A 72,089-nucleotide genomic window follows, 5' to 3' on the forward strand; every position below is an offset into this window, starting at 1 on the left:
CCCAGACTTGATGGTAATGGTAGAGTGGGGGATATGCGAGGCCATGAGGTTACAGATTATGTTCAAGTACAATTCTGCTGCTGCTGATGGCCCTCAGCACCTCATGGATGCCCCGTCATGACTTGCTAGATCTGTTCAAAACCTATCCCATTTGGCACAGTGGTAGTGCCACACAACCCAATGGAGGGTATCCTCAATGTGAAGGTGGGACTTCGTCGCCACAACGACTCTGTGGTGGTCACTTCTACCAGTACTGTCATGGAAAGATGCACCTGCGGCAGGCAGGTATGTGAGGATGAGGTCAAATATGTTTTTCCCTCCTGCTGGCTCCCTCACCACCTGCCGCAGACCCAGCCTATCAGATATGTCCTTTAGGACTCGGCCAGCTTGGTCAGTAGTGGTGCTACTAAACCATTCTTGGTGATGGACAATGTAGTCCCCCACCCAGAGTACATTGTGTGCCTTTGCCATCCTCAGTGCTTCCTCCAAGTGTTGTTCAACATGGAGGAGCACTGACTCATCAGCTGAAGGATGGCGGTATGTGGTAATCAGCAGGAGGTTTCCTTGCCCATGTTTGACCGTGATGCCATAAGACTTCACTGGGTCCAGAGTTGATGTTGAGGACTCCCAAGGCACCTCTCTACCAACTGCATATGACTGTGCCACCACCTCTGCTGATGGTGATGGTGGTGACTAGGATATTACCTGTAAGGTATGATTCGGTGAGGATGACTATGTCAGGCTGTTGCTTGACTAATCTGTGAGACAGCTCTCCCAATTTTGGCACCAGCCCCCAGATATTAGTGAGGAGGGCTTTGCAGGGTCGACAGGGCTGAAATTGCTGACGTCGTTTCCTAGGTGGTCCATCCAGTTTCATTCCTTTTTTGTGGCTTGTAGCAGTTTACTACAACTGAGTGGCTTGCTAGACCATTTCAGAGGGCATTCAAGAGTCAACCACATTGCTGTGGGTCTGAAGTCACATGTAGGCCAGACCAGAATGACAGACTTCCTTTCCTAATGGACATTATTGAACCAGATGGGTTTTTACAATAATCGACAATGGTTTCATGGTCATCATTAGACTTTTAATTCCAGATTTTATTGAATTCACATTCCACCATCTGCCATGGTGGGATTCAAACCCACTCTCCAGAGCATCACCCTGCATGTCTGGATTACTAGTCCATGGACAATAACACTACGCCATTGCCTCCCCTTTATGTCATTGCCTCCCCAGTCCACCATTTACATGGCACAAGTCAAGATTGTGATGGAACACTCCCCACTTGCCTGGATGAGTGCAGCTCCCACAACACTCAAGAAGCTTCGCCCAGGACAGAGCAGTTGCTTGATTGGCACCACATCCACAAACATTCACTCCTTCCGCCACTGACACAGCAGTGTGTACCATCTACAGGATGCACTGCAGGAATTCACCAAGGCTCCTTAGACAGCACCTTCCAAACCCACAATCGCTACCATCTAGAAGGACAAGGGCAGCAGATAGATAAGAATACCACCACCTCCAAAGTTCCCCCCCAAGCCACACACCATCCTGACTTGGAAATATATCGCCATTCCTTCACTGTCGCTGAGTCAAAATCCTGGAACTCCCTTCCTAACAGCACTGTGGGTGCACCTACACCACATGGACTGCAGCGGTTCAAGAAGGCAGATCACCACCTTCTCAAGGGCACCCAGGGATGGGCAATAAATGTTGGCCCAGCCAGTGAAGCCCACATCTTGTGAATGAGTAAAAAAAAAAATGATGTCCATCAGGACCTGAAAAATTGAAAGCCAGCATATCCAACCATTTGCTCAGTACCACTTCCCTAGTGATTGTAATTTCAACAAGTTCCTCTCTCCCTTCCACCCTACCTATACAAAGTTTAGTGATCTGGTCTGCCTTCATGCCGATGGCAACAAGTCACAGGCCCGCCAATGCCACCTGGCTATCTCTGTCAGTGATGGTTGGTGCAATATTCACAAGTACATTGGTTCCCAGCTGCATGGCACAACTTATTGAGTCAAGGGATCTGAATGCTATAAGGTTCCTTCCTTCTTCACTGGCTCTATGATCTGTTCTGCTTCCAGCTATGGTTCTCTTAGCCACAATGAATATCCCCCACCCTCCAGACCATCCCTGCAAATTCTAAAATACCAATTGATCTGCCTACACCTTCCACAGCTCCAGTGCTGTCAACAATGGGGTCAACTACACAAACCCCACGCACTACGATGGGTCCTTCAGTCCCGCGTCAACCACTGCCTTCAGGGCAGATCCCTGGGATGCCCCCTTGATGCAGAGATGCTGATGCCTGATCCAAGACCATGTTCTTTATTGCCTAGTCCTGTGCTGCAGTCCCCCGCATGGACCCCTGATTTCCTAATCCCCTGATCTGACCCAGTCTTATTCCCAGCACAGGCCCCTGATCGTGTATCGTCAGCTTTTATACACCTATCCATCTAGCTGCACGTACCACTAGCCTTCTTCCCTGGTGCTTGCTTTGAGGCACTCAATTCAACAGTGACACCTCCTGGAACACCAAGCAGGTTTTATACTTCAGAGTTAATGCTAATATTTTGGATCAGAATAAACCCCAGTGGTAGATGGTAGTCCACCCGTGTGTTTGTATTCCCATACATACATGTTTTCATATAAACATACATACATGCATACATCGGGCAGAATTTTCCATCCCCATTAACGTCAGGTGTCATGGAGGGCGTGAGTGAACAATATAGCGGGAAGGCCAAAAATCAGTTTCACACTGTCGTGAAACCAGTTTGCGATCGTCTGCTCTGCCCGTCAATGGAAGGCTTTGTTTTCCGCCGCCACATGTCAGGAACTTCATTTTAATACATCTGCATATAATTATAAGCTCTGCTCACCAGAATCATACCCCCATGTCAAATTTACCACCCACATTGGCAGGAAATCACGTCGGTGCTGAATACGTTTTGACAAGTGTGACGTGCAGAAGTCGGGATTATCATCAGAGCCTTGCTCACATCGTGGACACCCGAGGAGCAGAAGATGCTGGAGCCCTACATCTTTCAGATCCTGGAGGAACACATGCTGGGTGAATTCTGATGGACATGGCTCTGCTATGGAAGGTCACCCTTGAGGATCTGCTTCGGGACATCAGTGTCTTGGCCATGGTCTGCTATGGATACTCATTGAGGGGGTGGAGTGGAAGGTCTAGGTTTGACTGAGAGAGGAAGGTGTACCAGGCGAGGGGAGGGATGTCGGTTGAGTTTTGGAGGCGGGGAACAATGGTATCAGGAGTGGGGTGAGGTTGGGAGCAGGGGGAGCTATGGTGTTGGGGTGTTGAGGTTGGGAGGGGTGAATAATGGTGTCAGGGGGTGAGGTTAGGAGGGGGGAAGGGAGTGCGGGGGAGGAGGCTGTAACAGGGGAGTATGTGGTAACTGAGGAGGTAGGTGTAAGGGGGGAGGAAGGTGTATGGGAAGCAGTTCAGAGAGGGGAATGAGTTCGGTGGGGGAGCAGGACTTTGGGTGGAGGAAGGAGTTCAGAGACGGTGGGGGAAGGAGTCTAGGGGGAGGGAGAAGTCCGGTGGGAGTAAGAGGAGGGGATAAAGAGTCCAGGGGAAAGAAGGAATCCCAGGGAAGGAAGGAAGTTGGAGAGGAGAAGGAGTCCAGGGCAGCGAAGAAGTCTGGGAAGAAGAAGGTGTAAGGGTGGAGGAGTGGATAAGTGGGGGATGTCCAGGTGAAAGTGCAAGGGAGGGGTCTGTGGAGTTGATGACTGCCTCCTGGGGAGCAAAATGAGGATGGGCGTGGTCGGAGGGAATATGAGAATGAGAGAGGGCAGAGTAACCCAGTGTGGGGGGAGGGTGAGGGTGTGATGGTAGAGGTGGAAGGGACAGTGAGGCTGTGTGGTGGGGACTCAGAGGCAGGGACAGACCCTGGGGGTGGGAAGAAAGAGCTTGGGGGGTCAATGTGGATGAGGGTAGGATTCTCAGAAAGATAGAGAACATACACGTTCACCTGGGCATCCTGGAAAGAAAAGGGTTCTGGCTAGGGAGATGGTGGGGTGATGCCAAGAGCATCAGCAGTGATGGGGGAAAGGACATGGGGGAGGGGAAAGGACAGGGGAGCTGAAGACATACTTCACTACAACCAGCTTGCAAAATCAAAAGTGAGCGGAGCCTCGCGTTGGGCAGGAACAGGTGCTGCATGGGAGTGTGATCAGTGGGTGGGTGGAGATGCAGGTCGGCTCAGATGAACAACTGAAAGAGAAACCCAGCAGGCAGTATTGAAAATGCTCATGGCAGAGAGACGAGTGTGATGGAGGGAGGATCCACATGCGTAGGAAAGCGCTTGCCCAAAGCTCCGAATGGCCCCACCACACATACACTTCTCCCTTTGGAATCACTCCTGGTCCAGTGGTGTGCAAGTGAATTGCTATTGGTGGGAAATGCAGCAGGAGGACTCACAAAGGCTGTAAGTTAATCTGAAAGACACCATTACACGTTATTCAGTGAAAGCAAATATATTTTCTGATTATAGAATGAAAATATGTGTTCACCCATGCAACCACTTGTGATCAGAAATCCTTAACTTTTCTAGGCCTCCCACTTCTTCTAGGTGCTGCCTTGACATCTGCAGGAAGGGTGGAGACAGCCTGTGCAATGGTTGGCCCTGTTGCCTCTGCTGACTTCGGCATGGGTCCTCTGGAGAGCCGAGTCCTTAGGGACCCCGGCTTGCTTTGGCTGTCCTCCTGTGAGCCAGCTGCTCCCTCTGTGGTGACGGAGGACAAGGTTGAGGAAGTTACAGGCAAAGGGGACTTGCAGGGTGAGTACAGCCTCAAGATTCCTAAGTGGATGACCCAAGTGTGTCCAGCTTCCGCTCCTCCTCCTTGAGGAGAAGGAGCACCTGGAGGGAGCTTGAGATGTCCTGTTTCCCTCTCACATTACCACTGCAAGAATTTACCAATGGCTACTGCGATGGAGTGCATCTGCGTGCATCTCCATGTTCTGCTAGACCAATGTCTCCCATTGAGACCTCCATATGCGCACATGTGGGCACCATTTCATCAGAGAGCAGGTGAATGCACTCCACTGACTCACATGTCACTCTATTGAGGTCTTCATGATGTTTCCCCGCCTTCTGCTGACTCTCTACGATGAGTTGGAAGGCAGACTCGAGGGACTCGGACCTCACAAATGTCTCTTTCCCAGCAGTCCTCCGAATGCTGGGGAGCTCAGCTAAAGCTGCCTCCTCCTGCTCCGGACGTGTGTCCATGCGGTGACCACCAGATTCTGAACCCGAGCCTGCTCTAGGTCTAGGTCCCACTGAGGTGTATGTCTCTGCACTGGTGGAGGGTGTGGGTAAGCGCTGTGATGGGTCTTCCAGGCTGCTTATTTCCAGCTCTTCTCCTTCTTGGCTGGAGGAGAGGGCCTGGATAGAGCTGAGAGTCTGACTGGTTGAGGGTTGCTTAGTAGAGCTCACAGTATCACAGTATCTTTACAGTGCAGAAGGAGGCCATCAAGTCTTCACTGGAACTCTGAAAGAGCATTCCACCTTGTCCCACTCCCCTGCTTTATCCCCGTAGCCTTGCACATTCTCTCTTTTCAGGTAGAAATCTAATTTCCTTTTGAATACCTTGATCGAACCTGTCTCCACCACCCCTTCAGGAGGTTTGTTCCAGACTCCAACCAACCTCTGGGTGAAAAACTTTTTCATCACATGACATTTACTCCTTTTGCTAATTATTTTGAATCTGTGCCCTCTAGTTCTTGATGTTCTCTTGAGTGGGAACAGTTTCTCACTATTTACCCTATCCATACCCCTCAGGATTTTGAATACCTCTATCAAATCTCCTCTGAGCCTTCTTTTCTACAAGGAAGAGAGTCCCAACCTCTCCAATCTATCCTCACAGCTACTTGTGAGATTCTTGGGAATCTCCTCTGTACTCTTTCCAAAGCCTTCATATCTTTCCTCAAGTATGGCACCCAGAACTGGACGCAGTACTCCAGATGAGGTCTAACTAGTGTCTTATACAAGTTCAACATGACCTCCTTACTCTTGTACTCAATGCCCCTATTAATAAAGCCTAAGGTACTATATGCTTTATTAATTGCTCTATCAACATACCCTGCCATTCTCAATGGCCTATGTACGTATACAAAAATATCCCTCTGTTCCTGCACCTCCTTTAGAGGCTCTCCCTTTACTTTATACTGTCTCACCATATTTTTCCTGCCAAAATGAATCACCTCACAATTCTATGCATTGAACTTCATCTGCCACTTCTCTGCCCAATCCTTGTCTATGTCCTTTTGCAGTTCAAGACTATCCCCATCACAGCTGACAACATTTCCAATCTTCATATCATCTGCAAATTTTGAAATCATGCCCTGTTGACCACAGTCTAGATCATTAATATAAATCAGGAAGAGCAAGGGTCCTAACACTGACCCCTGGGAAGTTCTACTACAACCCTTCCTCCAAGCTGAACGACAACCATTTATTACTACTCTGTTTCCTGTCACTCAGCCAATTTCTTATCCAAGTGCCTATTTTCCCTTTTATTCCTCACAAGGCTGTCATGTGGCCTTTTGAAAATTCATATACGCCACATCAGCAATTTTTCCCTTATTAACCTTCTCTGTTGCCTCTTCAAAATGAGGAGAAATATAACAATTCATTATGCATTCAAAATGTATTCAACATGTTGAGCATGCATGTGATTCATCAAGCATAGTAAGACTGGCACTCATTATATGGGAGGCTACTGTTCTTTTCTTACCCATCCTTAAGGCACTAAAAGTGAAATGTATTCCAGGAATTTGAAATAACCCCTCTTTACATAAATTCTTGGATCAATTCCTCACACTAACTTGTGTCCAAATAATAAAATACCAATAAAAAGGTCTCCATAAGTGATATATCAGTGCCAAAGTAGCAAGCTGAAGCATGAGAAGCTGTCAACAGCATGCCCACCTTTAATTGATCTTGGCATTATATAACTCACAATATAAGCTGATTTTAACAATCCCAACAAACTTGAAAATGATTGTTTTGTGGTTGGTATTTTCATTGCGAGTAGAGGCAATGCTCGCAGAGCAGTTACAGGAAGGGAGAAAAAATCAACAATGCAGAGGGAAAACCTTAACCTGGAAAGAGGCCACAAGGATACCAAATGTTATGCCTATGGGTAACAGAAGAATCCTGTATGCAGAGATTTGCCCTTTTAGCAAAGCATTTTCAAGTTATGTGCAATGTCGAAAATTGTTGTAACGAAATCAGCAGTGACTAAGTGCTTTGAGACCGTGAAAGTGAATCCTGTCATTAATGTTCTGGGTACTGAGTGTCTCCAAGCATAAGGGAATATTTTTTTCAGTTGCCGTATGAAGTAACAGGTCTACTGCATTAAAGAGGTGACGAGTGCATTATCCTGGAAGGATTGCACTCATTCATTTCTATGAGACATCAAGAGTTTTCAATGACAGCAATGTGTTCATATAGTTTTCTTCACACAGAACACTGAGTGCTTCACAAGGTGGAGAGATGGACATTAATCCGCAAAAAGACAAGATTGGTGGGAGAGATAAAAGATCTGAGCTGTTAGACATTTTTGGGTCCACAAGCCTTAAATTGACATAGATATACTCAATTCACACTTACATGTTTCTGTGCATCCTAGAATCATGGATTCCTATAATGAGTTAAAAGCTCAAAGACCCAAATGTACTATCCCCAAATTTCAAGATCCAGGAAATAAAATTGCGAGTTTGAATCGATTTAAAATCTCACCATAACACAAATATATAAACACATTAAACAAACAATGACTTCCAAAATCCGACCACAAAGGGTTAAGAAGCTTTTAATTCAGTGAAGCTGACAGACTAAAAAGCATTCAAACAACAGAATCACTTCTTCCACAATCGCACGTACTCAGACAAACAGGATTAAAGATCTTTCACTGGCAAATAAGAAGCTTCTTCACACACACACAACAGCTGTCTTTCCCTAAGTTCTCACAGCATTTTAACTTTTGCTGTGGATCCTTTTATCTTTTTCTTCCTTTTAACCTGCTTCTGCTATTTCATTAACCAGGCAATGTCAAATCCTCCCTGAGGGGCATTAGGATTAATTTCTCTATCCTGGATCCACACTCTGATCATTTGCTTTTACACCTCCATTATCTCTCTCAGCCAGTTTTACCTTTTGCTTCTGGGATGTACACCTTTGCCCAACAAGTTCCAATTTCCCTACTCTTACTCAAAGACTGATTCTCTAAGTACTGTTCTTTAATGCACCATTTTCCTTTTGCCTTTTCATTTCTCATTTCTCCCCCGCTTCTTTTCACGATCTAATCACAACCGCTTCTCGGTCACTTGCCTTTTCCATACACTTCAATTTCTTCACTTAACTTAATGCTCCCCTCTTACAGGGGGCATCTTCTTGTCACACACTTTGTGATCACATGGGCACACAGTGTCCCTGGGAACCAATACCTACCCATCCCTTCTCTTCAATTTCCTTTTCCTCTTGCTCCCACTCTCTACCTTGTTCCTGCCCTGATTAACATTCTCCTGCAGCCCTTCTTCATATTGCTGATGTTCTGTGCTAACTGTTGTGTCCTTCGCCTTTCTACCAACAACCACATGCAGTGTGCCCATTTTGGCTTTCTCTCGGCCATGGCAGATTCCTCCCATTCTTCAGCTTCTTTTAGATGGCTAAAAGCAGCCATAATGACTCATAGCCATTCCTCTTTTAAAGGTAATTTCTTACTCAAATACTGCCCTACCTGCTGTTCCACTTTCCCTGTTCAGACCCCACACTGGGCGCCAAAATCTGTAGGTGGGTGAAGCCACACCTTCCACCTTACACTCTTAGCTTTAAAGTCCAACATGAACCCATACTGCGGAGGAAATCTCAGTCTGCCTCAGTATTCTTTTAACAGTTTTTTTGTACCATCGATGACTTACAAACGTCAGTTCCTGCTCCCTTCAAGTTAAATTAATACTCACAAATGCTGTTCCCTTAATTTCTAAATGGCACTCTGCCAATCGCTCAGAGGAGCACGTTCCCATGTGTGCAAATGACCAATCCCACCTGTGGATACCTAGCAAGTCGCTGCCCCTGTCCCTAAACACACATCTCTTATAGAGCAAAAATCACATCTCTGGCAATGATTGATGCAAAACTCCTCCAGCTTTTGATTGTACTTTCTTACATCTTGCAACCATCCCACAACCTGCGTTTGTGAATAGTCCATCAACATAAGAGCACGCCTGCCTTGTCTGGCCTCATACCCGTCATCATCGCCTTCGAGGATCTCCTCACCCTCATCACCATTGACATCCTCCTCACCGGAGGAGACGTCCAGCCCCTTATCTCCACCTCAGCCAGCTCCTCTCCCCATTGCAGCGCCAGGTTGTAAAGGGCACAACAGGCAAAGACAATGCATGACACCTTCTGTGAACTATATTGCAGGGCTCCACCAGACCGGTCCAGGCACTGGAACCTTAGTTGCAGCAGCCCAGTGGTCTGCTCCACCAAGGTGCAAGTTGCAGAATGAGCATCATTATACCATCGCTCTACTGCAGCCTGAGGCCGCCGCATGGGTGTCATCAGCTACGTCCTCTGCTTGTCCCTGAGGAGCCAACCCTGCAGCCTCTGTGGACCCTGGAAGACGTCAGGGATCTGAGACCAACTGAGAATGTAGGAGTCGTGGACACTTCCTGGGAACCGTGCGCAGATCTGCAGGATGCCTTTTTGGTGGTCGTGCACCAGCTGAACATTCAGTGAGTGGAAGCCCTTGCGGTTTACATAGTTGACCGCTTGTCTTGTTGCCATAAAGGTCTAAGCACCACCTGAGTGCAGTCGATGGCACCCTGCGCCTGTGGGAAACCAGAAATCTGGGCAAATCCAATTGCCCTTGCGTCCTGGCTGTCCTGGTCCAGTGTGAAATGCACAAAGTTGTGTGCCCTCACAAAGATGGCAGCCGTGACCTCAGGGATACATTTGTGGGTGGAGGCTTGTGAGATCCCACAGAGGTCACCTGTGGAGCCCTGAAAGGAGCCACTGGCATAAAAACTGAGCACTGCGGTCACTTACATGGCCACTGGCAGCAGATGCCCTCCAGGTCCCCGTGGCGCCAAATTTGCAGCAGGTGGCAGATGTGACCGACCAGTTCCCTGAATATGCGCGGTCATCAGCGACACTGTTTCTTGGCCACCTTCAGGAATGAAAGGCAACTTCTATGGACCCTGGGTCTAGCTAGGCGCCGAACAGCAACTGTTCACTGTGGCTCTTCAGCGGCGTGTGGGGGTGCCCCAACCGCCCCTTGTTCCTGAGGGTGCTCCTCCTCCCTCTGCTCAGCCATGTCCCTCCGTTGTTATCTTCTCCTTTGTCTCTGCTGTCTGTACACCATGAGGCATACAATTAGTTAACCAGGCTCCATGGTCCTGATATACTCCACCTGCAGGTGGAAAGAGAGAGACTTATGTGTTAGCATAGGTGTTCTAAGAATCTCTCTTGGTTAAGTCTGAAGGCCGCTTAATGCGCCCCAGAGAGTGCTGGCCACTACTTTGATGTCCAGAGTTTAGTGCGTTGCATGGCTGCCCGAAACCCCATCCAACTCCGTCCCATTCCACCTGACTGATTGGCGGCCCATTGGGCTGCATGTTGTGCTCTCAGCTCAGGTGCAGACATTCTCCTAACCCGCGCTGCAAGGCTGCACTGTTAGCTTGAACCATGGGGGAGACTGGTCCAAACCGGATGATGACATTGCAAGGGGCTGTGAGCACCTCCATCGGTGACTGCTCCATGGCCAGCTTTAGCAAGGAGATTATACAACGTGTGCAGGCTTCCAACTGTTCTTTAGTCCAGGCAAACATTCAGTAGTTTGCAGTCTGTGCCCAAGGGGTCAAAAGCTCTGGGGCATTTGGTGGCACCTCCACGCCTCTGCGTTGCTTGAGTGGGCAGATAAGTCAGAGACCCAACTCAATGTGCCTGCGGCTGAACTGTCTCAGCTGCAGAGGAATGGTCACTTTATACAAGATTTCCCTAATGCCTGGCCACTTCCCTCCACACCCCCCCTCCCCCACCCCCCCCACCCCACACGTGCTTGTGCACCACCACCACCATCAACTGCAGGGCAGCCCTTGCACCCCCACCCACCAACTCGCCTTGCCAGCAGGGCAGCCCTTGCCCCAGCACTGCACTGTCAGCCAGCCGGGAAAAAGTGACTTACCTGTGCCCTCGCCTGAATGCACGGCACCTCAAACTTGAGGACCAACAGACGACCCTCGCAAGAGCTGCGCAATGTTACTGTGCACTCACTTCCGAGTTCCCCTCAAAGTTCAGCCCTCCAGCTGCACACCTTTTATATACTATTGTGAAACACATCGTCGTGCAATCACACCGATGTGCTCAGATGATCCAGCGCAGGAGGAGATGTTTCCAGCGGGCTGGCCTTATGTTGACCTGCAGATGTATTACAATGAAGTTCCCAACATCCAACAGCAGCAATTGCGGCGAGCCATTGGCAGGCAAAGCGGACGATTACAAATTGGTTTCACGATGGCGTGAAATCGATTTTTGGCCTTCTTACCAAAATGTCCGCTCACGCTGCCAAACACGCCCGACGCCAGTGGACACTGAAAATTCCCCTCATGCTTTCAGCAATTTATTCAAAGTCACACTCAGACCGGGACAGTAGATTTTCATTTTCAGAGTTGCTTTATAAACCATGGAGTGTGCCATAACCGTTGCCTTTCTAATGTTTTTGTAATGTAATAGTGAATTGTCACAATAATCAGTCAACAACTGAAGTACAAAACCAGGGTATATTCTAGTTAATCACACCCAACTTACATAGCGCAAGTGTAAAGGCTCTAATAACCACATTGGCACCAATCTCTTGATAAAGTCTTTTCACTAGAAAGCCGGAGTGATGTAACCTCTTAATAATGTTTTATTTTTTCCTCTCTTGGACGTTAAGAACAGGATGGACCAAGTTGAATCTCAGTATCAGCATTCAACATTGGGAGGTGGAGACTGGAAGGCAGGTGCGTAGAGGAAATCCCATTCGAGGAACTACGGATTCATCAGAATTATCCTTCTCTGAATTTTACCAGTGCATCAACATTCTTTTGAAGCTAAGAGTCCAAAAAAAAGCTGCTAGTAATGTTCTAAATGTGTCCCCACTAATACTTTTCTCTTGCATTTTAGTGCAAGAAAATCACTTCAAGGATGATTTGCACAGATGTGATTACTTGCATCCAGTCCTTGGTAACATAAGAAGAGTGACCAAGTTTCCATAATGCCTTGTGGTCCAGTTGTTGGATCTGCCTGTTTGCTGATCCAGGAAAACATAGAAACATAGAAACTAGGAGCAGGAGTAGGCCATTCGGCCTTTCGAGCCTGCTCCGCCATTCATTATGATCTTGGCTGATCATCCAACTCAATAGCTTGCTCCCGCTTTCTCCCCATGATCTTTAATCTTCCCACCAGCCTAAGCGGGAAACGGCCCTTAAATGACCATTAGCTGGCCGCTTAAGGGCCGCAATTGGGGCAAGGGTAGGCTTCTCGCCGGAGGCCTTGCCTGCCCCAGTGTAAAATCGCTGTGTGATCGGGGTGGGAGGGAACCCGGAGGGAATCCTGCCCTTTTAGTTTCACGGTTCAACCCTACCGCCTAAAAACCCACTGTTGGGCGAATGTAAAATTCTGGCCTGTGTTATGCTTGGCATGAAACTCAGTCAGAAACCTATTGAAATCAAGTGACAGTTTTCATACCCTCCCACAGTGGCTCGCAACAAAGCGACAGCTGCTTTTGAGAGACAGAGGCAGAGAGAGGCAAGGAAGATACTGCTGTGGAGAAGCAGATTGCTTTTAAAAAATTCATTTTCTGTTTAAAAGGAAGGGAACAAAACAATTGGGACTTTTGGAGATTTAAGGAACAAGGAGTTGCTGAGCTGGGCCTTGCTTGTGGACCTGGGAGACACAGGGTGAGTGGAATGACTTTCGAAGAACACTGGGTGTTGCATCTTACCTATGTCGGGTAGGCTGAGCGGGAGTGAGCGGGGGCGGGCGTGGAGCTGATCGCCGCCCCCGATCGGCTACGCCATTTTATGTGGGCGGGCCAATTAAGGCCCGCCCAGCGTAATGCGCAGCTGGTGTACATGTGCAGGCGGGGGGAGGAGGGAGAGTCGAGGCCTGCGCTCTTTAGTTGCACTCTTAGGTTGACAGTAAAACTTTTTAATAAAGGAGGAAAAATTATTCAAACATGTCCCATCATGTGGCAGTGTCACTGGAGCTGGGACATGTTTGTGAATTTAGCAAAATTTAGTTCATTATTTTATAAAAGCTTCAGGAAACGTCATCCCGCCCGTGGTTGGACGGGCAGCATTGTTAATAACTTAATAATTTAATAGGCCGAACGATATATCTAAATGACACACAATGAGGTCGGTACGCACACCCGATGCCATCATGCATCATTTTGTGCGTCGGCGTATCAGGCCCATCCCCACATGCCAACGACAATATTCTGCAATCTCTGGAAGTTGCAAATTAGTATGGCACTGAGAATTTAGCATGATGGAGAGGCAGGGGTAAAATTGGACTTGATCTTGTAATACTACACATCTGCCAGAAGTATATTGCACAGTAAAAGGCTTTTTTATCATGAGATATGGGCATTGCTGGCAAGGCCAGCATTTGCTCCCCATCCCTAATCACCATTGAGAAGGTGGTGATGAGCCACTTTCTTGTACTGTTGCAGTCCATCTTGTATAGGTACAGCCACAGTTCTGCTGGGGAGAGAGTTTCAGGATTTTGATCCTGCAGTTGTAAAAAGTATATCTCAACTGCATTAACTAGTTAATGCAAAAGTGCCTTTTCTTCAGGTTGATGAAATAGTTGCCTGCCAGTATGATTTATGTTCATTTTAGTTTGTTTGTTGCAGCAAAAGCCTTAAGGCAACATTTTCCCCCTGTCGGGGGGGATGTGCAGGAGCGGGCACAGGCGAGCGGGTTCCCGATCGGCGCCCCCAGTCGGGGGGGTGCACCGCCATTTTACGTGGGTGGGCCAATTAAGGCCCGCCCAGCATGATGTCCGCCAGGAAGTGCTGTGCGCTCCCTGTGCAGGCGGGGGTCGGTTCCCTGAGCCGGGAGTGCACTCTTTCACGCATGCGCACGAAAGAGCGCACAGATCTCCCTGAGGCTAAGTGCTGCCTCAGGGAAATCGGCTCAAGTTTGAAATATTGAATAAAGATTTTTTTTAAAATTACTGACATGTGCCCTCATGTGCCACTGTCACATGAGCTGGGACATGGCAATTTATTTTATTTACCCATTTAATACGAATTTTAATACCCTCATGAAACCTCATTCCGCCCGTGGATGAGGTTTCATGTTTCTTCAGAAGCCCGCCTGGGCTCCCGGCCTGCCCACCAACCTTAAGTTTGGACGGACAGGTCCATTGATGGATTCAATTACTTTATTAATGACCTTAAGTGGCCGTTGACAGGTCAGCAGACACGTAGCCGAGTTGGCTGCGCACCCGCTGACCTGAAAATGTAAGTGACACAGGGCGACGTCGGGACGCCCGCGTCATTTTACACGTCGGCGAATGCCCCCCACCCCCCCATCACTGACCGGAAGGTGCAGTCCTTAAAATATGAAACCTTGTCCTTCGGTTATTTCTGTTGGTCATTTGGGAAATTAATCTCTTTTTAAAAGCTATCCTCTACAAGGATCATAAAAATATGCGGGCTTGAGGCTGCAATTGACTGATACTGTTATTGACTATGTCAGTCCTATGTTAACAACAGATGCACAAACAGGAACTGACATATCTTTTCTTTGGCTTTCTGCTGACTGAGACCCTGTGAAGACTATTCTCCATATTTAGTTGCCAAACAGGTCAGGCAATACCTGTGACCGTAAGTGCAGCCAATCTGGCTTTGTTGAATGGTGACCATTACATCATCCCTTCTTTTATCTGCCCCTGAAGACCCATCTAACAGAATAAGTAGTCAGACCTTTACATATGTTTGCTCTATTGGGTCTTCTGTCACACCTACCTACAGAGTTGGAGTCCCTGCATGCACCAATTTTCTGTTAAAGTGTGCTCAGTCACCTCTGCCTGAAGATGAGCATTGAGAAGCACTTGTTTGGTGTGATCTAGTGGGTCCTCTTTATCTGCTCAGTTAGAAGATTCCCATTGATGCCAGTAATGATGTTGGGGAAAACAAAAACTGAAACTACACTGAAGAATGAAAGTTTAAATACTAGAGATCAAAAGCAAAAAGAAAAATTAAAAACAAAGGTATGATTTATGCAGGTGAATTTTGTAGACTCAGCATGAAGAAGACAGCGGCAAAACTTTTACCTCAGTGGGCGGGTGCGCGCCCGATCCGCTGAAGCGTAAAATGACGCATGTTGACATCGGGCAAGCATTCTGACGTCAATGCGCAGTTGAGTGATATTTGGTTGGCGGAGGCAGGCGGGAATTAGCAGCTCTGTACCTCAGGGAGCTTTTCCTGCGCGCAACCTTGTGCATGCGCGAACCTCCACGCTCACCCTCCTCCTCCCCGCAATGCAAGCAGTGCTGAGCACTGCAGTCCGAGTTTCACGCTGGGCGGGCACCGATTGGAGGCAGCAGTCACTGTTGCGGCCGCTCCCGGGCCCGCCCGCCACACCCGCCCAATGAGAGCAAAACTCTGCCCATTGAAGTCAAAATTTTGAATATGAAATTTGTGAGCTCCTTCATATAAAACTAAAACCCAAAGCAAAATTATTGACTATTCAAATCAAATAAGCATTTAAATGAATCCTGATTAACTCAGGCATGTTACAATCACAACATGTAATGGCAAGCGGTTGAATTCGACATATTCAACAATCAACTCCAGGAATCAAGTAATTAAATTATCTTGAATTTGGGCCACTCTGTAACTTCTTAAATCCACTGACCTTCTGATTTTTCCACTGTTACTTTCTTAGTAATCAGAGTATATAAATGGCTTATCATGCAACATAGATCATTGTCAACATCAAATAAATAACAATTCCCAAAGAGCTCTAGCTTGCAGCAACGTACTTTCAACAGAGCTATAACTTGAAACTGCTCCCGTGTTAATTCCATGATTTACAGTAATGGAATCAATATGATTGATGAGTTTCCTAAAGCAATTCCACTATGAAGAAGCAAGTGACGGCCATTTTCAGTTCTTCCAAATGGAAGTCGATCAAATGATTTTCATTGAATTATCCCATAGTATAATGTGCACAAATACATTTGTAAACTTATGTTATTTGTGATACTCATTTGAATAGCCTTTAAAGTTTAAATCCTTTTGGCATAATCTATGCTGGTGGGCATCTGAGTTGGCACCAATATACTTGCATACACAATGAACACTAAAAGATCAAGCTGACATAATGCTGTTCATGTGGTATAGCTTTAACTTTATTCGGAGATCCTTCACTGGCTTTTAATTGATTACAGAAGAAACTTGTCAGTAATGACAGAAGGTAACTACCATGTAATAAATCACTGCACACTGGCTTTGTAGAAGTGCACAGTTCAACCTAGACACCATTACTGGTTGTATTCACTGTTGAGGAAAGTAAATATCAGTACAACGGATTAAACTGTAGATTTGAATTAATCTCCTCAGTGTAGCAGTTACTCCGAGGGTGTGAAAACTCTATACTTCTTGAGAGTTGCACGTACAAGTGAATTATAATGGTCCTTCGCACAGAAAGAGCTTGTGTAATATTTTACCAGCAACATGATATCTATTCTTTCCAAGGGCCTGCTACAAAACATGCCCTGGATCTTTTGGAATTCATTAATTGAAGATTGTTCCTATTTGTTAAAGTCTCTTGTAAAATTCAGATTTACCATTGAAGATTAAAAATTCCATATTAATTCCAGAATCAGTCATGTTTTTTTAAATTCATTCACGGGATGTGGGCTTCGCTGGCTGGGCCAGCATTTATTGCCCATCCCTAGTTGCCCTTGAGAAGGTGGTGGTGAGCTGCCTTCCTGAACCACTGCAATCCATGTGGTGTAGGTACACCCACAATGCTGTTAGGGAGAGAATTCCAAGATTTTGACCCAGCTACAGTGAAGGAACGGCGATATATTTCCAATTCAGGATGGTGAGTTACTTGGAGGGGAACTTCCAGGTGATGGTGTTCCCATCTATCTGCTGCCCCTGTCCGTCTAGGTGGTAGTGGTCGTGGGTTTCAAAGATGCTGTCTACGAAGCCTTGGTGAATTCTTCCAGTGCATCTTGTAGATGGTACACACATGGAGGGAGTGGATGTGGATGTGGTGCCAATCAAGCGGGCTGCTTTGTCCTGGAAGGTGTCCAGCTTCTTGAGTGTTGTTGGAGCTGCACTCATCCAGGCAAGTGGGGAGAATTGCATCAAACTCCTGGCTTGCACCTTGTAGATGGTGGACAGGCTTTGGGGAGTCAGGAGGTGAGTTACTCATCGCACAATTCCTAGCCTCTGACCTGCTTTTGTAGCCACAGTATTTAGATGGTTAGTCCAGTTCAGTTTCTGGCCAATGGTAGCCCCCAGGAGTAGGGGATTCAGTAATGGTAATGCCATTGAACATCAAGGGGCAATGGTTGGGTTCTCTCTTGTTGGAGGTGGTCATTGCCTGACACTTGTGTGCCACAAATGTTACTTGCCACTTGTCAGCCCAAGCCTGAATATTGTCCAGGTCTTGCTGCATTTGGAAATGGGCTGCTTCAGTATCTGAGGAGTCACGAATGCTGCTGAACATTGTGCAATCATCAGCATCCCCATTTATGACCTTATGATGGAAGGAAGGTCATTGGTGAAGCAGCTGAAGATGGTTAGGCCAAGGACACTACCCTGAGGAACTCCTGTAGCGATGTCGTGCAGCTGAAATGACTGACCTCCAACAACCACAACCATCTTCCTGTGCGCTAGGTGTGACTCCAACCAGCAAAGAGTTTTCCCCCTGATTCCCATTGACTCCAGTTTTGCTAGGGCTTCTTGATTCCACGCTCGGTCAAATGCTGCCTTGATGTCTAGGGCACTCACTCTCACCTCACCTCGGGAGTTTAGCTCTTTTGTCCATCTTTGAACCAAGGCCGTAAAGAAGTCAGGAGCTGCGTGTCCTTGGCAGAACTCAAACTGGGCATCAGATAAGCAAGTGCTGCTTGATAGCACTGTTGATGACCCCTTCCATTACTTTACTGATGATCGAGAGTAGAGTGATGGGGTGGTAACTGGCCAGTTTGGATTTGTCCCACTGTTTGTGTACAGGATATACCTGGGCAATTTTCCACATAGCTGGATAGATGCCAGTGTTGTAGTTGTACTGGAACAGCTTGGCTAGGGGCACGACAAGTTATGGAGCACAAGTCTTCAGTACTATTGCCGGAATATTGTCAGGGCCTTTGCAGTGTCCAGTGCCTTCAGCCCTTTCTTGATATCAGGTGGAGTGAATTGAATTGGCTGAAGACTGACATCTGTGATGCTGGGGACCTCTGGAGAAGGCCGAGATGGATCACCCACTCGGGACTTCTGGCTGAAGATTGTTGTGAATGCTTCAGCCTTATCTTTTGTTCTGCTCTGCTGTGCTGAGCTCCTCCATCATTGAGGATGGGGATATTTGTGGAGCCACCTCCTCCAGTGAGTTTTGTGATTGTCCACCAGCTTTCACAACTGGATGTGGCAGGACTACAGAGCTTAGATCTGATCCATTGGTTGTGGGATCGCTTACCTCTGTCTATCACTCGCTGCTTATGCTGTTTGGCACACAAGTAGTCCTGTTTTATAGCTTCACCAGGTTGACACCTCATTTTTCGGTATGCCTGGTGCTGCTCCTGGCATGCCCTCCTGCACTCTTCGTTGAACCAAGGTTGATACCCTGGCTTGATGTTAATGGCAGAGTGGGGGATATGCTAGACCATGAGGTTACAGATTGTGTTCGAGTGCATTTCTGCTGCTGCAGATGGCCCACAGTGCCTCATGGATGCCCGGTCTTGAGTTGCTAGATCTGTTCGAAATCAATCCCATTTAGCATGGTAGTGGTGCCACACAACACAATGGAGGGTATCCTCGATATGAAGCCGGGACTTCGTCTCCAAATGACTGTACGGTGATCACTCCTACCGATACTGTCATGGACAGATGCATCTGCAGCAGGCAGGTTGGTGAGGATGAGGTCAAGTATGTTTTTCCCTCCTGTTGGTTCCCTCACTACCTACCACAGACCCAGTCTAGCAGCTATGTCATTTAGGACTTGGCTAGCTCAGTCAGTAGTGGTGCTACCAAGACACTCTCAGTGATGGACATTGAAGTTGCCCACCCAGAGTACATTCTGTGCCTTTGCCACCCTCAGTGCTTCCTCCAACTGATGTTCAACATGAAGGAGCACTGATTCATCAGCTGAAGGAGGGGTGTACATGGTAATCAGCAGGAGGTTTCCTTGCCCATGTTTGACTTGATGCCATGAGACTTTATGGGGCCCGGAATAGATTTTGAGGGTTCCCAGGGCAACTTCCTCCTGACTGTATACCACTGTGCTGCCCCCTCTGCTGGGTCGGTCATGCCGGTGGGATGGTGATGGTGGTGCCTGGGACATTATCTGTAAGGTATGATTCTGTGAGGATGACGATGTCAAGCTGTTGCTTGTCTAGTCTATGAGACAGCTTTTCCAATTTTGGCACTAGTCCCCAAATGTTAGTAAGAAGGACTTTGCAGGGTGGACAGGGCTGTGATTGCCGTTGTTGTTTCTGGCGCCGAGGTCGATCCCGGGTGGTCCGTCCGGTTTCATTGTTTTTTTTAATTTTTGTAGCAATTTGTTGCAACTGAGCGGCTTGCTAGGCAATTTCAGAGGGCATTTAAGAGTCAACCACATTACTGTGGGTCTGGAGTCACATCTAGGCCAGGCCAGGTGAGGATGACAGATTTCTGTCTCTAAGGGACATTAGTGAGCCAGATGGGCTTTTGCAACAATCGACAATGTTTTCATGTTTTCTTTCACGTTTTGTAAATCCAAATATATTACATCAACTTGGTTCCCCTTTACCTACCCTGCTTGTTACCTCTTCAAAGAATTCTAATAAATTTGTCAGGCATGATTTCCCCTTGATGAAGCCATTCTGACTCTGCTTGATTATATTATGCATTTCTAAATCCTCTGCTATTACATCCTTTATAATAGACTCTATCATTGTCCCAATGATGGATGTTAAGCTAACTGGCCTATAGTTACCTGTTTTTGTCTCCCTCCCCACCGCCCCCCCACCCCCACCCCTTTTTGAATAAGGGCGTTACTTTGGCAGTTTTCCAGTTTTCTGGGTCTTTTCCAGAACCTAATGATTCTTGGAAGATTACTGCCAGTGCATTCACTATCTCTATAGCTACTTCCTTTAATATCCTAGGATGCAACCCGTCAGGTCCAGAGGACTTATCAGTCTTTAGCCTCAATAGATTCCTTAGTACTTTCTCTCTAGTGATAGTTATTGTATTTATTTCCTCCCCACCTTTTACCCTAGATTATTTAGTATTTTTGGAATGCTAATAGTATCTTTTACCGTGAATACTGATGCAAAGTATTTATTCAATTCCTCTGCCATTTCCTGGTTCCCCAGTATTATTTCCCCAGTCTCATTCTCTAAGGGGCCGATGTTCACTTTGGCCTCTCTCTTCCTTTTTATATATTTATAGAAGCTCTTACTGTCCAATTTTATAATACTTGCTAGTTTACCCTCAAAGTTTATTTTCTCCCTCTTTATTATTTTTTCAGTCATCTTTTGTTGGTTTTTAAAATTTTCCTAACCCTCTGGCTTACCACTAATCTTTACCACACTATATGTTTTTTTCTTTCAATTTGATAGTAGTCCCTTAGTTAAGGGTAGTCCCTTAACTTCTTTGGTTAACTATGATTGGTTTATCCCCTTCCTAGAATCCTTCTTTCTCACTGGGATACCTTTATTATGAGTCATGAACTATTTTCTTAAACATCTGCCATTGTTCATCAACTGTCTTTCCTGCTAAACTGCTTTCCCAGTCCACTCCAGCCAACTCTGCCCTCATTCCTTTGTAATTACCCTTATTAAAGTTTAGCACAATTGTTCCCAACCCATGTTTCTCACTCCCAAATTGAATGCTAAATTCTACCATGTTATGGTCACAGTTTCCTCGGGGATCATTTACTCTGAGATCATTTTTTAAACCTGCCTCATACATATTACCAGATCCAAAACAGCCTGATCCCTGTTTGGATCCACAACATATTGGTCTAGGAAGTTGTCCTGAATACACTCAATGAATTCTTGCTCTGCCAATTTGATTTTCCCAATCTACATCAAGCTTAAAGTCACCCATGATTTATGTGCTGCCTTTTTTACGTGCCCTCATTATTTCCTGATTTATTCTCTGACCTATGGTATAGCTACTGTTAGGGGAACTATAGATTACCCCCACCAGCGTCTTCTTCCCCTTGTTATTTCTTAGATCTATCCATTAGGCTAATCACAGTGAGTCAGAGTAGATGCTGTTTATTACAATTGGGGTGTTTAAACCACTTGGAGAATATAATAGCAGGGTCAATGATTTCTGATCAAATTCCATTTCATTGCAGGGTGCTCTGAGATTTTTGCCAGTGCTATCATTGGGGAAAAGATGCCAAGTATCGTCTTTACTCTCTGAGATGACCCTAGAGTAGTAACAGAGGAGAATGAGGCCTAGTAGAGGAAGTAGTAAAAAGTATAACCATGCAGGAGGGGTAGGAGGTACAGGAGTAGGGACAGGGTGGCAAAATATTTGAGATTGGAAAAATATTTGAGATTGGAAAAATGGAAGGTGGCATTGGTTGGATGACAGAAAACAGAGAGTGGAAAGGACCCAAAATATATACGGTCATACATGGTCTATGAAGAAAAGGTTACTCTGAAGTATTCCAAGCATTACCATCTGATTAGGGACCAGTAACTTGCTGTTTAAAGTAGACAAAATTTGAAATTCCAGTTACCCACTTGGAGAATAAAGCTACAAGATTCCACGGTTTTAAACAATTTTAGGAAATACAGACAGTTTAAGTAAGTTATATTTGTATTTTGCAGGTGTTAGGAATGAGTTTTAGCTTTAAAGTTTAAGTTTGATCTGTATTTCTGTGTGTGTTAAGAAAGGTCAATTTGAGTTTCAGTTTCACTTTAAAAAGGTATTTGCAGTTCTAATGAGAGTTTTACGACTGTAAGCTAAGTTAGAAAAAAACAGTGCTGTTGCCTAGTAACAGAGGTCCAGAGAGACAGGCCCCTCCCACAGACATATGCAAAAAAAGAGAAACAGCAGTTTGATTTTGGAAGCTGCTTGAGTTCAGTTGGTTTTGAAAGTAGCTGCTAGGAGAGATTGGAGCAATGGGAACAGATAGCCAGTCCCAAACTAAAGAAAATCCCCAAGAATATAGGGGAGAGGAACAGGAGAAAGCCCCATGAAGATCCTCTAGTCAAAGGAAGGACAGTAACCTGGAAAAGGCTCTGTTAAGTGAAGTTAAGAGTGAGGGGCAGAGAGGAAGGCTTCAAGCTTCATATTAAAGAGATAAATGTTGCAGAAAGCAGATTTACAGTGAGAACAGCTTGCCAGAGGCAAGAAGGTCCAAAGAGATGGCTGAAGGTTGGTAACTCTTTTCTATGGGCATGTGATGCAGTGGTGTACTAATAATGCTGAGTTGGTGAGAGTAAATGCATGGAAGACAACTTGAATGCATGTGGTGACCCAGGGAAGAGGAACATCAGAAGGAGAGTTCAAAACTCTGGAGGTGAACCCTTGCAGAAGGCATATGAGAGAAAGCATTGCTTTGGGAGAAAGTTCCAAAGTGAGCTCTTGGAAAGTGGAGATTGGAAACCCTCATGTGAATGGTGGTGTGCAGTGAGACTGGTTGACTCACGGTGTGAGAAAAGTCTGGAGGAAGTTGATGAGAGATCCATAGCACTTGTTTGAGGTTGCATCTGTCATTTGGTTTCAGTGTGTGGTGTATCTGACCACAGGGTGCCTATTGGTTTATATGGACAGTGTATTTACTGTGAACATTAAAGTATAAGATAGCTTTTATAACTTGTGTTATCCTTACAAATCTGTATATATATATATATATTATGTAAAGTTATAGTTGTGGGTGAAGGAGTATTGTAAGATAGCTCATCTTTTCTTGTTGAATAAATGTTTTTTTTGTTAAAATATCATCCAACCAATCCAACCAATTAACACTCTTTGCAGTGTGGACAGCCAGCATTGGTGGGGAGGTGTTTGCCGCTGAGTCCTCGGATGGGGCGGGGGGTGAGGGAATCTGTGCCATCCGTAATATTCTGGCCTTGAAATGTTAAAATTTGGGTTTCCCGGATACCTGCTATGAACACACCTTCCATGGTCATCAAGTCCTGGAGTGGGACTTGAACATGGAGCTTGTAGCCCAAAGGTAGGGCCACTACCACTGCACAACAAGACCTCATGGTCATTATCTACACAATAGATTAAAACCATACTACATGTATTGAATGTATTCTCAGTGATAGTCTATTCTTAGAGTGAGAATACATATCTAAATACCGATATACAGAGGAATAAGAGTAGGCCATTCAGCTCCTTGAGTTTACTCCAAAATTCAATTGGATCATACTTTAATTTCATTTACCTGTCATGTCTTCACATCGCTTGATACTCTTACCTAACAAAAATTTATCCATGTCCGTCTCGAAAGCCCAATACGTCCCAAGAAATACAGCCTTTTGAGGGCAAGAGTTCCAAATTTCTACGACCATTTCTATTTTCTGATTTCCCTCCTGAATGGCCAAGCTCTAACTTGATGTTATGTCCCTTCATTATTGATTTCCCATCAGAGAAAATAGTTTAACTGCATCTACCCTATCAAATGCTTTTAACATTTTAAAGACCTCAATCAGATCATTCTTCAAACTTTTATAATCAAGGGAATACAAGCCAAGCCAATGAAACCTGTCCTCAAGATTTAACTCTTTAAGCCCAAGTATCATTCTATATGTCTACACTAGAAAAAAAAGATAGAATTTGCATGTTTTTGACACCTTCCATGACCTCAGGATGTTGCAAAGCACTCTACAGTCGATGGAATATTTTTGAAGTGTAATGTAGTAAACATGACAGTCAATTTGTACACAACAATAGGTCCCACAGCAAGGCGATAATGGCCAGATAATCCGTTTCAGTGATTTAGTGGACAGCACCTTCCAAACCCATGCCCTCTACCACCTAGAAGGACAAGGGCAACAGATAGATGGAAATGCCACCACCTGCTAGTTCCCCTCCCAGCCACTCACCATCCTGGCGTGGAAATATATCACCGTTCCTTCACTGTGGCTGAGTCAAAATCCTGGAACTCCCTCCCTAACAGCACTGTGGGTGTACCTACGCCACATGGACTACAGCGGTTCAAGAAGGCAGCTCACCACCACCTTCTCAAGGGCAATTAGGGATGGGCAATGAATGCTGGCCTAGCCTGTGACCTCCATATCCCATAAAAATGAATAAAATAAAAAACTTTTGAGGGATAACTATCTGTCAGGACACCAGTGAGAGCTCCCTTGTTCTTCTTCAAAAGTGCCAAGGTATCTTTTATGTCCACCTGAGAGGGCAGATGTTCCCTCGGTTTAATATCTCATCCAAATGTTGGTACTGTGACAGTGCAATACTCCTTCATAGGGCACTGGGATGGCAGCCTAAATTGTTTGCTCAAATCTTGCGATCACAGAGTACTTTTACCAAATTCAATCAATTTAACAGAGCGTGAGTACCATTTCTGTAAAACACAGGTGACTCAAAGTGCACCAAAACATAAAAGCGATATGGAATGAACACAAGGTAGGAAATTTCTCAAGTCCCTCACATTGCAATATATCAATATTGACTGGCAGTAACGCAGGTGAAAAACAACCATATTCAAGACCACTCATACACAATTTTCACAGACATTTGGACATGATCACAGCAATGCTTAAGCCACTGTACTGGCTCAAATCACATTTAAGTAAAAGCAGATTTGAGCCATTGGTTCCAATATTTACTCAGGGCAACAAAGACAGTGAAGGGAGGGGAGGACTTAAGGTTGAAAGCCTCAAAGTAAGGATTTAACTGCAGGATATCTTTTAATTTAGTAGGTTTCCTGCCCGATGGCCAATCTAATTGAGAGGCTCACAACCTGTCTGCTGGGAAAGCAAATAAGGAGCAGATGCCAGATAAGTGGGGCAGCCAGAGATTGGAGCAGGGGAGATTGCAGGGCAGGTGCAGGGCTGGGGGAGGGTCAGAGGTCATGCTGCAGAGGTCAGAATTCATTGGAGTTGGAGATTGTGGGGAATTTTGGTATAAGCTTGTTAGGCCTGGCAAAAACACTTCTGCTCCTCCTGGCCCACAGGCAGTGCTGTAAATGCACTTATCCCATGGATCCAGCCTTTCTCGTCACCTTATACATACTGGGATACCCGGAGTGCTGGGAAACCTGAGCGCCATTACTTAAAAATGAAAAGTCATGTTAACATGGAGAGGCACAGGCTTGTTGAAAGTTTCTGTGGCCCAACCTGTCCTTATTCAAACTGGAAATGGATGCGTTGGGTCAGGTTTGAATTTTTTTTCATTCTTAATTCTGACATTATCAAACCTACGCATTCTTGGGGCTTAAAATTATCTCCAATGATTTATTGTAAACCAATATCCAGTTGATTTTTTTTTTAATATTCACTCTTGGGCTGTGGGCATCCCTGCAAGTCCAGCATTGATTTCCCATCCTGAATTGCCCTTAAGAAGATCTTGTAAGCCACATTTATAAACCATCCAGGTAATGTACCTACTCCCACAGCACTGTTGAGGAGGAAGTTCCAGGATTTTGACCCAGTGGCATTGAAGGAATGGCAATATATTTCCAAGTCAGGATGGTGTGTGGCTTGGAGGGAAACTTGCAGGTGGTGGTGTACTCATTCATCTGCTGCCCTTGTCCTCCAAGGTGGTATAGGTCAAGGGTTTGAAAAGTATTGTTAAAGGACCCTTGATGAGTTGTTGCAGTGCATCTTGAAGATAGTACACACTGCCGCCAGTGTGCGTTAGTGGTAAGTGAAGTGATTGTTTAAGGTGATGGATAGTGTTCTGAGATTGTTTCCTTCTGTCTTGGGCTCTAGGTGTAGGATCTGGTTCATAGTGAGACTGTAGTCACACTCTGGTATATGCTAGCACTTGTTTATTAGTACAACTTCTAACAGGTTACAGAGTAGGCATATATCTCTTAGACATGATTCCAATCTCTCTTTTGAGAGTCTAACACATGACCGACTAGTATCAGTGGTACATCATCATCTACATCACATAGGCATATGTTAACCCTTTATATTACTGAAGACTTGTGCTCCAGAATTTGCCACGCCCCTAGCCAAGCTATTCCAGTACAGCTACAACAATGACATCTACCCAGCTAGGTGGAAAATTGCGCAGGTATGTCCTGTACACAAAAAAAGCAGGACAAATCCAACCCGGCCAATTACCACCCCATCAGACGACTTTTGATCATCAGTAAAGTGATGCAAGGGGTCAGCAATGGAAGGGGTCATCAACAGTGCTATCAAGTGCCACTTGCTTAGCAACAACCTGCTCACTGATGCTCAGTTTGGGTTCCGCAAGGGCCACTCAACTCCTGACCTCCTTACAGCCTTGTCTCAAACAAGGACAAAAAAGCTGAACTCCCGAGGCGAGGTGAGAGTGACTGCCCTTGACATGAAGGCCACATTTGACCGAGTGTGGCATCAAGGAGCACTAGCAAAACTGAAGTCAATGGGAAGCTGGGGGAAAACTTTCCACTGGTTGGAGTCATACCTAGCAGAAAGGAAGGTAGTTGTGGCTGTTGGAGGTCAGTCATCTTAGCTCCGGGACAGCACTGCAGGAGTTCCTCAGGGTAGTGTCCTCGGCCCAACCATCTTCAGCTGCTTCATCAATGACCTTCCTTCCATCATAAGGTCAGAAGTGGGGGTGTTCAATGTTGATTGCACAATGTTCAGCACCATTCGTGACTCCTCAGATACTGAAGCAGTCTATGTCCAAATACAGCAAGATCTGGACAACATCCAGGCTTGGGCTGACAAGTGGCAAGTAACATTTGCACCACACAAGTGTCAGGCAATGATCATCTCCAACAGGAGAGAATCTATCCATCACCCCTTGATGTTCAATGGCATTTCCATCATTGAATCCCCCACTATCAACATCCTGGGGGCTACCATTGGCCGGAAACTGAACTGGACTAGCCATATAAATACTGTGGCTACAAGAGCAGGCCAGGGACTAGGAATCCTATGAAGAGTAACTCACCTCCTGACTCCCCAAAGCCTTTCCACCATCTACAAGGCACAAATCAGGAGTGTGATGGAATACTCTCCAATTGCCTGGATGAGTGTAGCTCCCACAACACTCAAGAAGCTTGTTACTGTCCAGGACAAAGCAGCCCACTTGATTGGTACCACATCAACAAACATTTACCCCCTCCACCATCGATACACAGTAGCAGCAGTCTGTACCATCTACAAGATGCACTGCAGGAATTCACCAAGGCTCTTTAGACAGCACCTTCCAAACCCATGACCACTACCATCTAAAAGAACAAGGGCAGCAGCTACATGGAACACCACCTGGAAGTCCTCTCCAAGTCACTCACCATCCTGACTTGGAAATATATTGGTGTTCCTTCACTGTCGCTTGGTCAAAATCCTGGAACTCCCTCCCTAACAGCACTATGGGTGTACCTACCCCACATGGACTGCAGCGGTTCAATAAGGCGGCTCACCACCACTTTCCAAAGGGCAACTAGGGATGGGAGTTAAATGCTGGTCCAGCCAGCGAAGCTCACGTCCCATGAATGAGTAATAAAAGAAAACCTGTCTCACCATAGTTTTCCTACCAAAATGAATTACCTCACACTTCTCTGCATTGAACTTCACCTGCCACTTGTCTGCCCAACCCACCAACATATCTATGTCTTCTTGAAGTTCAAGGCTATCTCCATTACAGGTGACAACATTTCCAATCCTTGTATCATGTTCAAATTTTGAAATGATATCCTGCATACCACAGTCTAGGCCATTAATATATATCAGGAAGAGCAAGTGTCCCAACACTGACCCCTGGGGAACTCCACAACAAACCAAAATGACCATTAATCACTACTCTGTTTCCTGTCACTCATCCAATTTCTTATCCAAGTGCCTACTTTCCCTTTTATTCCATGACCTAGAATTTTTTCTCACAAGTCAGTTGTGTGACACTGTATCAAATGCCTTTTGAAAATCTGAAAACGCCACATCAACAGTGTTTCCTTTATCAACCTTCCCTGTTATCCCCTCAAGAAATTCCAGCAAGTTAGTTGAACATGATTTTCCCTTAATGAATTCATGCTGGCTTTCTTTAATTATCCTGCACTTGTCTAAGTGACTATTGATTTGTTCCCTTACTATAGTTCAAATAATTTCCCTACCACTGAGGTCAAGCTGACTGGCCTGACGTTGCCAGCTTTATCCTTGCACCTCTTTTTGAACAAGGGGGTAACATTCACAATTCTCCAGCCCTCTGGCACCTCCCATGTGTCTAAGGCTGAAAGATTATCACTAGGGCTTCTGTGATTTCCACTCTCACTTCCCTCAGTTGCATTTTATCCAGTCCTGGTACCTTATCTATTTAAAGTAAAGATAGCCTTTCCAACACCTCCTTCCTCTCAATTGTAAGCTCTTCTAGTGTACCAGTTACCTCCTCTCTCCACCTTGGACTGGACTAGATGATCTGGATATGAAGGGATTTTCTTATGAGGAGAGGTTGAGTAGAGTGAGACTACTTATTGGAGTTTAGAAGAATGAGAGACTACCTTATTGAAACATATAAGATTTTTAGGAAGCTTGACAGGGTAGATTCTGAGTCTAGGACCAGAGGGCATAATTTCAGAGAAAGGGGGCGCCCATTTAAGACAGAAATAAGGAGGAATTTCTTCTCTCAGAGGGCAGTTAATCCATGGTATCCTTTATTGCAGAGGGCTGTAGAGGCTGGATCATTAAGTATATTCAAGGCTGAGGTGGGTAGATTTTTAATCAGTAAGGGAATCAAGGGTTATGGGGAAAAGACAGGAAAGTGGAGTTGAGGATTATTAGATCAGCCATGATCTCATTGAATGATGGGCCGAATAGCCTACTTCTGCTCCTACATCTTATGGTCTTATGATCTTATTTGATCCACTTGGGTCAACTCATTCCCCAGAACCAGGTCCAAAGTGCATGTCCTCTCGTTGGACTGGAAACAGACTGCTGCAGAAAATTAACTTGAACGCATTCCAGGAACCATTGTCCCTATTGTCCCCTTGCACTATTCCTATCCCATTCTATATTTGGATAATTGAAGTCCCCCATTATAATTACTCTATAGTTCTTGCACCTCTCCGTAGTATCTTTGCAAATTTGTTTCTCCACATCCCTTCCACTAGTTGGTGATCTATATGCTCTGCTCTGGAACATCTTCTCTCACCAGTAACTGTAATGCCCTCTTTAATCAATATTGTTTCTACTGGAACTTCTGTACCATTGCCTACAAGACTGATCCATCTCCGTGTGCCTATCTCATTGTGGAAGTCAACTCTACTGGATCCAGCTTCAGTTCAGCCTGATGAACTACCTGTGTGAAAGAATACTGCATTGGATTTTGATCCTGGACTCTGGACACATGTGAAACAATAATTATTTACTCTGTGGTCTTTGACCTGTATCTTTCTTCCTCTATCCCCTTCTTTTATTGTATGAGTGAAAAGGTGGCAACCCTCCTCCCATGTTTGAGTGTGTAAAATAAACTAACCCTCTGAGTTTGCCCTGTCAGGAGTTTGCTGTGGCATTATTATTAGAAATTGGAGCCCACCCAAACCAAGGGGTTGGGAAATACACCACCGCTTATAAAGGGGGAAGCAAATTAAAAATACCTTTTTGTTTATGGATGAGTGGTGAGAGGAGAAATCAGGGCTGTTAAAATTAAATCCCCGCCTGTCTCTAACAATTATTTATGTACATATTGGACAGCAACTTTTGGCAACTGCATATATGCTGTTAAGAATGGAAATCCAAAATTTGCTTCTCCAAAGGTACCTCAAAAACAGCATGCCTCCATCTGACTTACATTCAGATGTATTGAACTGCACAAAATTGATGTGCTTCCCTCATAGATATGGACGGAACTTGCTCCAAAATGTTGGAGCTTGTCCATTTCAATCTAATTACTATTTTTGTATCATGGTAAATTCTTAATTACTGCCAAACAATCATTCTGGCGCTGAAAATTATCTATTACAGTGTGGAAACTTATTCCTGCAGGTATTAATTGTAGCTGGAGATTTTTAAAAAAAATTAAATTTAGCATTTTTATTTCTTTTTTTTTCACTCTCTCTAACCCAAACTTTCTTTCTCTCACTATACTTCACTTTCTGCACTTGTTTTGGCATTGAACACAATATTATAACTAGCATTCCCAGTGCAGACTCTGTGCTGTTCAGTAACGATTCTTCAATCTGTTTGTCCTGTTCACACAAGTCTCAGTGCATGATTTTTTTGGATGTGTGACTAACAGAGACTTGATAAGCAAGCATAACAAATGTTTGTTTGTTGCTCAGAGCAAAGTCTGGCCTGCTTACTCGGCTTCTCTCTCCACAGATGCTCCCTGACATGTTGAGTTTTCTCCAGAATACTCTGTTTTTATTGGACTTTAGTTAACACAGAAAGGTGTCTTGAGGCATAATCAGACAGCAAATGGGGACCAAGCCATTTTTAGGAGGAGGCCCAAACGTTTGTTCAAAATATTTTGTTCAACATGGGCTGAAGGAGAGGAATGGAAGGAAGGGAGGAAGGGACAACAGGAAGATGGAAGGAATGCATTTATATAGCACCTTACAGCCAATGAAGTGCTTTTGAAAGCATAGTCACTGTTGTAATGTAGAAGAGTTTTCAAAGAGGTGGACCGGCAGGATAGCTTAACGAGGAAATTCCAGAGCTTAGAGGAGCTTACAGAAGTAGGGAGGAACAAGACCATGAAGAGATTTAAACATGATGATGTGAATTTGAGTTTGAGGTGTTAGGTGGCTTTTAGCCAACGTAAGTCAGAAAGTGCAGATATTAAGGGCGAGAGAGATGGACTAAGATATGGGCTACAGAGTTTTAAATGAGTTGAGGTTTTAATAGGGTGGGAGGCTGGCTGGAAAACACAAGAATAATAGTCATGAAGTGTCAAGGCATGGATGAGGGCTTCAGCAGCACGTAGGATGAAGTAGGACTGAAGGCAGGCGATATTACAAAGAGGGAATTTAACAGGCTTAGTGAATGAGAGGATGTGGTGTTTGAAGCTCAGCTGAGGAAAAAATACATGCGAAGATTGTGCCCTGTGCCACTTAAGCTCAGAGGACTAATTTAGCTTCTTTAAACACCTCACTGAAATCAATAAGAAGTTCAGGTATTGCTGAAATAGGCTGGCGGAATGATGGATATATAATTGGACAAAAATCAGGACGAGAATAAGAATGAAATTTATGGAAGTAGAGATTAGTTTCAATACCCCTTAATATCTAATAGAGATATACCTGTATGGCTCATTAAAGAAAATGATTTTGTTACCCTTTAGTTAAGGAATATCTCATACACAAAATTCATTACAGCTAGCATCATATTAATATAACTTTATAAAAAATAATTTCTTTATATTAGTCTCCCTATTTTGAGTTACAGGAAAATCGACAGTTTCTTTTGTATTTAACAATGAGTTTTGCATTTACAATACGCACAGGAAAGAGGATAAAGATTTTCTGGAGTTGAGAACTATTGATTGTCATAAGTGAATTTGATTTTGAGACTTACTGTCACTCATAGCTAGTACCTTCTTCACAGTACATCAAAGCCAAGCAAATGTACCATTTGATTTAATAATTTCCATTCCAGGAGCCCAGAATAAAAGACAGCTAAGCACAGAGTATGAAATTGAGTTGACATGTGGGAGAGGAAGCCGATTCTTTTTGAAGTAAGGAGCTTTATTGAGTGAAGAAACTGAGATTCAGCAACAGTGTCAACAGACGCAATGTTCAACTTACTTCTCAAAGAACACAAGGTACAAAATTGTCCCCTCCCTGCAGCTGTTTTCTTTCTCTATAGAGTGAAATCTATTGCTGCCAAGTTACATTTTGTTGATGTATCATTGGTGTTTAAATCCTTGCTGTTTAGTTTCTTCTCTTCATAATGGATGGTGTGTACAGCCAGCTGATGCAGTTGAGTAATTGGTCAAATTCATTTGCAACCTTATCAGAGTACATTATATATGAAGCACAAACAAATATAAAAAGTTAAAAATGGCATAATATGCCAGAAAAAGCACTGATAAAAATCATAATATTATAGAATAGTTATGTGTGCGGGAGTCTTGTGGGGCAGTGGAAATGCCCCTGTCTCTGAGCCAGGAGCTCCAAGTTTAAATTCCACTCCAGGGGCGGAATTTTCCGTGCCCGCTGGTATCGGGCGTGTTCGGTGGCATGAGTGGACAATGTGAAGAGAAGGCCAAAAATCGGCTCCACAACATCGCAAAACCATTTTGCAATCGTCCGCTCAGCCCTTCAATGGCAGGCCACGTTTCCCACCATCGGAGGCTCATTGTAATACATCGGCATATCATTATAAGGCCGGCCCATCGGAATCATCCCACCATGCTGGATCGTCCAAGCACGTCGGCGTGATTGCACACTGACATGTTTCACAACAGCATATATAAGGCATGTACTTGGCAGACAGCATTTTGAAGGGAACACAGAGGTGAGAACACAGTAGCATTGCGCAGAGCACGTGACAGTCGCGCGTTGTCAGTGGGGGTGGGGGGGGGCAAAGGCTGTCCTGCCGTTCAGGCAAGTTGAGGGGGCTGCACAAGGGTTGGCCTGCGGTTGAAGCGAGTTGTGGGGGTTGGGCTGTCCTGCGTTTGAGGCAACTTGGGGGGGAGGGTGTGGTGGGCAAGGGCTGCCCTCCAGTGAAGGTAGTGCACAAGGACGTGCGGGGTGGTTGGGGAGGGAAGCAGCCACACATTAGGGAATCCTTGTGTAAAGTGACCATCCCTCTGCAGCTGAGGCAGTTCAGACGCAGACACATTGACATGATTGGAGTCAAACCTTGAGCTCAGCTGCCCATTCAAGCAACGCAGAGGCATGAAAGTGCCACCAAATGCTCCCAGCGGGCACAGACTGCAAACTAATGAACATTTCTGTGGACTGCAGAACAATCGGAAGACTGGGCATGTTGTACAATCTCCTTGCTAAAGCTGACCATGGAGCAGTCACTGGTTGAGGTGCTCACCACCTCTGCAATGTGAGGCTGTGAGCCAGTTTGGACCAGCCTCCCCCATGGTTCAAGCTACCAGTGCGGCTTTGCAGTGTGGGTTAGGAGAATGCCTGTGCCTGAGCTGAGAGCACAGCATGCAGGCTAGTTGGTAAAGCTGCTGCCAATCGGTCAGGTGGAGTGGGGCGAGAGTGAGTGAGATTTCAGGCAGCCATGCAGCACACTCAACTCTGGCAATCTAAGTGGTGGCCAGCACTCTCTGGGTTGTGTTAAGGGGCCTTCAAACTTAACCAAGAGAGGCTCTTCGTTAACCCATTCTAACCCATGCATCTCTCTCTTTCATCCTGCAGGAGGAGTGCATCAGGAGCATGGAGCCTGTGATTTAGCTCTATGCCTCATGGCGTACGGAGAGTGAAGACGACGGAGAAGAGAGCGACGGAGACGCCTAGCTGGGCAAAGGGAGAAGCAACACCCTCAGGAAGAAGGGACAGCCGGGGCTCCTGCACACACTGCTGAAGAGCCACAGTGAGCCATTGCTGGTCGATGCCTAGATAGACCCAGGGTCTATAGATGCTGCCTTTCATTCCTGACCGAGAAGCAGTGTAGCGGAAGACTACCCATGTCTAGGGAATTGGTTGGTCACATCTGTCAGTTGCTGCAGGATTTGGCGTCCTGGGGACGTGGAGGATATCCGTTGCCCCTGGCCATGTAAGTGACCGCAGCACTCAATTTCTATGCCAGTGGCTCCTTTCAGAGCTCTATAGTTGACCTCTGTGGGATATCACAAGCCTCTGCCCACAAATGCATCCATGAGGCCATGGATGCCACCTTCATGAGGGCACACAACTTTGTGCATTTCATCCGGGACCAGGAAAGCCAGGCTGCAAGAGTAACTGGAGTTGCCCAGATCTTGGGTTTCCCACAGGCGCAGGGTGCGATCGACTGCACTCATTTGGCGCTCAGATCTCCAAGGCAACAAGCAGTCAACTATGTCAACTGCAAGTGCTTTAATTCGCTGAATGTGCAGCTGGCTTGTGACAACCACAAATGCATCCTGCAGGTCTACGCATGGTTTCCAGGGAGTCTGCATGACTCCTATATTATCCTTCAGTCACTGACCCCTAACACCTTCCAGGGTCCACAGAAGCTGCAGCGATGGCTCCTCGGGGACAAGGGCTACCTGCAGAGGCCGTGGCTGATGACACCCGTGCGGCGGCCTCAGACTGCAGCAGAGCGAAGGGATAATGAGGCTCATGCTGCAGCTTGCAACTTGGCGGAGCAGACCATCGGGATAAAAATGAGGTTCTGGTGCCTGGGCCAGTCTGGTGGAGCCCTGCGATACAGTCCGCAGAGGGTGTCACACATCGTCGTGTGCTGTGCCCTTTACAACCTGGTGCTGCAACGGAGAGAGGAGTTGGCTGAGGAAGAGTTTTAGGAGCTCGAGACCTCCTCCAATGAGGAGGACGTCGACGGGAGTGATGGTGAGGAGGTCCTCGAAGGCGACAATGAAGGCGATGAGGCCCTCGCACTGGCCAGGCGAGGCAGGCACTCTCGGGAGGCCCTCATAGCTGCTAGATTTGTGGAGGATGATGACAACATGCAGTGAGGAGACACCATAGATCCTCACATTGCATTTGTAAACATTTGACTCCAGTCTGGGTTATTGCGACGCACATACCCTCTGTGATAACACTCCTGTCATGGAGAAGCAGTGGAGGCCCTAATTGTTGTTCAATTGCAGGAGGATGATGATGACATGCAGTGAGGACACTCCATAGATCTTCACACAGCCTCTGAGAATGCCTGACTCCTGTCTGGCTGAGGGCAGCTCGCTTGCACTCTGTGATCAGAGTCCTATCATAGAGACGCAGCCATTAAACTTCAAAAGCATCTTTGTCAGCCTTCAGCACCTGAGCTCTTCAGGAGCACAGCGTCACTGGTCACAGATGCTGAAGAGATGGGGGCCAGCACCACCTTAAAGGTGCTGTGAGCACACAGAGAGAATGATGGAACTCTGTGATGCCTGCCAATGACATTCTGGCAGCAATGACAAGTGCCGTTGAGGTTCAGACATCAGTAATGTATCCAGGGAGAGTGAGGCCAGGCCATCACTTTGATCTGAAGGCTCCACAGGGAAGGGGGCCTGGATTGAGACACCTGCTTTTATCTTGTGCAGAAAGTTTTCACATCTGAGTGACAGGAACACTGCTCATCAGAACAAGGAGACATTCTTGGGAGTTTATTAACAATAGTGAACATTATGTACAAATGAATAACACCCATACCCAGGCTGTGCAACTGCATCTTCTTAACCTCCCTAACCCAAGCTACGTCTTGTTGCTCCTTGGACATTCACAGCGGAAGTGGAGGCAGCCTGCTGACTGCTACACGCTGTCTGTGATTAACTTGGTTGGCATCCTCTGGAGGGCTGAGACCTGGAGACCCTCAGCCAGCTATCGGGGTCCTGCTGTGTGGCAATGGCATCCTCCTCGGCCTGTGCAGCTGGAGCTGCTGAGGTCACAGGAAGAGGGGATTCGGATGGGCCAGACGCTCACAGGGTCACCTGGGTGGATGGCCCCGGAGCGTGCACCTGTTGATCCTCCTCCCTATGGGTGCCCAAGGACCCCTGGCTGACACCCTGGAGCTGGAGTGAGATCGAGCTGCCTCACATTCCTCTCGCGTACACACTTTTGGAGGCCAACTATGGTATCAGCGATGGAGTACAGCTCGCGCAGCAGTACAGTACCGATGTCCTAGACCAAGGTCTCCATGGTTGCCGCCATCTACCAGTGTTGACCCTGGTGCATTGGCATGCCGGTGCTATCACCTCAGTCTGAGGCGGATAGACTACTCCATTGCAGACATCCCTTCCTGAAGTTCCCAAGCTTGCCTTTGCAGCTCCAGCAACTGAAGTATGAACGAGTCCACAGGCTTGTCATCTGATTCAGATTCAGCAAATTTATGACTTCCATCAGTCCTCCAAGTTCTGGCAACCTGTGAAGTCCCTGCCGCCGCCTGCTGCAGATCAGCAAGTGCCATGTGCTCACCAGATTGTTATCCCGAGGCTATCCTAAAGCTCAGTCGCACCAAGGTGTGCGTCTCTGCACTTGTGGAGGGTGTGGGTATGCACTGTGACTGATCTTCATTGAGGGTGCCTTCAGATTCCTCTCCAGAGGTTTCTTTGGGGCTTTATTGAGGCCCTGGGTCATGGACTATGTTGGCTGTTTGACAGATGTGTCTGGTGCATGGCAGTGGCCTGTGAAAGAGGACACATCACTCACAGCATGGTTGTCTGACGGATGTTGCACTGCTGGATCCTCACTTGGTAGAGCAGCGCCGACCTCACCGTCAGCACAGGAATGGTTCAAATCCTCACCGGCCAGCTGGCTGGCTCTGTTTTCAAAGTCTATGAGGACCTTCATTTCAGGCATTCCTCCTCCTATGGTCTATGGTCTCTCCTTGTTGTGTGCCAGCTTGCCCTGCATGAATAGAGATGGAAAAAGGGTAAGCAAGATCCTGGCAGGCCAGATGATAAATATGCCTGGCATGTGTGGGTGATGAGTGGTTCCATGGACAGGATGAGGACAATGAAGGTGTGTGTGAGAGAGTAAATGGTGATGTCCCTTAAACTGGCATTGAGTGAGGGCCGTGTGGATGTGTGATGGGTTTGTGAGTGCGTGAGTTGAGAGTGATGAGAAGAGTTACTTGTCTTGGCGGAATGAAGGAGATTATTCCTCCTTTTTCAGCACTGGGTGGCTGTCTTCTTTTGCAGGGCATTGGCACTGACCACTGCCTCCCAAGCCAGATTGGTGATGTTGCTGCCCATCCTTCAGCAGAGCAGGGGTAGAGGACATCACAGTGAGCCTCCACTGCATCAAAAAGGCACTCGAGGGATACGTCATTAAACCAGGGGGCTGCAGTCTTTTTGCCTTTCGGGGCCATGCCTTCCATGCAGCAGTCCTGGGCTGGAAGCTTTGAGAGGTGTGCATGTGGCTGCACTTTAAATATGGTGCCCGGTATGATGAGGCGGCGAGGTTAAGGCGTGGCGGGCAAATAAGAGTCCTTCTGCCATGGAAACAGCATGTTTCCTGGGAATGCATAAGCAACGCTGTGTGATTGGGATGAGACAGCATGAGAAGCCGCCTTTGTGGCCGGTGGGTAAAACACTGTTTTTCCTGCTATCTACCGCGCTTAGTGCAAATCTGGGATGATTCTGCCCCAAGACTTAATGGCCAAGGAAGTTGCATTCCTAACATGGTCAAACATGTTCAGCATTAACTTGTAAGTCCTTCCTACATACACCAATGGCAGGCAGTAAGAGCGGGAGAAATTTCTGGTTAGCCAGGTGATGTAAGGAGAGTGGAGCCTCTACCATCACTATCCATAGCTCCAGGCTACAACATATATGTGTATGCTGCCACAGCAACTCAGACTCCTTGGGGTGGGGAGGTGGCTCAGTTGGCAGTAAGCCCAGTTTGGATTAGATTGGTGCAAACAGCATGGGGTTCAATCCCTGATCCAGCTAGGGGGTGCATTCAGGACCTTGCCTCCTTACACTACCTTTGGCAGAGATGGTAGCCTTTGGGCAGAGAACTGAAGAAGCTGGGTGTGGCTGACAATGGATCACCACAAAATATAAGTTCTATTTTAATATGTATATTTTTGTTGTTTTGTTTAGTAGTAAATTTTGTATTGAGTCGTGAATAGACTATGAGCATAGGGGCTGCACTTGCCCTGCACTAAATAAGATGCAAGCAAGATGGAGATGGTAGAAAAAGTCAATGCTGTGAGGTATAAGAAAAAGGAACTCGTCTCAGGAAGGTCATCAAGTTAAAGGTTGTTTATGCTTTGTTTAATTTTACAGCGTTGTTTTACAATGCATCTTAAAGCATCATGCTGTTAGCTTGGTGCAGCATCAGACGAGGAGAATGCACAATGCTCCTGTAACTATCCAGGAGCAACAAATGCTGGCCTTGTCAGCGATGCTCAAATCCCATGAAAGAATGAAAAAAGGACCTGCCAGATATTAAAGAACACTGTAATCTGCAATACTGCCATCATGGCCCATTAAATATGGCAAGGAATAAATATTAAGCAAACTGCCAAAAGAAGATTGAATGCAGAATACTGCAGATGCTGGAAATTTGAAATTAAATAAAAGATAACGTTGGGAAAAAGACAGTCAGCTGGTTAGGCAGCATCTGTGTAGACAGAGAAAGAGTTATTGTTTCAGGTCTGTGACCTTTCATCATTGGACATAAGACTTAGGACTTAGGAGCAGGAATAGGCCATTCAGCCCTTCGATCCTGCTCCGCCATTCAATAAGATCATGGATGATCTGGTTGTGTCTCAATTCCATTTTCCTGTCTGCCCTCCCCATAACCCTTGATTCTCCTGTCTATCAAAAATCTGTCTAACTCTGCCTTGAATAAATTCAATGACCCAGCCCCCATTGCTTTCTGGGGAAAATAATTCCAATATACTGACAAAACTTTGAGATAAAAAAATTCTTCTCATCTCTGTCTTAAAAGGTTGACCTCTTATTTTTAAACTGTGCCCCTGGTTCTAGTCTCTTCCATAAATGGAAACATCTTTCTGGTATCCACCCCTATCAAATCTCCTCAGGATCTTATATGTTTCAATAAGATCACCTCTCTTTCTTCTAAACTCCAATGAATATAGGCCCAACCTGGCCAGTGTTTCTTCATAAGATAAGCCCCTCATCCCAGGAATGAGTCAAGTGAGCCTTCTCCGTACTGCTTCTAATGCAATTATATCTTTTTTTCAAATAAGGAGATCAAAACTGTACACAGTATTCCAGATGTGGTCTCACCAGAACCCTGTTCTCTCTCCACACAGATGCTGCCTAACCTGCTGAGGCTTTATCGGCATTTTCTGTTTTTCTGCCAAAAGAAGATGGTGCCTGCATGCTCCAGATTCTCCAATACACTTAATGTGGCTGTTGGCCTGGACAACTAGGTAACAGTTCTCTCAAACACATTATATCTAAAATATATGTATCCTGCATCTGCTTACAGGAGAAGGCAGCGCATAACAGGTGTGTGTGAAAAACAAAGAAACAGGAACAGGAGTAGGCGATACAGTTCCAGGAGCCTGCTCCACCATTTAATAAGATAATGGCAGATGCTCTGTCTTGACTCCTTTTTCCTGTACCACCACAAATCTATTGATTCCCTTAGAGTACATAAATCTATCTACCTCAGCCTTGAACACACTCAGTGATGAGTAGCCATAACTCTCTGGGATAAAGAATTCCAAAGATTCAGAACTCTCCAGGTGAAGAAATGTCTCCTCATCCCTGTTCTTAATGGCCAGCCCCTTATCCTGAGGTTGCTGTTGATTCTAGACTCTCCAGAAATCAGAAAAAGCCTCTCAGTGTTTCCCCTGACAGTAATATCAGACTCTTTAAGCTTTCAATGAATTGTCTATCATTCTCCTGAACTCCAGACAGCGTAGGCCCATTCGACTTGATCTCTCCTCATAAGGCAACTCTCTCATCTCAGAAATCAATCTATTGAACGTCTGTTGCACTCCCTCTGAGGCAAATATTTCTCTCCTTATGTACAGAGACCAACACTGTACACAATCCTCTAGCTATGGTTTCACCAAAGCTCTGTACAATTGCAGCAAGTCTCCCTTTCACTTGTACTCCTACCCTCTCGCAATCAAGGTCAACATACCATTTGCTTTCCTTGCTTGCTATACCTCCATGCTAACTTTTTATGTTTTTTGTACAAGGATCTCCAAAGCCCTCAGAACACTAACATTTAAAAGTTTCTCACCCTTAAAAATTATTCAGTTTTTTTTATTTGTCCTCCCAAAGTGAATAACTTCACATTTCAGCACATTATACTCCATCTGCCACCTTCTTACCCATTCACTCAATCTATCTATGTCCTTTTATAGGCTACGTGGGCAGCATGTTAATATGACAGACCCACTCCCAGCGGTGGTGGCCAGCAGTGGGCCATGAGCTAGTTAGTAATAGAAGCCGGCTTTGCCGTAGCTCTTTAACATGACCACAGCATCCCACATTCCAGATTCCCAACCAAACACAGAGGGCAGGCATGATGATCATCTGTAAAAGGAAGGATTTCTATTTATAGGGAGTGTAGAGTAAAGGGTTAACATCAGAAGCATACATGATGTAGATGTAATAACGATGTCAGATCACATGACTGAGAGGTACCAGAGATCTGAAGGACGAGAAGCTTGAACCTCGTGTAGAGGTCCAAATGTGTAAATACTTGCAGTAAATAAATTTGAGAAATTACAGACTCAAGCAGCATATTTTGGAAGAATAGACAATCCCCAAAACTTTCATTTAGACAACGACCACACAATGAAACATGGTGGCAGTGAGTAATGGTCCCAGCAAACCTTAAAAGGAAGCTACAGGACTAGCATGAAAAGAGAGTCTTGAAAGAAGAGCAAAAGGAAAATAATTAAGACTAACCAAGATGTCAGAACATCATTGGAGCAACAGGCACTAGGGGGAGATGGTGGCGCAGTGGTAATGCCACTGGACTAGTAATCCAGAAATACAGGCTAATGCTGTGGGAACACTGGTTTAAATCCCACTGGTGGAATTCAATTCAATTCATAAATTTGGAATATAAAGCTAGTCTCAGTAATGGTGACCACAAAACTACCATTGATTGTTGTAATAAACCCATCTGGTTCACTAATGTCCCATAGGGGAGGAAATCTGCCATCCTTACCCATTCTCATCTACATGTGACTCCAGACCCACAGCAATGTGGCTGACTCTTAACTGCCATCTGCAAAGGCCTAGCAAGACACTCAGCTGAAGGGCATTTGGGGATGGGCAACAAATGCTGACCTTGCCAATGATGCCTACATCCCATGAAAGAATTATTTTTTAAAAAAGCTGAGATACAGGCTCAGAGCCTGGACAGTGGTAAGCAAAGCAGAAGCAGGGACAATTCCAGGGCTCAGCAGAAACATTGGTTCAACACTACCACCCCCAGACCATTTCAGAGTGCTCACAATAGGGTCAGAACTGGGACAACTGAAGAAAAAGGCTCACAGGGTGCAAAACTGTCTCAGGATTACATCAAAAATATCAAAAAGATTAAGTTGGTACATAATGCAACAGGATCTATCACTGACGATGCAACAGTAAGGCAGGGAGTTGATGAAGATTCAACTTCTTATGAAAACGTTCTGCAAGCCTTCGATTCTTATTTCAGCATCTGTCGGAATTTAATAATAGAGAGGGCTAAATTTAATAAAAGAAAGCAAAGACCAGGCGAACGCACGGATTCGTTCAACAATGATCTATATAGGCTGGCGGGTAACTGTGATTATGGAACCTTAAAGGATGAGCTGATTTGCAACAGGATCATAGTCAGGATCCTAGATGAAGCATTATCGGATCTCTTACAGTCAAAGAAGGATTTAACACAAGTAAAAACAGTGCAGATTGCAAGGCAAGCAGAACTCAGGAAACAAAATCAGGCATTTGTTCACGGGGAAGGAGTGGTGACGTGAAGAAGATCAAATGAGCCCGTTCAGCTTGTAGACCATAAAAGAGAAAGTGCACCAAAGCTTAAGGATGCCAAAACAGGGAAAAGTGCACCAACCGCCATTTTGAAATGTCTTTGGTGCAGTGGGAACAAACTGCACAAGCGAGAAGGATGTCTGGGGGGAGTGGGGGGGCTGCGGGGGAGGGGCAGGGATTGCCCCAAATGTGGAAAAATAGGCCATTTCAAAACTGTTTCTCTCTCAAAAATGCTGACAATCTGTAAAAAGAGGGGGAAGATTTTAAAACAGAGCCACAGCAAAGAATTGGAAGAACCACAAGCAAAGGAACTAACTTTCCTGGGGGTGGTAAATAGTACTGAAAACAACTATTTGGAGTATAAATCTCAAAGTGGATGGACACCCCAAAGAGTTTAAACTGGACAGAGGAGCTGGGTTTCTGTTTTTATCAGATAAAGTCAAATGGCTCAAACAGATTAAATTGTAACCATCATCTATCAAATTATAAGGCCCTGGTATGACAATCTTAAAAGTGAAAGGCCAATTTATGGCAAAGCTGAAATATAAAGGCTGAGAAACCCTCAAACCTCTCTATGTCATTCAAAATCAAGAGTGCTCTCTACTTAGCAGAAAGGCATTTCTAAAACTGAAAATAACCTATAAAGTGGGCGAAGTTGCTGATCAGAACTGCAGCAGTGTAATTCAAAATGAATTTCCAAAATTGTTAACAGGGCTAGGGAAGTTAAAGACCGAGTACCACATCCCACTGCGAGCTGATGCTCAACCAAGTTGCCTCTTTACACCGAGGAAAGTCCCTCACCCACTCTTGGGCAAAGTCAAGGGTGAAATTGAAAAGATGCAGCAGCAAGGGGTTATCTCATCAGTTACCATGCCAATAAAATCATGTTCAGGAATAGTTACGGTCCCAAAACCAAACGACTCTATAAGAATCCGTGTGGATTTAACTCAAATAAACAAATCAGTGGAACATGAGACCCACCTGACGGCCTCAGTGGATGACAGCCTTGACAAACTGGCCAAGAGCACTTTATTTACCAAACTGGATGTGAAGAATGGATTTTGGCAGTTGCCTCTGGACAACGAATCCAGATTGATGGCCACATTTATAACACCTATTGGTTACTTTTGTTTCAATAGATTGCCCTTTGGCATAGCATCCGTTCCAAAAATTTTCCAGAGAACAATTCTATAAGAATGGAAGGTGTAATATGCCATACGGACAACATACTTATAGATGGCTCCATAAGAGAAGAGCGTGATTGCAGAGTCAGAGTAGTCCTGAGAGTCTTACAGGATGCAGTCCGAACATTGAATGAAAATGTGAGTTTGCCAAACCTGTTTCTAGGCCACATAGCGCAAGCCAATGGAATCACAGTTAATGCACAAAAAAAAACAAAAGTAATCAGAGAATTTCCACAACCAAGGAACATAACTGAGCTTCAAAAATTCCTCGGGATGGCCAATCAAGGCCCATAAGTTCTGATCTCCGGGGTATCGTACCCGGGAACGCCCCAGATGTCCCCATGCAAGGACTGCACCGCAATTATCCGGGAAGTTCAATCTTCCGATGAGCAATCACCCTGCACTGGAACCATCTGATTTAAACTAAGGACTTCAGATATTTCCAATTCTCTGAATTGAATGGTTACCCAGGACGTTAGAAGAATTAAAACCACTTCCAACTCCTTAGTAACTATGGTACTGACCCCCAGACACCCTCACACCCTCCAACAACATTGGTCCCCGCTGACCACTGCGACTAACCCCCTCACCACGCTGACTAACCCCCAACTACCCTCCTACAGCCCAACTAACAACTGACCCCCCCAACTACCCACCCAGCACCCTGACTACACTCCCTACCCCCCCGACAATCATAACTACACCATGACTAACCCCTCACCTCCCCAACTACCCCCAGCCCCCTCCTGACCACCCTCCTGACACCCCGATTACCTTTTTGACTCTCAGCTAGAACCCCCCTCCGACTATAATCCCCACCCCCAGATGGCCCCACCCCCCAACCCCAACACCTCCCCACAATCAAACCCACCGCCGAATATCCTTCTAGCCCCCGACTGACCATCCACCCATGCTGCAACACTGCCAGCCGACCCCTTCCTAACTGACCCCCTGACCCATCCTATCCCACCCGACCAACCACTGACCCATCCTAACCTCCCCCCCACTGGCCCAACCCTATGCACTTACCTCACACAATTACCTTCTCCCTGGCTTCTCAAAGTGGTTGGACCTTTAAACTTAGCTGCCTTATAGAAGCTGGTGCCGTAAGAAGGGGCATGGTTTATATTCTTCCCACTCAGCTGCGCTCGACTGGAGGCCTCAGGAACCCGCTGAACTGCACTTTTCTCACCAGGCCTGAGTCAGAAGGCCCTTCAATAAATGAGCAGCTGTATTGTAGTATAAGTAAAGAGGAGTAGAGTGGCAATCCGGCTGCAATTGCTTCGGACCTTCCTCGGAAGTTCTGGCCCCAAGTTGGAACATTCCTATCAAATTTAGCAGCAGTCAATGAACCCTTGAGACAGCTATTGAGACAGGGTCAATAACGGTGCTGGGATGTGGACCAGCAAAATGTCTTTGAAAGGTTTAAACAACTTTTAATCTTTTCTGAAAGCTTGGCACATTACAACTCAGAATTACCAAACATAGTAGCAGCAGATGCATCATCTATAGGTCTGGGGGCAGAGAGATGGAAAGCATAGACCAGCCTACTATGCCTCCAGGTCATTAACAGAAACAGAAAAGCAATACACACAATAGAAAAAAGAAGCTTTGGAAGCAACGTAGGTCTGGGAAAAATTTTTGGACTGCATTATGGGATTGTGTTTCAAAATCAAAACAGACCATAAGCCACTAGTCACCCTTCTGAACATGAAAGAAACTGCAAAGATTTTGCCCAGGATCCAGCAGTTTGGAGTAAGATTGATGAGATATGACTCCATCACAGAGTATGTTCAAGGGGAGTATCAAAAAACATCAAACACACACTCACAAATACCATTGGAAGGAACCAAACAAGAGGATTTACACTTCGTTGAGAGCCTTGAAGCACATACATTTTTAATGACTTAACACTTACTCCCCACTGCAAACAATGTTTAGGAAATAAAGCAAGCCCAGAAATGAGATGAAGGATGTCTCCAGGTCCTAGAATGTTGACTGGATGGGTGGCCAGACTATATCCCCACTAATCTGATGCTACAGCAGTACTTTCAACAGTGCCAGCACCTTAAAATCATTGATGACTTACTAGTCTTTAATGGGAGAATATTCATACCAGAGCATTTTGGCCTGATATTCTTCAAAAACTTCACCAAGGTCATTCAGGACAAGCATAATGTCATGATACAACACAACAATCAGCCTGGTGGTCAGGCATTACTTGTTATACAGAAGAAATGATTTATAACTGCCTTACTTGTGCCATAAACAGCCAAGAACAAAAAGAACCATTATTACCTTTCACTTATCAAGGCCATGGGAGTGCCTGGCAATGGACTTATTTGAATTGATTGGGAAAACCTGCCTTATTGTCATTGATTCCTATTCACGGTGGATTGAAGTAAACAGATTGCATAACATCACAGTAGAATCAGACATCCCATTCCTCAAGAGAATTTACGCAACATATGCCATCCTGGACATCGTAGTGACTGACAATGGGCTGCAATTTTCCAAAGATCTATTCCACAATTTTGCTATAAGGCTTTGTTCCTGTAACCTCGCTATTTTCAAGCAAACGAAGAAGCTGAGAGAGGGATATAAACCATCAACGATTTATTGAAAAAAAATGTAGACCCTTAATCTATCTCTTCTGAATTATCGAACCTCACCAGTACAAAACGGTTTCTCACTATCAGCGTAACCAGTGGGTAGGAGATTGAGAACACAGCTTCCATCTCTTGCACAAAAACTCAAAACCAACATCCCCATGAATGACCATGTGTCTAAAACATTGTGTGGAAGATCAGAGAAGCAACCAGGCTTGGAACTTTAATCACAGGCATAGAGCACATGAGTTACCAGTGCTGAAGCCCGGGGGGACAGAGTATGGGTCCAAGACCAAAAGAAGGAAGGCACGATTATTGAAAAAAATCCACAACTAAGTTCATACAGAATTGAGACAGACCAGGGTATCATCAGGAGAAATTGCAGCACCTTAATATCCTTGGAAAGAAAGCCAATAGAAACTTGGGCTCACTAGTCAGATCCTGATGAAGAAGAAGAAAGGTTTACTACAAGTTCTACAACCACCCAGAGGAAGAACACTCACACTGACAGAGGGGAAAGTATGGAATATCATTGGCCTTGAAAGAAGATCAGAATGAGATGAGGGCGAGTGGTCAAGGCACTTCAGAGAATATCTCTGTGAAGTCTACGACTTTGAAAGGAGCTGTAGGAGGATGTAAGTATGATGGGGATAAAGACTGGGGGAGATGTAGAGTAAAGGGTTAACATCAGAAGCGTACATGATGCTGATGCAATAATTATGTTGGATCACATGACTGAGAAGTAAGAGAGTCCTGGAAGGAGGAGAAACTCCAACCTCATGCAGAAGTCTAAATGTGTAAATACATGCTGTAAATAAAAAGCAATGGCTTTGATAAACTATAGACTCAAACAGCACACTTTGGGAGAATAGACAATCCCTAAAACCCCTGTCTAGACCCTGACCATGCAACAAAACAAGAACTGTTATGACGTGGCAGATGATGTGTGCCAGGTGGACCAAATTCCCAAGGAAACTTGGTCGCTCTATGACAACAGTTTTGCAATTTGAATTGACCTTTAGAGCTTTAGAGATTTTAAAAAACTAAATTAAAATATTTATTAACAAAATAAAAGATGTCAAGCGCATACATAAGACTACAATTACTACTATAATAACTGCAAAAATTTCTAATTAACCTGAACTCCAGTTACACCCCCTTTAAGGAAATAGATTTTAGATTTAACCCTAGACAGTGGAATTCCAAATGGCTTTTCTCCAGCTTCAGTTCCATTAGATCGTAGACTTATGCACAGATGCTGGAGACTTCATTAAGGCTTTTCACACACTCCTGTTAGGTCTTACATGGCCTTCTCCTCATGCATAGCCTTTTGTTCTCCTTTATATACACTTCTCTCTTTTTAATATGTAAATTCTATTGTTCTATACATCTTTGACACTGTATCTCCCTCATAATATAAACGCTTTCATGTTGCCATTACATATTGGGAAAAATAAACACATTCCTTAGCCTTGCTTATCTGGCTAATTGCAAACAGACTAAAACCCCTTTGAAATCCAAATATCCCTTCATTTATCTAAAAATGCAAATTCCCTTCACACCTTACATGCTCAGCCAGCACCCATGTTTACTCGTTAGCATGTCAAGCACCTAGCTTCTTTTGATGATTTAAACTTGCAGTCTAGTTGACTCCAAATGTAATTAAATCACACAAAGACAGGCCCAACTATACTTACCCCCATAAGCCTACTTCACAATAAACCAGAAAAATATAATGAAAATTAGTATACTTTCTTGACAGGGACCCCAGCAGGTGTCAGGGTGGATGAACTATGCATTGATTCCTGAGGCTTCAGCAAATGCTTCCCCTTTGGGTCCCTGACTCTTTACAGGAGCTTTTTCTGCGCAATCCCATGGAGTAAAATGAGATGATCTTTCCCAAGGACAGCAAAAAGAGGCCAGTTTCTTGATGGAAGTAACTGAAGAATTGACCAACAGGAATGCCTCCGACCTGGAGATAGTGCATCAAGAGATTCAATGATTTCATGAGGGTGGGAAAGGTGAACGACATAACACTGTCTGGTGCCAATTCCCACTCTGAATTCCCCAGCATTATGCAGCACTGTACTCCTTGTCTTGTTTTTTGTTTCAATGATGCACATAGGCAGTCAACATTGTAGCTGAGCTAACTTTATTGATAATATATTTTCCTAACAAAAACACATATCTCCGCAGCAATTGAATTCTATCAAGACGGGCTACAATATGTGCTATCTGACCTTCTGCTCCCAGGTCAGGTCACCCTATTCCCAAAACAGAGTACCATATAGTATCTAATTCTGGAGTCCCTTACCACAACCAACTATTATTATGACATTTCCCTTTATTAAAAACAAACTGTTATACCACTCAAGTGCACAAAGTCTCTTAGGTATTCTTCCTCATTCTGTTTTGATCAGTCTGTTTTGTCTTTTACTCATCTCTGTATCGCTTTGTTTTTTTTTTCCACAATTGTTCCACTGGATGTTCTGAATGGTGGCAGAGGTGATTTTGAAGGACAAGGGGCTTTTTCCAGCTCTGCGTCATCAACACCCCTTGTATAGCTTTCAGGACTCTCAGTCTTTGGGAGGCGATGGCGTTGTGGTATTGTCGCTGGACTAATAATCCATCTTTGGGGATACAGGTTCAATTCCCACCATGACAGATGGTAAAATTTGAATTCAATAAAAATCTGGAATTAAAAGTCTAATGAAGACCATGAAACCATTGTCAATTGTTATAAAAACCCATCTGGATCAAGAATGCCCTTTAGGGGAGGAAATCTATCATCCTACCTGTGAACTCCAGACCACAGCAAGCCATGCAGTTCTATCAAATCACTACAAAGTCACAAATAAAACCAGAAAGACCACCTGACATTGACCTAGGCACTGGGAATGACAATGGCAATTTCAACCCTGCAAAGTCCTCCTCACTAACATCTGGGGGCTAGTGCCAAAATTGGGAGAGCTGTCTCACAGGCTAGATAAAGCAACAGCCTGACATAGTCATCTTGATGGAATCATATCTTACAAGTAATTTCCCAGACACCACCATCACCATCCCTGGGTAGGTCCTGTCCCACCAGCAGGACAGGCTGAGCAGTGGTATACAGTCGGGAAGGAGTTGCCCTGGGAGTCCTCAACATCAACTCTGGACCCCATGAAGTCTCATGGCATCAGGTCAAACATAGGCAAGAAAACCCTCTGCTGATGAATCAGTGTTTCTCCATATTAAACACCATTTAGAGGAAGCACTCAGGGTGCAGAATGTAGTCTGGGTGGGGGACTTCAATGTCCATCACTGAGAGTGGCTCAGTAGCATCACTACTCACCAGACTGGCCGGGTCCTAAATTACATAGTTGCTAGGCTGAGCCTGTGGCAGGTGGTGAGGGAACCGACAAGAGGGAAAAACATACTTGACCTCATCCTCACCAACCTACCTGCTGCAGATGCATCTATCCATTACAATATTGGTAGGAGTGACCACCGCATAGTCGTTGAGGAGACAAAGTCCCACCTTCACATTGAGGGTACCCCCTATCGTATTTTGTGGCACTACCACCATGCTAAATGGGGTAGATTTCGAACAGATCTAGCAGCTCAAAACTCGGGATCCATGAGTGCTGTGGGCCAGCAGCAGCAGCAGAATTGTACTCGGAAACAATCTATAAAATGATGGCCCGGCATATCCCCCACTCTACCATTACCATCAAGCAAGGGGAGCAACCCTGGTTCAATGAAGAGTGCAGGAGGGCATGCCAGGAGCAGCACCAGGCATACCTAAAAATGAGGCGTCAACCTGGTTTAGCTATAACACAGTGCCAAACTGCATAAGCAGCAAGTGATAGACAGGACTGAGCGATCCCACAACCAATGGGTCAGATCTAAGTTCTGCAACATCCAGTCATGAATGGTGATGGGCAATTAAACAACTTACTGAAGGAGCAGGCTCCACAAATATCCCCATCATCAATGATGGGGGACCCCAGCACATCAGTGCAAAAGATAAGGCTGAAGCGTTTGCTACAATCTTCAGCCGTGCCAAGTGGCTGATCCATCTTGGCCTCCTCTGGAAGACCCCAGTATCACAGATGCCAATCTTCAGCCAATTTGATTCGCTCCACATGATATCAAGAAATGGCTGAAGGCACTGGATACTGCAAAGGCTATGGGCCCTGACAATATTCCGGCAATAATACTGAAGACTTGTGGCCCAGAACTTGCTGCGCCCCTAACCAAGCTGTTCCAGTACAGCTACAACACTGGCATCTACGCGGCTATGTGGAAAATTGCTCAGGTATGTCCTGTAAACAAAAAGCAGGACAAATCCAACCCGGCCAATTACTGACCCATCAGTCTAATCTTGATCATCAGTAAAGTAATGGAAGGGGTCATCAAGTGACACTTGCTTAACATTAACCTGCTCACAGATGCCCAGTTTAGGTTCCACCAGGGCCACTCAGCTCCTGACCTCATTACAGCCTTGGTTCAAATAGGAACAAAAGAGCTGAACTCCTGAGGTGAGGTGAGAGTGACTGCCCTTGACATCAAGGCCACATTTGACTGATTGTGGCATCAAGGAGCCCTAGCAAAACTGGGGTCAATAGAAATTAGGAGGAAAACTTTCAGCTGGTTGGAGTCATACCTAGAATAAAGGAAGATGGTTGTGGTTGTTGGAGGTCAGTCATCTCAGCTCCAGGACATCACTGCAGGAGTTTCTCAGGGTAGTGTCCTCGGCCCAACCATCTTCAGCTGTTTCATCAATGAACTTCCTTCCATCGTAAGGTCAGGAGTGGAGATGTTCACTGATGATTGCACAATGTTCAGCACCATTTGCGACTCCTCAGATACTGAAGCAGTCCATGTCCAAATGCAGCAAGACCTGGACAATATCCAAGCTTGAGCTGACAAGTGACAAGTAACATTCGCGCTACACAAGTGTCAGGCAATGACCATCTTCAACAAGAGAGAATCCAACCATCGCCCGTTGATGTTCAATGGCATTATCATCACCGAATCCCCCACTATCAACATACTGGCGATTATCATTGACCAGAAACTGAACTGAACTAGCCATATAAATACTGTGGCTACAAAAGCAGGTTAGAGGCTAGGAATTATGCAGCGGGTAACTCACCTCCTGACTCACCAAAGCCTGTCAACCATCTACAAGTCACAAGTTAGGTATGTGACGGAATACTCCTCACTTGCCTGGGTGAGTGGAGCTCCCACAACACACAAGAAGCTTGACACCAACCAGGACAAAGCAACACAACTTGATTGGCAACACATGCACAAACATTCACTCCCTCCACCACTGATGCACAATAACAGCAGTGTGTGCCATCTACAAGATGGAATTCACCAAGGCTCCTTAGACGGCACCTTCCAAACCCATGACCAGGACAGCAGATAGATGAGAAGACCAACACCTGGAAGTCACCATCCTGACTTGGAGATATATCACCATTCCTTCATTGTCGCTGGGTCAAAATCCAGGAACTCCCTCCCTGGCAGCACTGTGGGCGTACCTACACCACATAGACTGCAGCGGTCCAAGAAGGCAGCTCACCACCACCTTCTCAAGGGCAACTAGGGATCGGCAATAAATGCTGGCCCAGCCAGCGAAGTCCACATCCCATGAATGAATTTTTAAAAATCTGCTGCTTCACCGGTGCATTATGGATTTTGATCTTCAGCTACACTTTCTGGTTCAGAGCAGGGTTGCGTTTCATTTGTTTTCTGTAAGAATTTATGGTTTCTCCTGTACAGCTGTCCGTTTGGAGTCTGCACTATGTAAGACCTTGGTTCTCCTGTGATTCCCGTGACAACAGCAGGATTCCATGTCCCTTCATGCTGAATACTCACTGTCTCTCCCATGCTCAGTTCAGGCAGAGTTCAGGAGTCTAGATCAAAGTACTTCTGCTTCTGTTATCTCAGTTTGAGCAGATCCTACACGCTGTGGCTCACTGGCTGTGGAAATAACAGTTGAAGTGCAGTTTTCGTCTTTTCTCCATCAGGAGATGTGCTGGAGATGATCCAATGGAGTATTCCTGAAATCCAGCAGAGCTAGATAGGGGTCTCTTCCATCCACCTTTGCCTTCCTCAACAGGTATTTTAAGGTCTGCATGGTGCGGTCCACCAATCCATTGCATTGTAGATATTTGGTACTTGACATAATGTGGTAAAACTCCCAGTCCTGTCCAAATTTGCGAAACTCAGTGCCTGAGAATTGTGGACCGTTATCTGAGATGAGCACTTCAGGTATGCCATGGCAAGCAAAAAATGGTTTTAAATAATGTATTACAGTGATTCCCTTACTATCATTTCTCAGCAGCACAGACTCAAAGAACTTTGAGTAATAATTTACAGCTAGTAGGTGCTCATTGTTGTCATATGTGAACAAGCCCACTCCAGTTTTCTGCCAGGGCCTCTCTAGAAATCTGTGTGGTTGAAGTGGTTCTTTTTGCTGTGATTGACTTTACTTTTGGAGCACTGCACAGGCATTCACCATTTCCCCAATTTGAGCTCCCATTCCAGACCAATACATTACATCTCCAGCTCTTCTCCTGCATGTTTCCTGCAGGTGACTTTCATGTATGCGCTGCAGCATTTATTTCCTCAGTGTTGCAGGAATTATGATCTTTTCTCCCTTGAAAAGCATTCCTCCTGTTGCATGAAGTTCCTGGCGAAAGTTCCAGTGCCCTTGTACAGCTGAAGGGGCTCCGGTCCAATGTGTGGGCCAGCCAGTTTGCACAATCTGCTGCAGTTTTCGCAGGGCAGCGTCGCTCTTGGTCGCTTCCCTGAACTGATCCAGTTTGGTTACAGCCACAGGTAAGTTCTTTGTCAGTATGTGAACCTGTGCTTCTGTTTCTTAATCCTCTTCCTCCATGATGGGTAGGTATGCACATGACAGAGTGTCTGCAATCTATATTTCCTTGCCCGTTTTGTATTTAACTCTGACCTGGTACTTCTGCAGACACATTAGTAATCTTTGTTTTCTTGATGGTGCACGGTTCAGGGGCTTTTTAAGTAGAACTTCCAAGACTTAGGATCAGACTCTACCTCTGCATCACTGTCATAGACAAACTGATGGAAACGTTCTAGGCCAAACACAATTGCTAGCATTTCTTTCTCTATTTGAGCATACCACTTCTGTGTTTCAGTCATTGCCTTTGAAGCATACGCCACTGGTGCCTCATTTCACAAGAGGACAACTCCCAGGCCAGTCTTTGAAATGTCCACTGAGATCCTGACCAGCTGACTGACATAGTAATACTTTAAAACTGGTGCCAGGGCCAGTGTTCTCTTCAGCCTGGTCAAAGTTCCCTGGTGACTTTGTTCCCAGTGACATTCCACATCATTTTGTAGAAGTTCTCCGCGAGGTGCTGATATGTTTGGAATGAATTTCCCAAGACAGGTCACCATTCCCAAAAATCTCTCCAAGTCTTTCTTTCATTCTGGGGGTGGCATGTTCATGACTGCTTCGATTTTACTCGGGTCGGGTTTCAGTCCCTCACTTGTTAGCACATGTCCCAAGTACTTGATTTCATGAAGACCTATTTTGCACTTTTCCTTCTTCAACTTGAGGTCCCTTGCTTTAGCTCGACCAGCACCTCCCTCAGTCAGTGGTCGTGTTCTTCTCATGAGGCTCCCTAGACCAGCACATCGTCGATATAGGTTTCCACACCCTCTAACCCTTCAACCAGCTGCTTCACTGCTCTGTGGAACACCTGCGGAGCTGAATTAATACCAAAAGGTAAAAGTAAAAACCTGTATCGCCCATATGGTATGCTGAAGGCACAGAGGCAGGAGCTGCGTTCATCCAGCTTGACCTGCCAGAAGCCTGAACTCACATCCTGAATAGTATTTAGCATCAGCTAGCTTACACGTGGTCTCTTCTACTGTGGGCAGCTGGTAATGCTCTCTTTGTACTGCCTGGTTTAGGTGTCTGGGATCCAGACAGACTCACAGATTCCCATCTGATTTTTCTACAACTGCAATTGGATTAACCAAGTTTGTCAGTTCTTCAATTTTCTTGATGATGTGAAGTTTCTCCATTCTGTCCAATTCTGCTTTGTCGATCTGTCAGCATTACTGGTATTTTCCTGGGTGGGTGTATTTTGTGTGTCACAGTTTTGTCAATCTTGATGGTGTGCTGTTAGCCAACCAAACCCCTGGAATACATCTTTATACTCCCTCAGGATGTAATCAATCTCTTTTGATTAGCTTCAGATTTTCACAAGCTTTGATTCCAAGAATAGGTTTTGCATCAGTTTTCACCACTATGAATGGAAGTGCTTGAGATTGTTTTTTTGTTGGTCATTTTAAGTGTACACTTGCCTTCCACTGCAATTTTTTCATCTGTATAAGTAGACAGCTTCACTTTTGTTTTAGTTAGCTGTTTTTCTTTGCTTATCTTACGACACAGGCTTATGGGAAGGACATTTGCTTGTGCACCTGTGTCAAGCTTGAAATTCACCATCATGTTGGCAATTTTTAAATCAACCTTTCATTTGCCTTCTTTGGAATCTGTTGTTACTGCACCAACGAAAAGTTCAGTTTCAGTGTCTGTCAATTGTGTGCACTTTCTTCGACTTACACAACTGATTTAGGGCAGAAATTTCTGGCTGGCGGGAGCGGGCAGGTGCAGACCCGCACCACCATTTTACGCGGGTTGGCCAATTAAGGCCTGCCCAGCGTGAATCGCGGCTCCCGAGGACAAGGCAAGAGGTCATTGAGGTTGCCATTGGGCCCGTCTGATGGACTACAATAACCGAGAGGCCCAATGGCGACATGGCGGCCTGTTTAAAAAAGCTGCTGCAGCCTTTCAAAGGTTGACAAACATGGCAACTGGAAGGGCAACCCAGAGCGCTGCTGGTGAGCAGGCCAGGCAGGAGGTTAGGGCAGGGGGGCACTGTGCCCCTCATTTTTCAGACGATTGCCTTTCTGCTCTCCTCGAGGAGGTGACAGCACGCCGGGAGGTCCTCGTGCCCCAAGGCGGAAGAAGGAGGTCCCCCTACATGACCAAACATGCCTGGGAGGTGGTGGTGGAGATAGTGAGCTCCCACAATGTGGTGTGATGCATGTGGATCCAGTGCTGCAAGCTCTTCAATGACCCCTTGCGCTCGGAAAGGGTGAGGACCATGTTGGCATTGGTCACTTAATCCAGCAGGTAGGCTTTCCCCCCTGGTGCCCCCCACCCCACCCCCAAGTCTGAGTATAGTGACTGCATTGAATCATTGACGGCATGGGCCAGCAGATATTGCCCATGCCGAGGACACCCTGAGAGGGTGGTGAAGAGAATTGGTTCTGCACCCGCAGCATGTGGTACACTGAGACCCACATGACTGTTTTGGGGGGAACCAGGAGGAGCTGCACCTAGGCGCTGTTCTGGAACTCCAGGACATGTCAAAGTCAGCGTGATGACATGCTGGGAGGGGAGCTTCAAGGTGGCGTGGCACTGATCGATCTGCTGTCCTCTGCGCTCCATGTGCTTGCGCCCTCCTTGCTATGGAAGGTTAGACCGTGTGGTGCCTAATGTGATGTAGGCACCATTTGACCAAGTGGGTCGGGGGAGGTGGGTGGGGGGGGGGGACAGGCTTGGCATCATTGTGTGAGTGCTCTGCAGCAGCGGGGTGAGGAGGCACTGGAGCCCTGACATGTCCCACTCTGGTTGGGGTGGGCCATGTGCGAAGAGAGTCCAGATACAAGTAGCACTAATCAATGCTATTCTCTCCTTTTCAGGAGAAGAATGCACATAATGCCACTGAGCGGGTGAGGACTGGCGAAGGGCTGGCCCAGGTGGCGATGCTTACCCAGTTCGAGCAGGAGGCCCTAGACCTGGAGAGGCGCCATGCGCCCAGGTTCACCGGTGTCAGTGAGGCTGGGATGCCACGGGCAGGTATGATTGCCCAGCACTGAGGTCGCCATAGTTCTCCCAACTGCCATTGCAGTGCTGAATGCTCAGTGATTGAAGTTTGCAACATGGCTTGATCGTTACTTATGGAAGGATGAGCGCATAATGATGTGTGGGACAGGGATGCACATTGACATTGTCTCCATGTTAACTGATCCAATGTCCTTGTGCTTCCTTTCAGCATCAGTGGAGCAGGGCCGGGAGGAGTAGTAGTAGAGGCCCCCTCTCACACCTGAGGGCCCTGAAGACTCTGACTCACCAGCGTCACACCATTTCTGCAAGGCAGGCACCAGCGCAGATTCTAGCACCTCGGTGGGAATTAGAATATCAGCTAGTGTCCCAGGGCACAGCGGTGAGGGCACTTCACAGTCACTGGAGGAGCTGGCGAAGACAGAGAGTGCCCATGGCGCTGGCAGTCGGAGGACTGCAGGGGACCAGACACATGCTCAGTTCGTAACTGATGCTGTGCCTCTGGAGTCGTCCGCGACACAGCAGATGCAGGAAATGCTGCCGGGTGTGTGGGAGCATCTGGTGGAGATACATGAGGCTATGCTTAGCTTGGTGTCCGTGGTGGAGGAGTCTATGTGGACCATCGCTGATGCAATGAGCCTCATGGCCGAGCGCCATGCGTCCTCCATGTGGTGACTATCATGGAGAGGCTCCTCCAGGAGACCCATCAGGGCTTCCTGGGGATGCGCTCGGACCATCAAACCCTCACATCGGCATTGATCCCAGCTGGTCAGCACCAGTGTGGGAGATGGTGTGGGCACCAAGTTTCCTAGCTCAGTGCCCATCCATCGACGGTGAGCAGGGAGGTCCAAACCGATCTCATGTCGGCGCAGTAGCTGCCTGTCATCTCTGCGGGCTCCTCTCAGGGCTCTCCGGATGAGGGAGGCAGCTCCTCCGCCCCTCTTCCACTGACCGTAGCATCTGGTGAGGCTGCGACAACTGGGGAGATGCCAGATGTGGAACTGGCAGCTCCCTCCCAGGCGGGGCCAGCATAGGTTCCATGGGCCAGAGGACGGTCGCCAAGGTAATAGAGGCCAACAGGACAGCACAGTCAGCAGGCTGTCTCAGATGCCAGCGAGGGGGCAGCACCAAGATGTAGCACCCGAAAGCGTAAACATAAGGCACCTTAGGCACACCATGGGTTTATCACTGGTGCTTTTGTGTTGGCCTGTAATGAGGTCTTCATGAGTTGGTGTAATGTTGAACATCTTTTTCATTTTGTTCTCTTAAGTTCCTGTTGTTATACCATTAAATTCAGACATGTCACCATGGCTGAAGGTGCCTCTTTTCTCCTGCAGGTGAACGGTTACCAATAATGTTATGAGTGATTTGTGGGACATTAAGGCCCTTAATTAATGTTCCTATCCAGACAGATTTTGCACTTAGGTTTCGAGTATGGAGCCTGCAGCACAGGCTTTTACTGGATGTCCATCTGTGGTGTGCTAGCTGAAGGTTAATTGGATTAAAGTCTCCCGGGTGCCCCTGCCTCCCTGGAGTATGCCCGGGTCAGCGTCTACCCCCTCAGCATTTCCCTGTGCGTGCTCATCCTCGGACTCACTGCTAGACTCATCGTGTGCAGCCATAGCCACTGCGTCTACATCTTCTTCGTTCACGGTGCCCCCCTTTCCAGCGCAAGATTATGGAGAGTGCAGCATGCTACCACTATCACCGAGACGTGATCTGTGGGTTACTGGAGTGCGCCCTCTGAACAGTCCAGGCATCAGAAGCGCATTTTGAGAAGACCGATGGTTCTCTCCACCACAGCCCTTGTGGAGGCGTGGCTCCTATTGTACTGCTGCTCAGCTTCTCTTCTTGGATGGCGGAGAGGCGTTATGAGCCACCTTCTGAGAGGATAGCCCTTGTCATCCATCAAGCCGGGCTGGAGCACTGAAGAGCCCTGGCACCTGGGAGTGCCTGAGGATGTAGGCGTCCTGGGAGCTGCCTGGGTGCCTTGCACAGACTTGTAGAATCAGCATCCTGTGATCACACACTATCTGCACGTTCATGGAGTGGAAGCCCTTCCTGTTGACAAAGGCACCAGGCTCACCTGCTGGCGCCTTGATGGTCACATGTGTACAGTCTATTGCACCCTGGACCATGGGGGAAGCCACCAATGGCCACAAAGCCTCTGGCTCACTGCGTCTGGCTTGCCTGGTCCTAACGGTAGAGGATGATGGTCAATGCATGCCTGAACAGAGCATCTGTAACCTGCTTGACACAAGTGTGGACAGTTGATTGGGAGACATTGCAAAGATTACCCACCAACCCCTGGAAGGAGACAGAGGCATAGAGGTTGAGGGCAGCTGTGACCTTCGGAGTCACTGGCATGGGGTGTCCACCCACACAGTTCACAGAGATCTCAGGCCCAATCATCTAACAGATATAGTTGACTGTCACCCTTGAGGCACTGCACCTCAGACATATTGAGGTAGCTGCTTTGCTGCTTGTATATCCTGGCAGCAGGATAGTGGCATCTTCTGCGGCCCTTCACCCCTTGTGCCTGCGCCTGACCTCCCAAAGGTGGCTCCCCTAGAGGCTGAATGTGCACCCCTGGCCTCCTCCCCTTCTAGCCCTCCCTTCCTCCTCAGAGGATGTGCCTCCAGTGTAGAGTTCAGATCCCATTCTCAGGCTAAGGGAAAGCTTCCTGAATCCTGCAGGCCCAGAAATGATTCTTCACTGCAAAGTGCTGACCTGAAGGTTGCGAGTCCAGTCAGAGCAGCTGGTATGCATTTTGAAGTATTGAAGTTGAAGCAGCTCACACAGGCAAGTATCAGTAACTTTGCAAATTAAATATTTGACAGAGTACACTCGCAACCCCACTGAGCCCTCTTATCCCACCCATGGATGAAGTTAATACAAATGTCTCCTACCCGCCTGCCAGTTGCACCTGTGCGACAACCCGAAGATTGAATGGGCGCCGAAAAATAGCCGTCAGTTGGTGCCTCAAGTATCTTAAGTGGCTCGTTAATTAATGGTGGGCGCACAACAGATGTCATCGCGTGCCTGCCCAACGAAATATTGTGATGACATACGGTGACATCAGGACGCTTGCCCAACGTCACCGCACATCATTTTACACATCGGCGTGTGGGTCACGTCCCCGCACACCAACGGGAAAATTCTGCCCTTAGCTTATCACAGTTCTTACACTGCTTTCCGTAGGCTGGACAACAACATGTTAAATGCACTGTTCTGCAGCAGCTGCAATTAGATGTTTTCATAGAAAACATCTGTGTTTCAGACTGTCTATTTGTTCTTTCCCAGGGGCTATTTCTGTTTAATTGCATCTAACTGTTTGACTATGTGCAGCTTATCATCTTCTGCCATGTGTTTAATCTGGCATTTCATTGTCTCTGCCGCTCTGCAGATATTTATTGCTTTCTCCAGCATGAGATCAACTTCTCTCAAAAGCCGTTCTCTCAGAGCGTCATTTGCGATTCCACAAATTATTCTATCTAGGATGAGTGATTCTTCAGGCTCTCCAAATTCATATGATTTAGCTTATTTTCTCAGCTCAGTTATGTACTGACTAATGTTGTCACTGCCTTGTGTGCACGTATACAATTTTGATATCATTCACACATGATGTTTTTCTTAGGGCTGCAGTAGGCTTCGAATTTTTCCATTATTTCTTTCAAGTCATTTCGTTTATCATCACTTTCAAATGTGAATGTGTTATAGACGTCTAGGGCAGCTTCTCCTGCTACGTGGCGAAAGATCAAAGCCTATACTTGAGGGTCTTTTTTATCACTGCCCGTCGCTGTGAGGTCCAGCTTGAATCGCTGCCGGAATCTCCTCCAGTTTTTGACGAGATTTCCTTCCAAACTGAGCTCTGTCGGTGGTTCCAGAATCTCCATTGTTGTATTTAGTTTACTTCTGACACCATGGCATGTTTTTTGTTTCAATGATGCACACAGGCAGTCAACATTGTAGCTGAGCTAACTTTATTGATAACACACTTTCCTAACATAAACACATATCTCTGCAGTAACTGAATTCTATCAAATCTGCCTCCAACATGTGCTATCTGACCTTCAATTCCTAGGTCAGGTGACCCCATATCTTATGCAGAGTACTGTTTAGTATCTAATACTGGAGTTCACTACCCCAATCAACTATTATCATGACACTCCTCAGGCTAAAATACCTTGCAACTCCAATCAATCCGCACTCTCCAGGTACTTACTCACACCTCAACTGAGCAGTCAATGCTCGCACTCATCCAAATGACATCTCACACCCATCCCACATGTCACCCTCTACAATTGGTGAAATTCCCTCCCCTCCTCACAAGGCATTTCTCACACTCATAACTCTCTGTTTTCTCTCCTTGCAAGAGGAGAAAGAGCACACAACTTCAGAGAGAGGCAGAGAACCCAGGGGGTGAGCCCTCCAGTGATAACCACCTTGATGACACTGGCACTGCATGTCCACTGTGAAGGATATCTTAGTCTAGGAGACTGCGAGTGGCAGTAAAACCTACCATGAAAGTCTGAGCCTCCTGAGACACTGGAGTTCACATGTGTCGAGAGAGCTGATCCTCTGCCTGTAGATTCAGCATTGGGGTTATCACCCCCTTCCAGCAGGATCTCTGTGTCCTTTGCCTGTATTCTGTCGAGAAGCTTGTGGTGGAGGAGAAGGCCTTGCTCCTGCTGCTCTTGGTGCTGCTGGTGCTGTTGGTGTTGCCAGTACTGCTCCTCTTGTTACTCAGCAGAGATCTAAGGTGGACCTGGATAAGTTGCTCCCAGGCTGCATTCAAGATTGACAAGAGGGAAGATCAGATCAAGGTGAGTAAATTCAAAGGCAAGTGAAAATGTCTTCTAAAAAGTTGGAAATTACCTACCAAGCAGGGAAATCTGACACCCTGAACAAGTTCTGTGAGCACAAGCTTCTTCCATAGGTAGTCCAGCAGCTCTGCAGTTTCACTGTTTAAAGCCTTTCCAGCCTGTCATTTTCATTGAAGAATAGCTCCTTGAGTGTTCTCGCTTTCATTCAGTCAGAATGCTGGATTAAATTCACAATTAATTGCTTATTTAAATATTGAAATTGCTTGCCCAACAGCCCCACAGGGATGTCCCACTTGCCTACAACCATGTCCAGGTTTAACCCAGAAGTGGGTGTGCTTATGCTGGGTTTCCAACCTGATGCCAATTTTGGGGCTTTAATTCCTCCAGCCACACCTGACCCTTTGGCATTTAGGACCGAGCAGCACCCCACTAGTAACGGCCTGCCAACTTGAAAATTACTTGTTTATTCCTACTCTCTTTATTCTGTCCTTTAATTAATCCTCTCTCTACACTGATATATTACTCCGCTCCTCATGAGCTCTTATCTTATGCAACAACCTTTCATGTGGCACCTTATCAAAGGCATGTTGAAAATCCAAATAGATCCACTTATCCTTTTATCTACGCTGTTAGTTACAACCTCAAAAATACTCTAACTGATTTGTCAAGTGCGATTTCTGTTTCCATGTTGACTTTATCTAATCGTGTTGTGTTTTTTTAAGTACACAGTTGCCTCTTCTTTAGTAATGGATTCCAGCATTTTTGTGATGACTGATGTCAGGCTAAGTGCCCTGTAGTTTCCTGTTTTTTCTCTCCCTACTTCTTTGAGTAACGGTTTTACATTTGCTACCTTTCAATCCACTGAGACCATTCCACAATCTAGGAAATTTTGAAAGATCACAAATTGTGAAAACATGATCTCTGCATGCATCTCTTTCAAAACCCAAGGATATAGGCAATTAGGTCCAATTAGGGCGGAATTTTACAGCCTCATCGTGGTGGGGACTGTGTCATAAAATTCAGTGAGCCATTCAAAGTCCATTGACTTTGGCGGGACCATAAAATTGCACCAGCTTAAAATTCCGCCCTTAATTACTAATATCATGTTTCTCCCTCTCACTAGATCCTTTGTTTCCCATGATTTGTGACATATTATGTGCTTTCTACTGTTTAAACAGGAACAAAATATTTATTTAATGTATCTGCCATTTCGTTATTACCCATTGTAATTTTTCCTGTCTCATCCTTTAATGGACCCACATATGCTTTCACTAATCTCTTCCTTATTTTCCTTGTACAACCTCTTAAAACATGTATTAAATATCGTTTGCTAATTTATTCTCATACTCTATTTTCTCCCTCCTTATCGGTTATTTGCTCATTCTTTGCTCATTTCTGAAACTCCCCCAATCCTTCAGTTTACTATTCTCATTCTTAACTTTATAAGCCTCTTAGTTTAATATAATGCAATCCATAATAGGTTTAGTTAGGATGGATCTCTTTTCTTAAGGAGGCTTTATGTAATGTAGAATCATTGAGAATTATGAAATGTTTCTTTAAATGTGCACCTTTGTTCATCTGCTTCCATACCTTTCAATATATTTTCCCGATTTACCTTAAGACCACACCCCCACCTCCCCGCCCCCCAACCCCACCCCAAAACTATCTATTTGACTTTATTTAAGTTCAATCCTCTTGTTTTGGATTTATGTACGTCACTTTAAAACTCAATGTGAGATTGTATCATATTATGATCTTCCTTTCTCAGAGGATCCCTTCCTATGCGATTACTAATTAAACTTGACTCATTTCACAAAACAGGATAGAAAAAACTTCTTCCCTGGTTGGCTCCACAATTTATTGTTCTAGGAAACTGAAACCAATGATTTCCATGAATTCGTCCTCCAAATTACTTTTGCTGATTTGATTTGTCCAGTGAAGATGAAGATGATAGCCCCAAAGATCATTGCATTGTCTTTGTTACAAGTTTCTCTTATTTTTTGATTAATATTCAGAAGTTAGAAGCCTCTTCAAAACCCATGGCTACTTTCATGCTTTGTGTTTCATTCTTTATTTTTTTTGTCCATTCATTCTATCATTTCATCACACAATAAAGAAAGAAGAACTTGAATTTAGAAAACACATTTTACAAACCCAGGATATCCTGAAGAATTCATAAATTATCAAAAATCTTTGAAATGTAGTCAATGCTATAATGACGAAACATGGCAGCCAATTTGTGAACAGCACAAACAGCATTGAAATGTGATAGGCTTTTTTTGGATTTTGGTTGAAGGAAGTATTGGCCAGGACACCATGGAAAACCCCCACACTCTTCTTCAAAATAGTGTCATGAGAACTTTTACACTCATCTGAGAGGGCAGATGGTGCATTAGTTTAATATTTCAACCGAATGATGGTATTTCTGACACTCTAGCACTCCATTAGCGCTGCATTGCAGTGCCAGTCAAGATTTTGTGCTCAAGACTATGAAGTGGGATTGAAACCTACTTAAGTCGCCTGACATAACAAATGAGAATGCTACCAACTGAGCCACAGCTGACACTCTGACACTCTGCATCATAACCCATTACAATGTCTTTCCATGTAACAGCCTGATCTCTATCTGTTCGTCTAGGTGCCTAAGAAGAAGGGATGGTTAACAAAATGCCTGTCCTGAGCTGAGCCCTGCGCAGCACCTTGCATCATCCCTGCCCCCTTACAGTGTTATGTGATCTGTACATGTATATTGACTCTTAAAACTATCAGCATCACCTTGTCAAATCAGTTGACTTAGCTTTGTTTCGGATAGCTTTCAGAAGACTTTAAGGCACAAGGCATTCAACCACTTTGCCCTTGCTGCACATAGACACATAGAAACTAGGAGCAGCAGCAGGCCATTCGGCCCTTCAAGCCTGTTCCAGCATTCAATATGATCATAGCTGATCCTCTATCTCAACGCCATATTCCCGCTTTCTCCCCATACCCCTTGATGCCCCTAATATCCAAAAAATTATCAATTTCTTTCTTGAATATACTCAGTGACCCGGCCTCCACAGCCTTCTGTGGTAGAGAATTCCACAGGTTGAAGAATTCCACAGTGAAGAAATTTTTCCTCACCTCAGTCTTAAATGGCCCACCCCGTATCCTGAGACCGTGGCCCCTGGTTCTAGGCTCCCCATCCAGGGGAAACATCCTCCCTGCATCTAGTCTGTCTAGCCTTGTTAGAATTTTATACGTTTCAATCAGACTCCCTCTCATTCTTCTAAACTCTAGTGAATACAGGCCCAGTCGAACCAATCTCTCTTCATACAACAGTTCTGACATCCCCGGGATCAGCCCAGTGAACCTTTGCTGCACTCCCTCTATGGCAAATATATCCTTTCTTAGATAGGGAGACCAAAGATGCACACAATGCTCCAGGTGTGGTCTCACCAAGGCCCTGTATAACTGCAGTAAGACATCCCTACTTCTGAACTCAAATTCTCTTGCAATGAAGGCCAACATACCATTTTCCTTCCTAACTGCTTGCTGCACCTGCCTGTTTACTTTCATTGACAAGGATGCCCAGATCATTTTGTACATCCATATTTTCCAATATATCACCATTTAAATAATACTCTGCCTTTCTTTTTCACAGCAAAGTGTATGACTTCACATTTATCCATGTTATACTGCATCTGCCATGTGTTGGCCCACACACACAACTTGTCTAAATCGCCCTGAAGCCTCCTTGCATCCTCCTCACAACTCACAACCCTGCCCAGTTTTGAATCATCAGCAAACTTGGAAATATTGCATTTAGTTCCCTCATCTAAATCATTTATATATATAATGAATAGCTGGGGCCCAGGCACTGATCCCTGCGGTAAAGCACTAGTTACCACCTGCCACCCGGAAGAAGACCCATTTATTCCCACTCTCTGTTTCCAGTCTGTCAACCAATTCTCAGTCCATGCCAGTATATTACCCCCAATCCCATGTACTTTAATTTTGCCCACTAGCCTCTTATATGGGACCTTATCAAAAGCCTTCTTGAAAGCCAAATACACCACATCCACTGGTTCTCCCTTATCTATTCGACTAGTTACATCTTCAAAAAACTCCAGTAGATTAGTTAAGCATGCTTTCCCTTTCATAAACCCATGTTGACTTTGTCTAATCCTATTAATGCTTTCCAAGTGTTCTGTACCACGGCCAGGATTTTCCCCTTGGCGATTTGAGGGCAGGGCCTGGTTGCCGAGGGGAAAATGACGTGGGATGACGTCGGGAGGAATCCCCGACATCACCCCGGTCCATTTAAATTTCTAGGAAGGCGGGTGGACAGTGAAATCAACCTTAAGGCTGGTGGGCAGGCCAGGAGCCCCAGCGGGCTCCAGATTATTCATGAAACTTCATCTACTGGCGGGATGAAGTTTCATGTCCGTTTTGTACAAAAATAATAAAGTTTATGTGTTCTTTATTAACATGTCCCATCTCGTGTGACATTGTCACATGAGGGGGACATGTTAATAATTTTTTAATGTTTCTATTTTTAAAGTTTTTACCACTGTCACCATTCTCCCTGAGACAGGACTTTGCCTCAGGGAGAAGTGCGCTCTTTCGCGCGCATGCACGGAAGAGTGCACTTTGACAGATGGGGAATCCCACCACCACCCCCCTCGCAGGAAGTGCATAACGCTTCCTGTCGGGGATGCTGCTTTGCGGGCCTTAATTGGCCTGCCCACTTAAAATGGTGTAGGGCCCCGTTACAGTGGCGGGGGTCGGCTGTCTGCCTGCTGCCAAGCTGGTGGGGCCCGTCTGTCATCCAAGGGCAAAATTCTGCCCCACATATTTTATAATAGACTCTAGCATTTTCCCCACTACTGATGTTAGGCTAACTGATCTGTAATTCTCTGCTTTTTCTCTCCCTCTTTTTTTAAATAGTGGGGTTATATTTGCCACCCTCCAATCTACAGAGCTGCTCCAGAGTGTACAGAATTTTGGAAGATGACCACCAATGCTTCCAATATTTCTAGAGCCACTTCCTTTAGTACTCTGGGATGTAGATTATCAGACCCTGTGGATTTTTAAGCCTTTAACCCCTTTAATTTCTCTAGCATCATTTTTTACTAACACTGATTTTCTTCAATTCCTCCTTTCACTGGACCCTTGGTTCCCTAACATTTCTGGGAAATTATTTGTGTTCCCTTTTGTGAAGACAGAACCAAAATATGTGTTCAATTCTTCTGCCATTCCTTTGTTTCCCATCATGATTCCCCCCATTTCTGACTGTAAGGGACCTACATTTGTCTTTGCTAAGCTTTTTCTCTTCAAATATTTATAGAAGCTTTTACAGTCAGCTTTTATGTTCCTCACAAGTTTACTTTCATACTCCATTTTCCCCTTCTTGATTTGCCTTTTTGTCCACTTTTGCAGAATTCCAAACTGCTCTCAATTCGCAAGCTTGCTGCTTTTTCTGGCAATTTTATATGTCTCCTCTTTGGATCTAATACTATGCCAAATTTATTTTGTAAGCTATGGTTGAGCCACCTTTCCTGTTTTATTTTTGTGCCAGAAAGGAATGAATAATTATTGTAATTCATGCATACATTCCTAAAATATTAGCCATTGCCTATCCACTGTCAACCCTTTTAGTAATGTTCCCCAATCCATCATTGCCAACTCGTGCCTCATACCTGCATAGTCCCCTTTATTTAGATTCAAGGCCCTAGTTTCGGATTCAAATTCTTCATTCTCCATCCTAATGAACAATTCTATCATTTTATGGTCACTCTTTCCCGAAGGATGCCACACAACAAGATTGTTAATTAATCCTTTCTCATTGCACAATATCCAGCCTAGGATAGCTTGCTTTCTGGTTGGTTCCTCAATGTATTGGTCTAAAAAATCCAGGAAATCCTCCTCCACAGTATTATTGCTAGTTTGGTTTGTCCAATCTTTATGTAGATTGAAGTCACCTATGATTACAGTTGTACCCTTATTGCATGCGTCTCTAATTTCTTGCTTAACGCCTTCCCTTACATCTCCCGTACTATTTGGGGGCCTTAATACAGCCCCAACCACGACTTCTGCCCCTTGGTGTTCTTATCTCCACCCAAACAAATTCCACATCATGATTTTCTGAGCCAATATCCTTCCTCACTATGGCATTGATTTCCTCCTTTACTAACAGGGCTACCCCACCTCCTTTCCCTATCTGTCTGTCCTTCCTAAATATTGAATACCCCTGGATTTTCAGTTGCCATCCTTGAATACCCTGCAGTCATGTCTCCATAATTGCATTTGAGTTGCATGAACCTTCTCTGACTGCTGCTAACACAATTATATCTCTTTTCTAATAAGGAGACCAAAACTGTAGATGGAACTCCATATGTAGTCTCAGCAAGACCCTGTACAGCTGCAGTAAAATTGCCCTACTTTAATATTCCATTCCCTTTGCAATAAACACCATCATTCCATTTGCCTCCCTAATCACTTGCTGTATCTGAATACTAACTTATGGTGACTCATGTACCAGGACACCCAGATCCCACTGTACCACTAAGCTCTGCAATCTCTCTCCACTTAAATGGTACACTGCTTTTCTATTCTTCCAGCCAAAGTGGATAAGTTCACATTTTGCAACATTATACTCCATCAGCCAAATTTTTTGCCCACTCATTTAACCTATCTTTGCCGGCCCTTAACCTCCTCTTGACAACATGCTTTCCTACCTATCTTGGCATCATAAGCAAATTTAGCTGCCATACATGTGGTCCCTTCATCCAAGTCATTGATATAGATTGTAAATAGTTCAGGACCCAGCACTGATCCCTATGCCACCCCACTAGTTATAGCTTGCCAACCCAAAAAAAGATCCATTTACCTCTACACTCTGCTTCCTGTTACCTAACCAATCCTTTATCCATGCTAATATGTTACCCCCTACACAATGTTCTCTTATCTTATGTAGTAATCTTTGATGTGATATTTTATCAAATGCCATGTACACCACATCTAAAGGTTCTTCTTTATCCACCTTGTTTGTTACTTCTTCAAAGAACTCTAATAACTTAGTTAAACATGATTTCCCTTTCACAAAACCACATTGATTCTGATTAGTCCCATTATGATCCTGCTATAACCTCCTTGATAATGGAGTTTAGCAATTTCCTTGTGACAGATGTTAGGCTAACTGGCCTATAGTTTCCTGCTTTCAGTTTCCCTCCTTTCTTGAATAAAGTTGCTATGTTTGCTGGGTCCCTTCCAGGAACTAAGGATTATTTCAGGATTATAACCAATACCTCCACTATCTCTGCAGCCACTTCTTGAAAGCCACAGTAATCAGGCCATCAGGTCCTTGGGACTTGTCAGCCTTCTGGTCTAATACTTTTCCCTGTACCTTTTCCCTGGTGATGGAAACTATCTTAAGTTCATCACTCCCCCTTTCATCTTTTGGTTTTCAAGTATATTTGGGATTTTTCTAAGTCTTCTACAGTGAAGACAGACAGAAAATACCTGTTCAATGCTTCCATCATTTCCTTGTTTTCCAATATTAATTATCCAGAACCATTCTCTGAAGAACCAATACAAGCTTTAATTACTTTCTCCTAATTAAATATTTGTAGAAATTCTTACTGTTTTTATATTTCTAGCTAGCTTTCTGTTGCACTCTAGTTTCTCCCTCTTTTCTTTTCAGCCATTCTTTGCTGGTTCTTAAAATCCGTCCAATTTTCTGACCTACCAAGAAACTTCACCATTGTGTACAGTATTTCTTTGAATTTGACACTATCCTTAACTTCCTCACTTAGCCACGGATGATGCATCCTTCTCAAAGAGTCTTTCTCACTGGGTAAATTTTTGCTGAGAGTTATGAAATATCTCCTTAAAAGTCTGCCAATGCCTTGCTACTGTCCTACCTTTCAACCTAGCTTCCCAGTTCACTTTAGCCAGCTCCGCCTTCATATCTTCATATTTACCTTTATTTAGATTTAAAACACTAGTCTTAGAGCCACAATTCTTATCTTCAAAACTGAATTTGAAATTTTATATTTTTATGATTACTATCACCTGGAGGCTCCTTATCCATGAGGTTATTGATTAATCCTGTCTCATTACACATTACCAGGTCTATAATAGCCTGCTTCATGGTTGGCGATAGAATTTACTGCTTTAACAAATGGTCCCGAATATATTCTATGAACTATTTTTCCAAACTACCTTTGCCAATCTGATTTGCCTAATCGGCATGTAGATTAAAGTCACCCATGATTATTGTGGTATCTTTCTTACAAGTCCCGTTTATTTTTCGTGTCCACCAGTTCTCACATACTGCAGCCACAACATATCACCTGCCATGCCATCTCTATTGTGCGTAAATTAATTTATTCTTCTTAATGAATGTATAATTAATGAACCCTACTACTGATAATAAGTTTTACCACTGCTAGTAAAATGTACTAATAAAACCTGATGATTATTAATAAATTATCTGGGTTTCAGAAGATAAGTGAAAAAAATACCACAAAGATACTGTCTACTATAAACCTACCTTCACTGGTACATGCTGGGTTTCCAACTGCATGCACTATAGGATTGACTTTATTGGCAATCTCATAAATAGGGCCTGAGCCATTTGCTCACCATGCAAGCTTGACACCGAAATAGGGCACATCAAAGCTATACTGCAGGATAATGGCTACACAGTTGTTCAATCATTGCTCAATGTGTATCACACATACTCAAGAATGGGCCTAAGGCTGCCACTTTTGGACCTGAAAAGTGTCCAGTCTACCTCAGATTACCCTGGAAAGGTAAGGTATCTCAAAAATTGATCAACAGGTGAAGCTAGCCTTTTCACACTGCTACTATGCAGCAGCAACATGAGTAGTATTTTCCACTAACAGGATGCTGCTATCAAGCCAAAAATATTCCGCCTATCGCAAAAATGGGTAATGTGGTATATGAATTTCAGTGCTGGTGCAATGCCAGATACATAGGCCATAAGTCCCAATGATTGGTGACTTATATCATACAACACACCCCTTTGGCTGTTTGAAATAGACAGTGTAATGACCGTACTCAACCAGCCCGTACTTGCAAAATTCAGAACATAATGTCTAAAGTTAGATGTGATTTTGTGATTGGACAGTACTTGCTTAAAAGTTCCAAATGTGCTGAGGGATGGGGAAGAATTTCTGCACAGTTTGTCAAGAATACAGTCACACCCCAGAGGGAAACACAGAATCAGATAAAGGGAGGATGTGGCTGATGGGGACCTGGGGAGTAGGGATTTAGGAGAGGTTGAGAAGGAGGTACCACAAACACTGGTCCTGACCAACAGGTGTGATGTGTGTTCAAGGGGAAATATTGCAGGGAGGGCGACCACAAGATATACCAATGCACAGTAACTCAGAAAGGTGTCTAAGCTGGGGTAGAAATGTGGTTGTTAAAAGGAACTCTCCAATTAGGGTGATAGGTAGTACTCTCTGCAACTGAGAACTAGAATCCCGAAGGGTGTTCTGTCTACCTGGTGGCAGGATAAGTGACATCTTACGGCAGCTGGAGAGAGACTTAGAAAGGGAGGCAGTAAATCCAGTTGCTGTGGTCCATGTTGGAACAAATGACGTAGTTAGGAGCAGGGAGAAGGTCCTGTTAAAAGAATGTTAGGAGTTAGGCTCTGAATTAAAAAGCAAGGCCTCAAGGATAATAATCTCTGGATTATTGTTTGAGGCATGTAAAATTTGACATAGGAGTGGGCAGGTCAGGAGAATTAAACCATGGCTAAAAGGCTGGTGTGGGAAAGGGGCGTTCCTTTTCCTGGGACATCAGCACTAGTTTTGGGACTGGAAGATGTGGGATAGGCTCCACCTAAACCATGTCCCAGTGGAAAGAGTAAATAGGGAGATGACAAAGGCTTTAAATCAGCAATATAGGGGGTGGATTTAAATCTCTAAAAAGGAAAACTTTAAGTAGTTTCCATTCTGGGGCAGAGTTGATGAGTTGCATTGCTTTAAGTATTATCATACACTGTTGTTAAGATTTACTTACACTTTTAGTTGCTAGATTAAACTTTGTGTGATGAGTTTAATGGGTTACATTTATACATATTTTTATTGTTCTATCATTCTAATGTCAGTGGAAGGAAGGTAATTTTCACCATTAGAGTGGCAAGCCGGAAGAGTGAATCCCCACCAGATTATCATTTCAATCGATACCAGTGGAACGAAACAAAAATGGGCAGATTGTACAAGAGTCAGTTTATTCAAGGGACCAGGAATACAAGGGGAAGGGTTATCCAAGGACCAGGTCATACAAGGGGTAGTTTATATGAGGGGCAGGTTATACAAGGAGCATCCGATGCACCCAGTCAGGTTACCACTCTGGAGACTTGGATGATAATGACCCCTGTCTACCTCAGAGTGTGAAGAAGGAATACACCACAGATTTCAACTTGAAACACAGTAAACTCGCATGAAGAGAGAAATTAGATACTGTGCAGTGGGCAAGGTTCTCCATTAGGGAGTGCAAAGATAGAAAATTGGTTTTGACTATCTCAGCATTTCGCATCACCTCATGTCACTGTCATTATGCTGAGCATGATACGGTGCTGCGCAACTAATGCCCATTAAATGTGTCTAATGTGCACTCTGTTGTAGGTCCATCTGAAAAAGATATTTCTGTAAGCTTCAGTTGCTTTTGACATCTAACAGCACAGTCGCCAATGTGGAGCCAGACCCTATGGTGGATTATCATATTCAGCAGTTCTGCCAGCTACGGAAATACAGATCACAGAATGACAGAAACGTTACAGTGCAGAAGTAGGTCATTCAGCCCGTAGTACCTGCACCAGCTCTCCAAATGCGCAATTCACCTAGTGCCGCCCTCCCGCCTTCTCCCTTTAACTCGACACATTCTTTCTTTTCAGCTAACCGTCTAATTCCCTTTTGAATGCCTCAACTGAACATGACTCCACGACACTCTCAGACCCCAACCACTTGCTGCGTGAAAAAAGATTTTCCTCATATCGCTTTTGCTTCTTTTGCCAATTACTTCAAATCTGTGCACTCTTGTTCTTGATCCTTTCATGAGTAGGAACAGCTTCTCCCTATCTATTTTGCCCATACACCTCATAATGTTGAATGCCTCTATCAAATCTCTTTTCAGCCTTCCCTTCTCCAAATTCTCTAACCTATCTTCATAACTGAAGTTCCTCATCCATGGAACCATTCTCATGAATCTTTTCTGCACTCCCTCCAATCCCTTCACATCCTTCCTGAAGTGTGGTGCCCAGAACTGGACACAATACTCCAGTTGAGGCTAAACTAATGGTTTAAACAAGTTCCTTGTTCTTGCAATCCATATCCCTATTTATTAAGGTCTAGGATACTGTATGCTTTATTAACCATACGCTCAACCTGTCCTGCTACCTTCAATGACTTATGCACATATACCCAGATCCCTATGCTCCTGCTTCCTCTTGAGAATTGTATCCTTTGTCTGTCCACTTCATCAACTTGTTAGTGTCCTATTGAAGTCCTACATTATCCTCCTCACAGTTCACAATGCTTCCAAGTTTAATATAATCTGCAAATTTAGAAATTGTGCCCTGTACACCAAGTTCTAGGTCATAATATATATCAGAAAGAAAGAGGGTCCCAATATTGACCCTTGGGGATCTCCACT

This window comes from Cetorhinus maximus, chromosome 5 (genome assembly GCF_964194155.1).
Source record: "Cetorhinus maximus chromosome 5, sCetMax3.hap1.1, whole genome shotgun sequence".
In the NCBI taxonomy this organism is placed as follows: Eukaryota; Metazoa; Chordata; class Chondrichthyes; order Lamniformes; family Cetorhinidae; genus Cetorhinus; species Cetorhinus maximus.